Here is a 69,790-nt window from a genome sequence, read left to right as displayed (position 1 = left end):
TTTGCAAGGTTGGGGTGCTATTCTAAGGTTGAAGGAATAAATTCCTTGGGTCAACTCCTTTGTTTTTTCCTGTTATTTTGTAATTCTTGTGAATCAGACTTGGCCTCTCCTGCCCTGAGGGATTTTTTTTTTGACCAATCTTCTGTTTTCCCAGGCCAAATCCTTAGCTTCCAACCTGTCTTCCAACTTGTCTTCTGTTGGGAGAGTTCTGTCCTACAAACTGTTGGAATGACATTTTTTTTTAAGATTTAATTTATTCATATGGAACTGGGGTACAGGCCAGAGATGCGGAGGGTGAGAGGATTCACCAGAGACAGAGCAGGGAGCAGAACAGACAGATCTGCGATGTACACTGCTGAGGGGGGAAGCAGCGGTCAGGTCAGGAGAGGTCTGCCACACCATCTGGTCACCTCGGGGCAGGCGGGAATTGAACTCATGTGGAAGTGGCTTAAGCTTCTCAGTGCTGTGCTTTAACCCGCTGCGCCACAAGGGAGGGCCCTGGAATGACATTTTCATATTTCTGGGTAGTGTTTCTCTGAGCATGCTAATTGTACCTGTCTAGTGTTCCTTCCAATATTTTACTCTGAGAATCCTGAATTGTCTGTTTCCTTTTTTAGTACTTATGTTTTGAACTCTTGTACCTTTGAGAACTGAAATTGTGGAATTTGAAAGAACTTGGTTTTCCTTGTTGGACTTTGTTTGTGACTTGAACTTGTCTTTTGGTCTCTAAATCAGAAAAAATTCTTTGCTATTGGGTCTTATTTAATCGCAGAGGAGTCTTCATTGGCCCCTTGGGAGCGCTCGCCTCAATGTAGGAACAGGTACACTGGTACTTACACAGTCACAGCCTGGGTGGCGAAGGGGCTGCCTCTAGGACTGACCAGGGATGCCACTTTGCTTTTATTTTTCCTAAAAGATTTATGCATGCAAGAACTGGGGTATAAGCCAGAGGTGGGTGTGGGTGTGTGAGAGGATTCAGTAGAGACAGTGCGGAGCAGAACAGGCAGATAGACTGAAGCCCACTCAGACTGAAATCCACTGCTGGGGGAGCAGTGGGCGGGTCTGGAGAGGTCTGCTGTGCCATGTGGGTCAGCTCCCTGGCCTGGGATCTAACTCAGCCTTGCAGTAGCTACTGATAGCTTCATAGTGCTGAAACTTAACCCCTTGTGCCTTAAGGGAAGCCCACTTACTGTGTTGCTACTTGTCCCTACAGCTGCACCTTCTGCGCTTGGTTGGGCCAGTTCCTAAGCAGCAGGTGTTTGCAGCTGCATTTGCTTCCTCTTGCAAGTGGGCATGTATGGGTCACACAGCTGGGGCCAGAGCCCAGGCTTTACTGGACTCCAGCTGCAGGAGAAGGGGCGCTGCCACTGAACTTGGTGCTCCCCACTGGGAGCAGTGTGACTGGCCTAAAGCAGCAAAGGCAGGTTCATGAGGCTGCAGTGTTGGAACCAGAGGAAAGCGAGCACAGGAATCCTGCCTGTGAGGGAAGCAGTGAGGAATGGTGAGGACTGGAGGGTGAGCTAAACCGGACATCCGAGCAGGCAGCACTGTGGCAGGCTTTCTGACGCCTGGGTAATAGTGCAAGCTGGATGATGGCGTTTGGGGGATGAACAGATCTGTGTAGAGGAATGGGTGAAACCACCCGCTGGAACTTTGGGCAAGAAGGGGTGGGTGTGTCTGGAGTGTACCTGTATTCAAGGTGCATGGGGTGGACCAGCGTTTGTCAGCTGACCAGTGGGGAGGGGAGACTTAGCTCCCTAGCTTTCTCTACTCCCTCTGCTAACCACCTGGCAGCCCCATGAGGTTTTGCCTATCTATGGTGATCCTGAGCATGGTTTCTGGAATGGAGCAAGATTTAATCGCTAATAAGTGCATGTTTCTCCTTTCCCAGTGTCCTGGTCTCTCCTAGAATGTTACGTGTTGAACTGTAAGTGGAGTAAATGCTCAATCTGAAATGATTGTCACCATAACCTAAGGTCACACAAACTAGCAGGACGTGGACTTTAGATTGGAACCTTGTTAAATTTGTGACACCTTTGCCTCCACCTGGTAGAGCTGCCGAACGGACAGGATACGCAGGTGTGTTGCTGTGGGGTGCCTGCCTGTGCTGATGCTTTGACCTCCAAATCCTATCAGGTAATTATGGATAGCTTAAAAAAGTAGTTTTTAGGAGATAAGGACAGCTGAGAAAGCTAATTACTGTATGTAATTACCTTATCTGTATGTCTTCCTCTTGTGTGATTATATAACAAGCCTAGTTTTTTCTTTGTCCATTTTGAGGTATTGTTGGTATGACATTGTATTAGTTTAAGATGTACAACGTGATTTTTTTTTTTTTTTGGCAGAAAGAGGAACTGGAGTCTAGGCTAGAGGTTTGTGCGGGTGTGTGTGAAAGGACTCACCAGAGACAGTGGGAGGCTGAACAGGTGATTGGCTGAAATACACTGCTGAGGGTAGCAGCGGGCTAGACAGGAGCAGTCTGTGCCATGAGGGTCAACTCCCTGTCCAGGATCTTTAAGGAAGAAGATTGACCAACTCTTACAGTAAGGCTGGCATTGGCAGCCTCACCTTCGTGGGCATATGGGCACATATTAAAAAGCTGAGGGGATGGCAGGTGGTAAAAGGGACAAATGCCAAAAAGAAAATTGACAAAACATTCCACAAATAGAGGAACATCACAAAAGGTGTAGTATAGGGCATACTCAGAAATGTCTTTTTTTTTTAAAAGAAGATTTAATTATGCATATGGAACTGGGGTGCGGGCCTGAGGTGTAGGGGGTGAGAGGATTCACCAGAGACAGGGGAGCAGAACAGGCAGATGAGTGAAATACACTGCTGAGGGAGGAGGGAAGCAGCGGGCGGGTCAGGGGCGGTCTGCTGCACCATGTGGTCACCTCCCTGGCCTGGGATCTAACTGGAGCTTTATAGCTTTATAGTGCTGCGCTTGAACACATTGCGCCACCAGGGAGGGCTCTTTCCTTTAAGGAAAAACTGAGCTTCCCTACCTCACCCCCATACAAATAATCTTGTGAACCTCGTCAAACATTCATTTTCAAAGAAGGGCTGTTTCCTGGACAGCAGTGTTTTAAGTCCGCTTTCTAGTTGTAAGGGGAGCGTGGGCGCAGGGTAGGTGGCGCACCACAAACTACTTTCTGAGGAGACTTGATGCCCTTTTGAGAATAGTGCTGGAGGCACATGGCTTAACACCTGCCAAACGCCAGCAAACGTGATGCAGATTTGCGACTTTCTGGCTCCATCTATAGCCCCTCACTCTGCCTAGCGCCAGTCCCCAGTAGCACCCTCTGGTTTAGCTAGTTTACTATTGACGATCTTTTGTTTGCAGCTTTTGCCTAGGACTAAGGATAGCCTGATAACCTAGCACACGGTCTTGGTGAGAACTTTGGGCTGACTGCATTTCTAGCAATGAGTCCTGTGTGATAGGGCGGACACTGATTATTAGATCATAATACATATTGCCATCTTACAGGCTGAGTCAATGCCCTCTCACGAGTGATTAAACAGTGTAAGATTGAAGGTTTTGGCTGTGGTGAGGGTTCTGTTTACTGAGGGGACACAGACAGGCGGTGCTTTTTCCCCCCTTAGTCTTTGGGAGAGGGCAAAAGACTACATCTGGTCTTGCCAAGGGGCAAAAGGTGACACAGTGTGCACTTCAGGTTCCTCTGCTCACCCTGAGTGCCCGTTGTCTTCCACATCTGCACACCCTTCCAAGGGTTTCCCAAATGGGCTCTAGGGGGAGGGGTGCCTTATTTACATGGGGTAAATAGCTTGAACTTTGAACTCCAGTTCAGGTTGCCACAGCTTTAGGTCTGTCTCTGCTACTGTAGGGTTGCTCGCCAACCCGTGAGTCATCCAACAGGTAACAGGACACAATTTTATTAAAAACCACTGAAAAGCGCTTAATTTTGCTGTTATGCATCAATTGCTATGATAATGCAGCAAGGAATATCCTCATACAGCCAACTTTATCTACTTGTCCAATTTGACCTACTTGGATTTATAATATTTAAAAAAATTTTTTTATACAAGAACTGGGGTATAGGTCAAAGGTAAAAGTGGGTGAAAGGATTCACCAAAGTCAGTGGAAACAGAACAGGCAGACCCACCGACTCCACTCAGGAGAGGTCTGCTGTGCCAGGTGGGTCAGCTCCCTGGGCAGGGATCAAACTCGAGCTGCAGTGGCTCTGATAGCCTGGTAGTGCTGAGACATAACCCCTCGTGCCACCAGGGAGGCCCCCGGATTAATTCTTGTGATAACATGCCCAGTTTACAGCTTAGCTTTTAATTTTACCCAGGGCCATAGTGGTGCCTGTGCGCGTGACACGGCTGAACTATGCCTTCTGAGGCATTGGGGTGCAGGCAGAACCAGACAGGATGGCGAGGCAAGATGGCACATGGAAGCAAATCTATCTCCTCAGGGTTTATCATCTGTTTTGGGATTGTTGGTCCCCAGTAAATTAGACTGGGCCATTTAATTTCAAAGATGATAGTAACTGGAGTTGGAGAAAAACACTGAGGGCTTTTTCTTGTGAATCTGATCTTTTCTGGAATTTTGTGGAGATTCCTTACCAGGCAGAGTCACTCAGCTGGCCTTGCACTCTGCCACAAGCCTGGTGGGGCCTATCTCGGCCCTCCTTGCTTCTGTACTGACTCCCTGCTGCCGGGCACTACCTCACCTGGGTCAGGTGACCATCCAGGCTTTTAAAATATAGGTAAAAGGGTTGATTTTTTTCTAGTAGTACATCCAGAGCCATTTCTCTTCAGGGATTAAGTGCCAAATCTGGGGTTTAAATCCCAAGTCACAAAATTTTTAGATCTCCTATTCTTGTGCAATTAATGAAGATCTACATACTGGTGAAATACCAAGTTTTAAAAAAATTTATTTATGCATATAAGAAATGGGGTACAGGCCAGAGGTTGGGGGTTGAGGATTCCCCAGAGACAGTGGGGAGCAGAATAGGGGGACTGAAGTACACGGCTGAGGGGAGCAGCCTGCAAGGACTGGGCAGGAGCTGTCTGCCGGGCCACTTGGGCCAGCTCCCTGGCCAGGGATGGAACTGCTACAGTCTCCTAATACTGTGCGTTAACCCCTTGTGCCACTAGGGAGGCCTGAAATGTAAATACCAGTTTTTGAAACTGCACTAACATTGGTTTATAACAAATGTTCCAGTATCTGTATATACACTGCTCACTGGGCCTGACTTTACTCACTGTACTCACTGGGTCACAGAGATGTCCTTGGCTCTGTCTTCTGCATTAGACCTAAAGATTCCCAGTAGCATGTGAATCTGGGCGAGAGGTTCACTCATTCACTTCTTTCTGAACTTGAGTTTACTCATCTGTGAAATGTGGATCACTGCAGTAGCTTTTGTGTGTGTGAGGTACATAGTAATCGCTCCATCTCAGCTGCTTTGGAATCTTGTACAGTAGGAAGAACGAAGACAGCTTGGGGGTGGCTCAGGCATCTAGATTTGCCTCCCCCAGGCTGTGGGGAAGGAATTTTTTTAAATGGGGAGGTGGGAATAGCTTTCAGCCACTCCCTATTTTACTGCATCACCTCTAAGCCCTGGGCTTGTCTACAGGGATGCCAAAGTGCCCCCCATCTCTTCCCCCCCAGAGCCCACAACCTCCCTTGCTGCATTGTGAGTTTAATTAATGCAATTAACATTTACAAGGTCTGTGAAATGGTTCTGTGGCTGCTGCCAGCCCTGAGGAAACCAATGACCTCACTTCTCAGTTTTATTGTTGGATTAAGGAGGGGGCTGCCCTGTGCCTTTTCCCTGAGCCTCTTTGGGGGTGCACCACCCACCCTTATGCCACATTGCATCTGAGCACGTCTGACCTGCTTCGGCACAGACATGAGCGCCCTGCACTAATGAGGCTGGGCCTTGCAGGGACGCCCATCTGCCTGCCTGGCCGCCTCAGAATCACATGCTAGACCCAGCCTCTTTGAATGGTCACTGCCACCCCCTGTGAAGGGAAACCCTTAGCTGGAGAGCAAGCTCCTCAGTCTGAAAGCTCTGGTTGCCCCCCAGGAAGGATGATGCATGGTTCTAACCTTTATAATTCTCTGTCTTAAGCACAGCAGCTGCAGCACGTGCCCTGGCTGCCTGGGCTTGTGTGTTGGCACTGCCACGTTGTTGGGTGACTTAATTCATCAAGGCCTGTTGAGAGCAGGTTGATAACAGGACCTGCCTCGGGTTGGAGTGGGGGTTTGAGATGTTTGTGCTGTCTTGGGCTAACAGGAGCAACCTGGGGAGTCACCCAGTAGTTGCATGGCAAGGTACTGTTCCACAGCCATGACGCCAGCCATGCTGGAAAAGCCCCTTCCTTGCAAGGTGTGCTGACTCTTCAGGGAGGTAGCCCAACCATACGACCCTTCAGCACCGGCAGGATCACAGAAGGTCATGCAGTTGGCCTGTGTTGGGGGCCAAGCTTGAGTTACTGGAGGCCCAACAGATACGAGGTGTGGAGATTTCTATCAAATCAATCTATGGTGTTAATTTCTTCCTGTGAGCGAGACCATGTCATTGGTGTGTTTTGACTTCCCTGGCCTCGATTAAGACTCGATTAAGCACTTTAACAAGTCACATTAATCAAATACGACCTTGCTTAACCTATCTATGCTTCAGGTTAGCCCTCCTGTAAGGTATGAATAATGCTATGATCACATTTAAGGATTAGATGGGTTAATGCAGGTGAGTCACAGAAGAGTAGCTAGCATCCCATGTACGAGGATTTATGACGTATCTGTGGGGAGGGCCAGGTTCATATTTTTTGGCACAGAGAACCTATGAGGGAAGCCTCACTGGCTTGTGAACTGTGGCTTTGGAAGCCTGAGGAATAAGGAGACGTGCTAGGTAGGATCCTGCGGAGACCGAAAGCAGGTAGATGCCCAGAGGCTGGATTGGCTTGATGCGTGCAGTGTGTGTGCAAGGGGAAATGAACTGAGCTGGCGTCCTGAAACCATCAGAGTGAGTTCTGGAAGCCACTTGTGTTGTATCAGGAGGGCGGAAGGTCAGTCACTGTTGCTGACCTGGTGTGGTGAGAACTGCTGAGCAGTGTCTACAGGGTTACATACTGAATTGTTACTGGACAGAGGATTTGACCTTCCCAGCTCACCACAGGGCAGCCAGAGAGTCAGTGACACGTGGGACTGGTGGTTTCTGGCCCTGACGCTTCCTGCAAGGCTCTGCCTCGAGCCTGCTCCTTAGGGCTGAGAGCTGGCTGTGGGGAAGTGCCCTGCCCAGATGTCCAGTGAGGATGCTGGACAGGCTGGCACTGCGGAGGCCCCAGGGAGTTAATCATTGTCTCATTGTCAGTTCTGTGCTGCAGGCCCCACCCAGGGTTGTGTGGAGGGAAACTGGCCTGACATTCTGACCCAGTTAGAGGAAGCCCTGGCCCCTGGTAAAAGGGAAGTCATGGCCTCACTTTCAGCCTCTGACCTGTCACCTGCTTCTGGCAGACCAGTCTCTTCCTCCGCAGGGCTCTCCAGGGACCCTTCTGGTGCTTCCCTCCCTGAGCCAGGCTCCCAGGTTACTGAGTTCAGTAGTTTGGCCTGAGGTGACACACTGCAAATTATTACTCTGAACCACACTCCAGCAGTTTTCTTGGGATTCTGACCATTTGACCTCACAGGAACTGGCTGTGGGTCAGGTGGCCTGTTCTTCCAGGGCAGGACTGGTGTGTTTGTTAGGGGCTGGGTCAAGAACTCCTCCCTTTCCCCTCAGGCTGGTAAGATGCCCATGTCGTGTTCTGTGTCAGCTTATAGCCAGGACACTTGGGTTTGCTTATTAGTGCAACTGGCACTCCGATTCAGTGGTCTTATAGGACCATGCTTAAGATTCTGCATTTTTAACTAGCATTTGAGGTTTTCCATAGGTGATGGTCTAGGTGTCCACTGGGAACAGAGAGATTTTTCTAGATGTCCTGTGCCCTGAGGAGCAAACAGGTGCAGAGGGTGGAGCTGGGACCACAGATGTCAGGCAGCTTCCACGTGGGGGCGCTGCCAGTCACGCTGGCCTGAGCTCCACAGCGCCCTCTGCTGTGTGGCGCAGCGCTCACTGCCCCCAGCGCCCAGTAGCCCCTGTGGGGCTTCTAGAAGGAAGCCATCCACACCTCGTGAGGCCGGTGGACGGGACGCTGGGAAGATCTGTCAGCTTGGAAAGCTTTTCCTAAGCGGACTTTCAGGATAGGAAGGTAAGATACCAATTGCCTTTAGAACTCTTGGGAGAAGGGAGAATTACGGGATGGGACCTGGGGCCTTCCCCAAAACCTAGGCTCGATTTTTGCCAACTGAAGTGCAGCAAAAGGAAAACCGACTCCGCCTAGGACTCTGTCTTCCGCTGGAGTTTGTCGGCCCGGGCTGTTTAATATGATGTGCACTTGGGGTTTGACCTGGGGCTTCGGCACCTTGACCCCACCCTCTTAGAGACTAGGCTGGGACATGAGTCAGTGTTGCTTTCCTAAAAGGAAAATCACAGCCACGTTAAGAGGACTAAATGAGAGAAAGGTACAAAAGTAGCCAAGTGGCCAGGTCAAGGGTCACACATGAACCACTCAGCGGAGATGTGGCCTGCGCTGGTCCTGGCTGGTTGGCCTAGTGGGGGCGCAGACCCAGCAGGGGCAGCAGTGGGAGGCAACGGGTCAGAGCCGGACAAGAGGCTGGACAGTGCCCCTTGCTGTTCACTGCCCCACGCCTTGGCCCGAGCGCATCCATCCTTCTCTACTTGGGAACTTGGGACTTTGAGCCCCAGCTGGTGAGAGGAGGGGAGTGAGCGGCAGGCCAGCAGACCAATGGGCCCTGGAGGTTGGTGTAGGGCGGGGCTTGTGCTGCCATGGAGAGGAGAGAAGCTGTTCTGTGGGGGAGGAAGGGGCGGTAGGAAGAGGACCTGGAGATTGAGGGGAAGGGAGAGCAAACAAAGGGGTCAGGAGGGAAAATAATGCCCCGGCTTCCTGAAGCCCTGCAGAGTCTGGGCAGGGAGAGGGGCCGGGCTAGAGGGCACCAAGAGGGCCACAGGCGGCCTAGGCGGGCGGTCCTCCATGGCATTGTTTGAAGGGGCCGGCTAATTGCAGAAGCAGCCTGAGTCTTAGACCCTGGCCCAGCCCCCTCCTCCGTCCAGGGTGCTGGCAGCCTGAGCCTTCAGGCTGCCTGGCCACATGGAGCCAAGTCCTGAGCCTCCGAGTTTGGTGAGGGGGACAAGGGGCAGGCTATGGGGGTCGCCTGCGTGGGGTACTGCAGGAGTGTCACCCTGAGGATGTGGCATGGGGTTCCTCTCGCCTTGAACATAGAGCGCTGGATGGAGGTGTGCTGTCCACTCCTGTCCGCAGCCCCTGTTCCCCGCTCCCCTACTCATCCTGGCCCTCCCACAGGAAACAATGAAGGGAGACACCAGACAGCTCAATGGAGAGGACGACGCCAGCGGGAGGGAAGACTCCATCGTCACCAATGGGTCCTGCAGCGACCAGTCCTCCGACTCCAAGGACGCTCCCTCACCCCCCATCCTGGAGGCGATCAGCACCCCGGAGATCAGAGGTGTGGGGCTGTGGGAGGAGGGTGGGCAGTGCAGACCCTGTGCCCTCCCGGCAGAGCTCAGGCAGGCATCGGAGGGTCTGGCTCTGACAGCCCCTCTTCGGGGACAGGAAGAGGGTGCAGACAGCCAGGCCCATTCGTCTTGTGGGCGCAGCCGTGGCCTCCCCACTCTGCTCTCCCCTCTGCTTGGATTCTGGGGAGGTGGTTCCGCGCTGCCGACCCCCTGTGCATTTGTAGGCGCGATGAAGGGGTGTTCGCAGACTTCTCAGGATTCTGAAGGGGGCCCCCTCTGCTGAGCTGGGACTGACACCGCTTCCTGGCCTGGGCCCACCTGGAGCCCCCTTACAGACCACTCAGCTTCTCCCTCCGGAGGTTTTGTCCCCACCTGGTTCAGAAGCCCCTGTGTTGTCCAGGCGATTGTTGAGCAGTTTCCTGCACATAGTGCCACACACTAGCCCCGGTCTTTAAGCGGGAAAGTGTTTTCTGTCTTTTTTGGTCACCACAATAGCCACTCCCCACACGTGAGCCCCTGATGTGTCTAGACAGTGCAGACGCTACTGTTCCGAGAAGTGCAATCGGCTGCTGAGCTGGCAGCTGGCTCTGGCGTGTTGGCTGCCTGCTACGTGGGACTTGAGTGTCCTGGGGCCCGTTACATGCCCGGCCCTGAGCCTCGATGCTTTGTGAATGCCTGGGCGACTGCAGCACTGAGGGGCAGCGCGTAAATCCCCAGATGCCAGTGGGTTTGGGTGAAGCCAGCCCGTCCCCGTCGCGAGGGCGGAGGAGGCTGCTGCCCAGCCCGGAGCTGGCCCCAGCCCGGCTCGTTTTGCCCTCTGCAGGCCGAAGATCCAGTTCCAGGCTGTCCAAGAGAGAGGTGTCCAGCCTGCTCAGCTACACTCAGGTACTGGCTCCCTTCTGCCTTTTTCAGAGTTGAGGGGAATTTCCACTTTCATCAATGCTGAACCTGAGGCATACCGGACAGTACCTGTAAAGGGGACTTGCTGAGTGATGAGTCTGAATGCTGCCAGGCACACAGGCCTCAGCAGCCTCACGCATTCATACATGCCAAGGATTTTTTTGATGTCGTTAAAAAGTTACTTTAGTAATTATGAAGTTTTTTTTTTACTATATTCCCTGAGCCTAATTTGAAAGTTTTTTTAAAAAATAGTTTTATATATACAAGATGTGGGGTACAGGCCACAGATGCAGAGGATGAGAAGATTCACTAGAGACAGAGTGGGGAGCAGAACAGGCAGATTGCCTGAAATTCACTGCTGAGGGGAGGGGTACAAGACAGGAAAGGTCTGCTGCGCCATATGGGTCACCTCTCTGGCCAGCTGGGGATCCAAATTGTGCCACAGTGGCTGGCAGTAGTTTGATAATGCTGGGTCTTTAACCCCTACACCACCAGGGAGGCCCCTGTCATTACAGTTTTAAAGAGAAGGGAATGGACTCAGTCAAGGCCATGCCTAGCAAGTGCCAATCCAAGGCCTTCAGTGCCAGCAGGACCCCAGCTGCTGGGCAGTGGTTTGTGCAGCGAGGGGCCTGCAATCCGCGCCTAAGTGACTCAACCCTTGAAATTTCTGCCAGCTCACTGTGTCAGGAATTTCCCTCCTGAGACAGCTGTCCTGCCGTTTCTACCAGCCCCAAGCTGGGACCGCTGACCTGGTCTCCCTCTAGGTAGGCATTTGCTTTTCCTTGTATTTCTTGTTTCCAGTAACTTTCTCAGTCAGGTCTTGATTCCGTGACCCTGCGGCATGAGTGGCGTAGAGCCTTGCTGGAGCAAAACCAGGCAGTTGAAGTTATTTTTCCTTTGGACCAATACTGTGAATTTTTTCAGTACCACTCACTTCACCCTTCATTGGCTACATCTTCTAATGCTTCATTTATAAAGGATTTGACGGGGGATGGAGATGCAGATGAAGGTGAAGACGGAGATGGTTCAGATACGCCAGTGATGCCAAAACTTTTCCGTGAAACCAGGACTCGATCTGAAAGCCCAGCTGTAAGTTGCCCCAAACTCCTGCCCACAAACCTCACACTCACCCACATAGCAGCCTGTGTGAAAACAGGCCTTTTGTCTCTCTGGGGATGTGGACAAAATCTTTTGAAAGTGGAAAATGAGAGCAAGGATCAAAGATATCCTTGTGGGGGTTTTCTTGCTGATGAGTTCATTTTAAATGTTCTGGGAAACACTCTTGGGCCTACCCAGGGATGATGGTACAGGCGACGGCTCAGTGGCTTCTGATGTAGGGACGTCCTTCTGGGGTGACTCCCTCTTTGAGTTGAGGTCTGGGACTGGAAAGGCAGCCCCTGTGCATTCATTCCCAGTCCATCAGGGAGCAGCCTGGCCAGTACAGGTGCAGCTCAGGGTCACCTCTCTACCTGGTGTGTCTTCCCCCTGCACAGGTGGATGAAGATTCTGGTAACTTCTATCCTGGGTTAAATATGAGCTTTCATATGTAGTTTTGAACACAGGCCTGAAACACCCAAAAGTCATGCCATTTTTTATAAGATTTGTTATCTAGGCATGCAAGAACTAGGGTACAGGCCAAGGTTGCCAGGCTGAGGAGCAACCAGAGACAGAGTGGGGAGCAGAACAGGCAGATCCACTGAAATACACTGCTGAGGGGAGCAGTGGGCAGGTCAGGAGAGGTCTGCGGCGCCATGTGGGTCAGCTCCCTGGCTGCGGAGTACCACAGTGGCTGTGGAGAGCTTCGTATTGCTGTGAACTCCTTACACCACCAGGGAGGCCCAAGTTCGTGCCATTTTCAGGCAGATTCACTGAAATACACTGCTGAGGGGAGCAGTGGGCAGGTCAGGAGAGGTCTGCGGCGCCATGTGGGTCAGCTCCCTGGCTGCGGAGTACCACAGTGGCTGTGGAGAGCTTCGTATTGCTGTGAACTCCTTACACCACCAGGGAGGCCCAAGTTCGTGCCATTTTGAGAAAGAATGTTAGGAACGCCTCATTCAGTACTTCGTTCCAGAGAAACTCAATTGACCTAATAATACCTCTTTGGGGGATAAAAAGTTTGGTTTAGAGTCAGCTTGATTTCCCTTTCAACCCCATTTGTAGGTACCAGCTTCAGCTTCACTAGGCAGAGAGGGAGCGGACATGGATACAGCCTGCTTGCCTGGTAGACGGCCAGCCCTGTAGCCCTCCTCCCCAGCTCCAGAATCCCACTACCCGGGGGCTGGGGTGCGAGCTACTAGTACGAGCCTCACCCACGTGTGAGTGGCACCTGCAAGTGCCACCAAATGCCATCCTCTTGGCCCCCGCTGAGACCCCGTCACTGAAGACCCCACGCTGATCCTCTCTTGCTTCTAGGTCCGAACCCGAAACAGTGCCTCCAGCTGGGAGAGGCACAGGCCCTCCCCACGTTCCACCCGAGGCCGGCAGGGCCGCCATCACGTGGATGAGTCCCCAGCCCCCGTGGAGTTCTCGACTACCACCAGGGTTGGTTCCCGGCACAGACCCCCGCGCCTGCGTTCGGTGTGGGAAGGTCGGCCTCCCTCCGCCACCCAAAGTGGCCGTCTTATGTATAACCTGCTCCTTCCTTCACTCCGCCTGCTCAGGGCCTTGCCTGTCCTCTCCTGGGTGCTGGGTAAGCTTCTCTTCAGCCCGGCGCTTCTCTCCAGGCCCAATTGTGGGATGCAGGAAGTCCCCTTTGGATGGGGCGCTCATTCCCCTGGAAAGGAGCTCAGATCAAACTTGACATTCGGAGTTATGTTATCTCCATGGTGTCTACAGGCTGGAGGTGACCCTGGAGTCGTGGCCACCTTCCCCTCCTGTGCAAGGGTGGGCAGGACACAACAGCCCTGAAGTAAACCAGTGGGCCTCGCTGGTCTCGAACCCTCTCCACCTTGCTCTCCGTCGGTCCTTTGTCACTGACTGTTTCTTCCATCAGTTCCTTGTTCCTGGCAATCACTCTTGGTGTGGTTTCTGTCTTGCCTTAAGCCTTCGCTCTTTCTGCTCGGGAATCAGCTGAGGGTCACCAGTGGTTCTGGCCCCCGCCTGGTTGCATGGGTCCGAGCCCAGCTTGTGTCCTCTGTCCACAGTCCCTGCGGCGGCGGGCAGCGTCTTCAGCGAGCACACCGTGGCCGTCCCCCTCCAGCCCCTACCTCACCATTGATCTCACAGATGACGACGTGGTTCCTCAGAGCAGCAGCACCCCGTACACCCGTCTGGCCCAGGACAGCCAGCCGGAGACCCTGGAGTCCCCACAGGTGGACGTAGAGGGCAGAGATGCAGACAGCACCGAGTACCAGGTACCACTGGGGAGGGCAAGCCAGATGGACCCTGAGGCGCTGCGCAGTCTCTGCTGCACCTTGGTGGTGGTTTGTGACTTGTCACTGGAGATTTCCCAGTCTGCAGTGTGACCCTTCCTCCTTGACCCGTCTTTCCTCCCTGACAATCCTCAAGCACTGTGTTACCTGTTTACTGATTTTCTGAGTCTTCTTGCTTACACATACCTTGATGGATGCATACTTTGCTTGTATAAATCATCTGTGAGATGATCCTGTTCTATTTGACATGAATTACAGACAGCTTCTTCCTTCCCTATTATCTGATGTTTTGCTCCATCCTTATTTAGCCAAGGAGCTTCAGTTTCACGCACGTCTTGCTGTGTGTACTCGTGTATGTATGTCTAAAGCCTGGTTTCCAACATATTACATTAGCAGGTCACATGTTAGGGTGTGTGAAAGGTATGTGTAAATATATGTATGTGGGTATGTATATTTTTTAAGTTTATTTATGCTTTCAAGAGCTGAGCTATAATAGGCTAGAGATACAGGTGAGATTATCTCGAGACAGTAGGGAACAGAACAGGCAATCTATGGAAATACACTGGTGAGGGGTAACAGCGTTGAGACAGGAGTTCTGCTGTACCTGGCTGGCGGTGTAAGTCCTGCTGCATGACTGTCATACCTTCATAGGGATGAGACTTAACCCCTGTGCCACCAGGGTGCCCCTTAATCAGTTTTTGAGCCATGAGAAGTTAGAAATGATATTTCTGTTCACAAAGACCTCTGTCTGGTGTTGGTCCCTACAAAGCCTTGAACCCTGTCCTTAGAGGATCAGGGCTCTTTTCCTGCCAGGGTTCTGCCTCATTCCTTCCTGTGATTCTCTTCCAGGATGGGAAGGAGTTTGGAATAGGGGACCTCGTGTGGGGAAAGATCAAGGGCTTCTCCTGGTGGCCTGCCATGGTGGTTTCCTGGAAAGCCACCTCCAAGCGCCAGGCCATGTCGGGCATGCGGTGGGTCCAGTGGTTTGGTGACGGCAAGTTCTCAGAGGTGAGCTGATACAGGCTGCAAACCAGCAGTGCTCTGCTTTGCTTCCGTTCGTGAGCTTTTTTTCCACTCAAGATTTTATTTATTCATGCATGTGAGCTCTGGAGTATGGGCCAGAGGTGTGCGTTGGGAGGATACATCAGAGATAGACACTGGGAAGCAGAGTTGGGCAGATCTCCTGAAATACACTGCTGAGGGGAGCAGCAGGCAGGTCAGGAGAGGTCTGCTGTGCCTTGTGGGTCAGCTCCCCAGCCAAACCATTATACTGTTGCATAATGCTCAGATTTTAACTCCTGCTCCATCCAGGGAGGCCTGCAGTGGCTTTGAAGACAACAGCCTGGACAGCTTTTTCCAGATAAATAAGGGCATGTTTGAGATTGTTCAGAAGGAAAACAAACTCTGCCTGTGTTAAAGGCTTAGTCAGAAATGCGGGGTCTTGTTGGCCCAGAACAGTCTACTCTTCCAGGAGAAAGAGCTGGAAAGTCTTAGGCTGAGGCTCTTGTGTGTTATGATTTTATTTCTTTGTGTGTCCAGGGTGGATTCTGAGGAGTTAGACATGCCCTCAAAGGTGTCAGTGAAAACACCTGCTGCAGAGGGTCATTTTGTCCTCCTGAGCTTGGCAGTAAAGTATATCTTAGGCTGTTGGGTCCTGGTATCACCTGGCAAGTATTAAATAAAAGTTCTTTGCAGAGGTGGTGATTTCATTGCTTGTTGAAAATTGGTGTTGGCACTTTAAATTTTTGGTACTCCACTGGGTGAAAGCTGTGTCTTGTGCAAGGGGCTCTTCATTCTCATAGCCTGAAGGCATATTCTGAACTGCCCAAGGTTTGCCTCGTCCACTACACCCACAGTGCTCTGCCACAGTCTCAGAAATGATGGTCCTGCCCTAAGTAAATTTAGGGAGGATAGAAGCTGATCAAACTATTGTAGGACTTGACCTCAAGTTGAGTCTCTTCCCATGAATTGGGCTTCTGGCACATTTGCCACACATACACTGAGGTTCCCAAGGAAAACCACAGGACTCCAGCTTGTAGTACCATTAATTCTGCATGCTATAGCCCTACTTAGCCAGCAGGGGGAGCAGAAAGAAATCCTGAGATCACATTGCCCTGGAGCTACTAATTGTAGAGATGGGGCAAAGGCTTCAGGAAAATGAAAACAGGGTTGTTTGTAATTACATTGACCCAGTGAAACATAAATGTACTTTGTAAGACTGGGTCTGATGCTAATAAGGTGAAGGGTGGGCTGCACATGTAAGGGGTGGGTTACAAGATGTGACCTCTTCTTTCACCGGGCCAGTTGATAACATGAGACACAGGAACTGCACCTGCATTTCAGTGTCCCACAACATTGCACCCTGGCCTTTCCAATGGGTGTCACCTCAGCATCAGTTAGGCTTCCAGGTTCAACTTGGAGGTGCATGAGTGTGAGCACACATAGCAAAGAAGGAAGCAGACATCTCATGTCCAGTTCCATAAACACCCCTGGAGTTTCCTCTCTACCCAACGACAGCCCAGTTGGGTCCTTCATGGCCTTGGGGACAAGGAGCCAAAGATTTATAGAACTAAAAACTACTTAAGTCTGCAAAGTTCTGTTCTTTAAACATAATTACATTAGCTCAAGTAATGAAAGATTTAATACTCAAGTCTTTCAAAGACTGCTATTTGTCCATGAAGGAGGAACTTGTGCAAAATCACCAATTTTGGAGAATCTTCATGAATTTCAAGATAAAGCCATACCGGGGACTACCTGCTTTTTGCTTCTAGAATACAGATTAATGCAGGGTACATCTAACAGGTATTGCAAGGGCCACTTACTATGTTTCAGGGTCACTGGTGCTAGTTACAGTATACTTTCGTGTTTAGTATTATACAATTTGCTTTTTTCCCCTTTTGAATCTGAGAACTTGAACTGCAGGACCCTCAGACAGTCTGTAGCTGGATACTGACGATGACTTTGTCTTCTAGGTCTCTGCAGATAAGCTCATGGCCCTGGGACTGTTCAGCCAGCACTTTAACCTCGCCACCTTCAACAAGCTGGTCTCTTACAGAAAGGCCATGTATCACGCCCTGGAGGTAATGTAAAAGTGGGTGCAGGGGCCGGCCTGGAGGACAGTTACTGCGAGAACAGCCAGCTTCGGCCACCCGGTCGCCATGTGGCAAGCATGGCTGGGGAGGCTGACAGACTCCTTCCTTTGAGGAATGTGGTTCCAGGTCAATACTGGTCAGCCACTGAGGCCAGCTGCTTCTATTCTCCTTGGCAAGGGCCGTGGTAATCTGAGATACATTATGCTGTGTCCTATTGATGTAGGGACTTGACCAGTGGCTTTAGTCCAACATTTATAAGCCCTTGGCTTAATTAGACATGAATATCTTTTTGGATGCTTGTAATAACAGGATTTATTGCAGGATACCTCTCCATCTTAACTAGGCAAATGGATAAGCAATCTGGGGCATTTCTAAGAGGTGATCAAACGGCTGGCTGAAGCTTCTCTTATAAAAAAATGGCAGAACTAGTTCTGATATGCCCTTGGAGAGGAGCTGACCATTCACATTCCTTTCAGGGAAGAGGTCATGTCATGTTTGTTGATGCCTGCAAAGGCTCCCTCTCCTTCCATGGCCTCTTGCCTGTCTCCTGCATGGGCCTCCTTTCCTTGCACTCCAAGTCTAAGACAGCTGCCTCCTGTGAAAGTCCCAGTGTGAACAGGGAGTCTGCGCTCCAGCAGGGGGACCCCTGGGTACAGTCTGGTCAGCACCCAACCTTCCTACTGAGCAGACTTCATCTTATCTTGCAGAAAGCAAGGGTGCGGGCTGGCAAGCTGTTCCCCAGCAACCCGGGAGACTCCTTGGAAGATCAGCTGAAGCCCATGCTCGACTGGGCGCATGGGGGTTTCAAACCCACCGGGGTGGAGGGCCTCAAACCCAACAACAACCAAACAGGTGGGTGTGGGTCCCCGTGACAGCCACTGGCAGATGGAGGTGTACCCCCGGGAGACACAGCTGCTTCCCTGGGAGCCCCTTATTTCTTCCCAGCTTTCCAATGGTCAGTCAGACTGGGCACACCCTCTTACCTGGGGCTCCTCAGGGTTCCAGGAAGACAAACAGCCTGGCCTATATCCTGCGCATTTTCCTAGCAGTTTTTTTCTTTGAGGAAAAAAGTTCTTATTGAGAAAGTGGGCAGTAGTTTAAACTGCAAAGCCAAGCCACCCGGAAACCACCCTAATGTTCTAGCCGATACTATCATTCCTCCATTAAAAGACAGACCGATGGGCACATTGGCCCTCCTAACACCCCACATTTGTCTGACAATCCGTACATTTAACAGTGTTTTCTGTTTCATTTTGTTTTCCTCCCAAAAAAGTGAATAATAAGTCGAAGTTGCGCCGTGCAGGCAGTGGGAGCTTAGAACCCAGGAGACACGGTACCTCTCGCGATGCTCCTGCGGCCTCTGCACCTCCTTTCTGTTCCTTGGCATATCCTGGTGGCTGGGAAAATCCAACCTGTTCATGAACTCACCTACCCTGCACTCCCAACCCTCACGCGGCCTTCAGGCTGACCTGACTGGGTGCACTTCTGCTCTCGGGACACTGTTGGATTTCTGCTTTCCCCTCTTTTCTCAGTATCATCTCAGATTGGTTCACTGAAGGATGCTTGATTTCCTTTTTGATGACTGCATCGTTTTCTCTCCTAGGAGCAGTGTCAAATTGAACCGTGTCCCTTGTAGATGATGCTGAATCTTTGAATAAGCATACAGATGAAATTGATAGAAATAAGAAAAGATTCTTTCACATTTCTCTAATAACCAAATTAAAAATTTTCTAATAGCTACATTAAAGAGTAGAAGAATTCTATATTTAATTCAATCCAGTATTTCCAATTTGTTTGCATTTCCAGTCTCTGAGAAGTTGAGATTTTAGTTTCTTTTTCATATTTACACAATTTCGTCTATTTTACTCAACTTACAATAAACCTTGATCTGGTTGCTAAATTTCATGGGAAATAGTTGATCTAAATTATTGTGAGTATTTAGGTTGTTTCCCTGAGCTAATAAACATCAGCTGACAGCTTTAAAATTCACAGCAAAATACAATGGAAGACTCAGCCCATCCCAAAATGCACGTTTCAGGTTCCCTTGCGTGGTTCTCTCTGCACGGCCTGCCTGGCCAGCAGGATGTCAACCGTAGATTCAGCTTGTCTAGTGTTCTTGTACTGAGTTTAAGAAGTGGCTCTTCTGTATTTCAAAAGCCGTGTAAAACCCTGCATATCTGGGCAGAGGCGAGGGTCTAGTAGGCTGTGACCGTTGACAACACCGCACAGGGCCCATCCTGCCCAGTTGCAGCCGGGTACCTTCCTAGGGTCACTCTGTCTGCCAAGCCAGCTCCCGTCACTGCCACCTTCTTATATTGCGCAGAGAACAAGACACGAAGACGCACCACAGAAGACTCAGCCACCTCCGAGTACTGCCCCCCACCCAAGCGCCTCAAGACCAACTGTTATAACAATGGCAAGGACCGAGGAGAGGAAGACCAGAGTCGAGGTGATTGTGGGGACGGAGGGCACTGAGGACCCCTGGTCTGGGAGGTGCTGAGGGTATCCAGGGAAGGAAATAAGCTTGAACCTCAGCTCACAACTTCTTTTCTCAACAGAGCAAATGGCTTCAGATGTCACCAACAACAAGAGCAATCTGGAAGGTATAGACTCCTCTCTTGTCCTGGGTGGTGCTCAGACCTGCCTTGTCCAGCTTGGGCTGCCCTGCTGGGTTTAACCCCTTGCTCAGGTCAAGGTGTTAACCCCTTGCTTCATGTCAAGGTGTGGGCATTTATAAAGCAGCTACCTTTTATAGATGTTAACCCAATTTTGGCTGAGACTGCTTTTGACCCTAACCGAAGTGGACTGGATGTTGGTTAGAGTTATGTGAACCAGGACAGCTCAGCTGGGAAAAAACCCAAGCTGGGAAACTGTGACCAGAGGCACCCACCAGTCAGCCCCAGCATGAGCTGAGATGGCTTTGAGCTAGAAGGGAGACACACTTGGCATCACTTTCTCTTCAGTCCAGCCAGTCTGCTGCCTGAGAATCCCACTGGATTCAAACTCTCAGTTGCATTGAAAAGAATTTGGAATATGCCAGGAGGGAACTTTCTCTTCAACATTTTTTTAAAAAAAGATTTATTTATTTATTTATGCATATAGAACTAGGGTGCAGGCCAGAGGTACAGGGGTGGTGAGAGGATTCACCAGAGACACAGTGGAGCAGCATAGGCAGATGGACAAAAGTACACTGCTGAGGGGACTAAGGAGCAGCACAGGGGAGGTGTGCAGTGTAATGGGGGTCACCTCTGGGGTGGAGATCAAACTGACATTGAAGCAGCTGAGGCTAACTTACAATGCAGCACGTTAACCCTTTAGGCCTAGCTTTTCTTTTTAAAAGAATGATTTACTCAGTTATAGAAAAGCTGGGGTGAAGGCCCAGAGGGCCTAGGGATGAGAGTTCACCAGAGACAGAGCAGTGAACAGAAAAGGCACACTGACTGAAATACACCGCAGAGAGGGGCAGCAGGCAGTTCAGGAGAGGTCTGGTGCCATGTGGGTCAGCTCCCTGGGATGACAGTAGCTTGATGGAGCTGTGTCTTTAACCCCTGCACCACCAGGGAGGCCTTGCTTCAGTTCCAGTTACCTATTGAGTATGGCTCAGGGCTGGTAGGCAAACCACCCTGGGAAAGCTTGGGTTAGGAGCTGTGCCCGGTGACCCAGGCAGCTTTGCCACTCACTCTCCCACCCCTGCCTACCTGGCCATTGTTGACAGTGAGCCCTCACCTGATAGAGAGTAGAGGCAGGCTCTTGTCTAGCTATCATGGTTGTGGAGTTTGTCCTATGTCTTCTCAGAATGAATAAGAAATTTAGGGTCACCACAGAATTGCTGAGGACCCAGACTTACAAGAATTGCGAAGATTTTGAAGGAAGGGCTTGCAAGACCAGCCTCTGCTGGAGGAGGCTGTGTTCTTGGCTGTGCTCCACTTTTAATTGCTGACCATCCAGCGAGGGTATTGTTGAGCAGAAGAACACCAAGAGGGCTGCCTGGCACAGGGCTTGCATGGGACGCCAGTCAGGGCTCGAACTCTGGCTGCAGCTTCGGATGTGGGTCGGAGTTTCCACGGCAGTTCCCTGTCTGTCTTACAGATAGCTGCTTGTCCTGTGGTAGGAAACACCCCGTGTCCTTCCACCCTCTCTTTGAGGGTGGCCTCTGCCAGACTTGCCGGGTAAGTCCTCCCCTCTGCCACCCTGGAGTGAGCCCTGCCCCCGCCTTCTGTGTCACCCGCATCCTGTCACTGACCAGAGCACCTGCCTGTAGCCATTAAAGCGGCCTGCTGAGGCCTTCTGGGCGCGGCCTCCACCTCTCAGCAGAAGGGTGGGGAACAGGTGCTGCCTCTGAGGCCCTGCCCGTGGGCCCTGCACCGGGCACCAGGCCACTGTGACAGCGCCCGGGACCTTGTCTCAGCCAGCGGATGGGCGCGGCTTGAGGCGCTGGCTGACTCCAGGGTCTCTGCCGCAGGACCGCTTCCTGGAGCTGTTCTACATGTACGACGACGACGGCTACCAGTCCTACTGCACCGTGTGCTGTGAGGGCCGCGAGCTCCTGCTGTGCAGCAACACCAGCTGCTGCCGGTGAGGCCCGGACCGGCCCCACGGGGCAGCGGGGAGCCACGTCGGGCGGAGGTGCCAGGGCGGCCCCGCGTCTGGGCTCCGGTTGGGCCCGGCCGCGCATGGCAGCCCCTGGACAAAGGCCAGACAGGGTGGCTGAGAGGCTCCCCTGCAGGGCGAGTTGGTCCTGGGCATGCGCAGTGGGCAGGGCAGGTGGCTTCCCCAAATCACAGCTTGTTCCCCTGAGGGAGAGCAGTCGCCCACTGGAGTGTCCCGCGCGTCTCCCCCGGGAGCGGCGGTGAGCCCTCTGCTGTCCTGCAGGTGCTTCTGCGTGGAGTGCCTGGAGGTGCTGGTGGGCGCCGGCACGGCGGAGGGCGCGCGGCAGCAGGAGCCCTGGAGCTGCTACATGTGCCTGCCGCAGCGCTGTCACGGCGTGCTGCGGCGCCGCCGGGACTGGAGCGTGCGCCTGCAGTCCTTCTTCACCAGCGACACCGGGCTCGAATACGTAAGCCGGGGCGCGCCGCCTTTGGGCCTCGGGCTCCCCGAGAGAGAGGGACTAGCAGACTTAGCCCGGAGGCTCAGACTGGACCCCCTGCAGCTCGCTCCCTCTGCGGGTCCTCCCATCCCTTCCTCTTGGCCTCTCAAGGACACTCAAGGGCCCAGTGAGTGTTGTAGAATGAAGTCTTCTGAGCCAGGGACAGGAAGGAGGGGCTTGGGCACGCATGCTCAGCCCCTTTCCAGTTTCCCTGGGGGGAGCCCCGCCCTCCTGTGGCAGGAACGTGTCTCCGTGTGCGTGTACACATCTGTTTCAGTCTCACTGTGCTCCGTGTCAGAAAGGCCAGACTGCCCACTCTGCCAGGGCGCGGGTGCAGGCGAGGGCCCGAGATGGCCGAGTGCGGGCTGGGCTCCCTCGGAAGGTCAGCCCTCCCCTCCTGCAGAGGCGGTGTCTTCCTCCCCCTTCACTGACCTCCGTGACCTTCTCCAACATGGCAGGAAGCCCCCAAGTTATACCCCGCGATTCCTGCAGCCCGAAGGCGGCCCATTCGAGTCTTGTCCCTGTTTGATGGCATTGCGACAGGTGAGTCCGAAGTTCCCTTAGGATGCTCACCTGGTACGGGTGTTTGTCCGCAGTGACCAGAAATACTCCTGAGGTGATCTGTTTGTCACCTGTTCTCAAGAAACCTATGGCTCCTTGATTCTCAAAACTCCCATTTTACCTAGCTGACCCTCTGAATCCTTGAAAAGACAAGTATGTCTTAGCTGTTGTATTTGATTTTATTTGTGTAGGTATCTTGGAAAATTATTCATTCCTTGAGCATAGCATGTGAGATAGTGCAGGGTAGTTAAGCAACTCCGCCAGTGTCTCTAGTCTCTGTTCCCATTCGCTGAGGTCTTTCCATGGAGAGAATAAGCACACAAGACGTGCATATATGTCTGCCCTTGAGGCTTTGTCAGTTCAACTGGCTCAGTCCCAGGAGCTGAGTCCTAGTAGCTGTTTCTCCAGAGCAGGCAGAGTGAATGGGCTGCTTAAAAGCTTGTCATCATTTGTGTGTGTGGGTGTGTGTGTGTGTTCCAGTGTCCACCTACCTGAAAGATTCACCACTTTAATGATGGCTCAGGTTGTGGCCACTGATTATGCTCTCCGCTCTGGCTATTCTGTGTCATCACATAATCTATAGTAAAATGAGACCTCCACATGTCCCTCAGTCCTTAGGGTTCTTGCCTAAACAGGGATCTCTTAAAGATCCATGCCCATTGCCTGGACTCGCGTGCAGCTGGGTATTGGCTGTGCACCTTTCACTTTGAGTGGATTTCCCCAGTGGGTGCTGCCCAGTTGAATCATTTTCCTTTACAAAACCCTGCACTCTGGAGTTCTCAGTGTCTAGGAGAACAAGTTCTGTGCCCTCTGCTGGGTCTCACTTGATTCTCACTTGCCTCGCTGGGCCTGAGCTGAGTCCTCACTGTGGTTTAGGGCACTAGAGGGAGGGGCCTGTACAGAACAACTCTGGATTCATTTTCTGTCTCTCTAACTTCCCACAGGATACTTAGTCCTCAGAGAATTGGGCATTAAAGTGGAGAAATACATTGCCTCCGAAGTATGTGAAGAGTCCATTGCCGTGGGAACCGTCAAACACGAGGGCAACATCAAATATGTGAATGATGTCAGGAACATCACAAAGAAAAATGTGAGGGCAGCCTGTGTGCATCTGTGGCTCTGTGGCACCCTGCCCGCCTCTGCCTCTTGAGCCCCTCCCCTCGTGCCCTTCCTTGTGTCTGGCATCTGGGAGGGACAGCCGTGGTCACATCAAGCTCTTGTGCCAAGATCCACAACTTGTACACGTCACCCAGCTTGACTACATCCTAGGATTCCCGAGCATGGTGTTGTCTTGCGTCGGTTCAGAAATAGGGACCTTAGTCACCAAGCTGGACTCTAGCTGTGATAAACTTAGCATCCCCCCCCCCCCGCGCCGACGGCGTCCTGGCGTCCTGGCTGGGCTTCGCGCGAAAAGGCTGCGGGAGCGCAAGGTCACCTGGCCCCCCCCCGCGCCGCCCCGGCCCCCTGCCCTCTCTGAAATACGACTGCTCTTCTCCAGATTGAAGAATGGGGCCCCTTCGACTTGGTGATTGGTGGGAGCCCATGCAATGATCTCTCAAATGTGAATCCTGCCAGGAAGGGCCTGTATGGTGAGCATCCCTTCCTTTTGATCATCCCAAGAGATTCTGAGTCAAGTGACATTTCCAGGGGAGCAGCCTGAGAAAGTGCTGCTTGCCCTCTGGCCGTTCATAACCTGTCAGCACTGTCCATGTCCCACTGTGACTCCTGTCCCAGAGACCCTGGTGAATGTCACATCGCTGATGTTCTTGTCTTGGAGTCATCCCAACATAAACCAGAACATCAGTCTTAGGTTGTCCTCAGAAACCCATTGGTTTCAGTATGATGGAGGGTGGGGTGACAATTTTGAACATGTTCTGTGGTCTTGTTTTTGTTACCTCAGAGGGCACTGGCCGGCTCTTCTTTGAATTTTACCACCTGCTGAATTACACACGCCCTAAGGAGGGTGATGACCGGCCCTTCTTCTGGATGTTTGAGAATGTCGTAGCCATGAAGGTCGGCGATAAGAGGGACATCTCCCGATTCCTGGAGGTAAGGAGACCTGAGGGTGCTGCTTGTCAGGACATCCTGGGTGGGGAAAGGCCCGCTGGCTGGAGGGTGGTGTTGCCAATGTTGGGGTTTCCCAGTTCTTGATGAGACATGACAATCAAGGGAGTGGAAGCAGAGGAGAGGTGTGCTGTGGGTCAGCTCCCTGACTGGGGATTGAACCCAAGCTACAGCCGCTGGCAATAGCTTAGCAACAATGAGACTGTAAACCCAGTGCCACTGGGAAGGCCACGCCCTGGCTCTTGCCAGTTTTTCCCCTCATTTTTGTTCTGAGAGCTGCAGACGTAACAGTCACCGACACTGCTTAATTACACCTTGAGCAGTCATAAATGCTTTTAATGCACTTACCTCACTTAATTTCCCCCTAAATTTTATAGTCCGTGCTCTAACAGATTATAGATCTCAGTTACTTCTTGCCACCAAATGGGTGGCACAAGCCACATTCTGCCAACACTGCATTTCCATAAGCAGTCTTTCCAGATTGAAAGAGGAGATTTTTTACCACTTTCTCGCTGCACATTCTGCTGTCCCGGGGATACCCTCTCTCAGCTGCATGTCTGATCTGGTCTTGCCCCCTATGAATGTGGGCGTGCTCTGGCTTCATCCTCAGCTAGATCCTTGATGGGGCTGATACCCTTCTGTCAATAGCCAGGTCACCTCCGCAGCCAGTGGCAGCCCTGTGCCACCCAGGTGAAGTCCCATTCTGTCTACTGCTCTGAATTCTGAGTGGGTTTTTTTTTCTCTCGCCAGTGCAATCCAGTCATGATCGACGCCATCAAAGTTTCTGCTGCTCACAGGGCCCGATACTTCTGGGGCAACCTGCCTGGGATGAACAGGTAACTTGGGCTCAGAGTGGACAGGTAATAGGCAAGTTAAGCACAGCCAGTGTTGACCTTACCGTGGATTCATAGGACATTCTCTCAGCTTCCAGAAGGAGCTGGCTGTGCTGAGTAACAGCCTCCTGGGCTTTAGCCCTGCCCTTGGTGATGTGGGCTGATGCCTTTCAGGATGTGCTGGGACCGCATGGACCTTCAGGCCAGGACGCCTAGAGGACTCATGAGTCTCTACTAGCTTCTGCCTGTTTCTTATAGAGCCAAGTGCTGGAGCAGATCATCTTTCCAAAGCAGGGTGCTCTTGCTCCCACAGCCCCCCCCCCCCGTCTGTTGTTCTGTGTGGGGATTGACTGAGCTGTCTTTGTTCCATGCCCCGGTGCTGCATGTCTGTGGTAACCAACACATGGCAGAGCTGAGGAGACGATGAGTCACCCACAAGCTCGCTCTCCCTCGTGTTAATCAAGCGCTTCCCCATATTCCCGTCAGTCCTTTCATGGTGAACACCACAAAGTAGCTTTGCTGAGAATTCTCTCCTATGTGTGGTTTTGGGGGAGATACAAAATGTGAGGTTGCGTTGATACCCCAGACTTGTAAATGAGTCAAGCATAGAAAAATTAGCCTATAGTAGGAAGTGTTGGAAGCATAAGAATTCTGGCATTTAGGAACTGAGGACAGAGGTGAGAACATACTAGAGTATACTGGAGGGTATCTTGGGGAAGCTGGCAGTTAGACTTATTTCTTCAGCCAGTTGGCTGGTGTTTGTCATGCCTGGGTGAGACGGGCTCACAGAGCGCTCTGGCCCTTGCTATGCAGGCGCTGTTGTGACAGTTGCCATCTCAGTGTGAGCTCGTCAGAGACTGGTCCTACCTGGGGCGTTGACGAGTTCAGAAGACAGTGAATGATCTCTGGGTCATGTCTTGGTTCAGACTGTGTCCGAGCAGGGCTCGCCTTCTTTGGGAGAGCATTCCAGGTAGAAGAGAGAGTAAGATGCGACAGTGACAGAACAGTGTTGGGGTTAAGACAGAACCCTGAAAGACAGGGCTGGCGAGGGGGCCAGTCAGTGGCTGGGAACCTCACAGGAGGTTTAGGCAGATGAATTGTCTTAGGTTCATGATACTTTCTGGTAAAAGGGAAAAGGAATGGGGAGACCAGTGAGGCACTGAGGAAGGAGGCTGGCTGCACAGGTCAGTGGGCCTCTCCCTGGGGCGTGGGGACTTCTGTGCACTTAGCAAAGAAGGAATTTGATTCTAGGACTCAAGCATTTGTTGATGTCCTGGATGTGGTCAGTGTGAGATGAAAAGGGTCAGGGAAGACAGACAAGATTTGCAGCCTGGTTTGTTTTAAGATTTGATTTCTACTGCTCTTCTGTTGGCTCCGACAGGAGGGTGGTCAAACACCCACCAGGCTGTAGACCCTCAGAGCCTTCAGTGCAAGCTTGTGTGTTTCAAGGGCTAATCTAGAGTCAACACGCATGAGGCCTGTCCTGTGCCCCCGGGTCTCTTAGCTCCCTGGGGCATGTAAGGAGATGCTAATGGTCCCTGGTGAACATTTGAATCCTGAAGGGATCTAAGGGAACATTTCATGGGGATTTCCAGTCCCCCCTTGGGCAGGGTTTCATCTCATTTGTTTTTGGCCTTGAAGTTTCTTACTGTCAGGGATGGCTGTAATTCATCCACTCTGATTCAGACCTCTTGCGGCTTTTCTGCTCTGGTACTGCTTAGCACTTGAGTCTCTAAATGTTCTGTTCCTCCCCCCTTTGCAGGCATCTCTTTGCTTCTTTGCATGTGCAGATTTCAATGGTGTATGTTGCAGGACAGCTAGTCCTGGTGAACTGCCTCCTGTCCTACCTACATGTTGACTCACTTGGTCCTTAAAACCTGAGGCTATCCCCTCAGAAGTCAGCCACCAAGTGATGAGTTGGATATGCAAATTGGGTCAGGTAGGGAGACACATAGGATGTAATAAAAGTTGAGGCAGGAGACCCACACTTTGTTGGAAGTCATCGCATGCCAGTGCCTTGAGGCTGGACTCAGGCTTGACCTGGCTCCTTTCTGTGTGCACACCTCCCACTCCTCCCCCTAGGTCTCACGCGCTCCTCAGCGGTAGCGCTAAAGTAATAATGACATTTGGGGTAGGTGAGCTTTTGCTTCTTCTGGACATCGAGCTTGTCCACCTCAAGGGGCCCGTTCAGTCTCCGGCCACCACACACAGGCTTACGCAGTGCCATTCTCATCATGTATTTGTAACAAGTTCACTGCCAGAGCACATTTTGCAGCTTAAGGTCCTTACTCCCACTTTGCAAGGCGCCCAGCTGAGGCCCCTTTGCAGATGGTAGAAAGTAATGGGTTTTGGCTGTTCCCAGGCCCGTGATAGCATCAAAGAATGATAAACTCGAGCTGCAGGACTGCTTGGAGTTCAATAGGACAGCAAAGGTAAGAGGTGCTCACCACCGTCTGTACTGGTACCTTCTGGGACATGCACTTGGTGACTTCCAAGCTGGGACTCGACCTTGGTCCCACTTGATCTTGCCCCTCTCCCCACATAACTCCTGGGTGCTGGGTCTCTTTCACTATGTGAACACTCTGTCCCCTCTTTAAATGCATAGAGGAGGAGAGGTTCTCAAGGAGCAAGTAATCCCTAAGGAAGGCAACCGAACTCTCTAGTTGTAAAAGCACATTCCAGAGTCACACATCTGTCAGCTGGGCCTCTCAGTAAGACATGAGTAATTAATGAGGAGTTAATACTTATGCCCCCCATAATAATAATGACGTCCATAGAATTCTCAGTGCTCACACCAGAGAAGCCCCATTCATTCATCCTCTAGAATATGAACAGATGTTTACTTGCTTTTTTGCTCCATCTTGTTTGGTCAGTAACTGTTGCCTTGGCCCTTCACGGTCCCTGGATCTCTGGCTCGCGCTGAGGCTTGACCCTTCCTGTCCTTTAACTTCATGGCTTTTGCGGGAAGCACAGAATGTTCTTGTCCCCGTCCTTCTCATTCCCTCTGCCAGCCCAGCCTGGACCCTTTCTCCCCCACGCCCTGCCTGCCTCCAATCCACAGCGCTCCTGAGTCCCGCCACCAGCCCTTCATTCTGTGCTCACTCCATGATGTCGTTTTGTTCTCCAGTTAAAGAAAGTACAGACAATAACCACCAAGTCGAACTCGATCAAACAGGGGAAAAACCAACTTTTCCCTGTTGTCATGAATGGCAAAGAAGATGTTTTGTGGTGCACTGAGCTAGAAAGGTGAGCAAGGCTGCCCATGGAGAGGGAATCATGCAGATAGAGAAGAGGGGAAGCCGCCCGACTGGCTGTGTCTTTCCTGCCTCCTCCCTGCCTGTTTGCAGGCTGGGAGTTCTGCCCTCTGAGTCGGTCTTACTTCCTGCTAGAAGCAGCAGAAGGGTGGTGGTGGTAGGAATCTGGAACACGATGGCATCAGCCAGCACCGTCTCGGCTATGCTCTCCCAGTTCTTGCCTGCCCCGACGTGCTGGGGACACTGGGATGCAGCTCAAGAAAGCCCCATGACATGCCATTGCGCTTGCTCAGAAGATCCCTTTCGCCGAGGTGCTGGTGCTGTTGGCGCTGCTGCTTAGCTGCAGTCTGTCTGTCCTTCCCCACCTCGGCTAAGGTGGTTGTAGATATCCGATTCAACAACCAGCTTGTAGATCTCAGTTCTCCTATTATGGTTTATACTTTTTTCTTACTTTTTGTTTTTCTTATTTTGTTCTTATTTTCTTGCCAGAAATGTAGTCAAGGGCTATGAATATTCTTCACATTCTTGGGTATGTCTCAAAGGATTTGCTGGCGTATATGCATTCTAGATGTTTCAGTCCTATAACCAATTTTACTTCTTAGCCTTTAACAGCTTTTGGTATCAAAAACAGTTCCGATTAGTAGAGAGAAGCCGGCGTGTGACCTTGCCTCTCCGTTCATGCTGCTGTGGCTCATGCTGCACTTTAGTCCTGGGTTGACTTGGGATTTGAGGCTTGGCTGTTGGCTGTCATGGAGACCAGGCAGGACACAGCCCCCCCAGGGTTTGCATCTGTGGCTGCTGCTTAACACCCACACAGCTGTCCACCCACTGGTGTGAGTTTTAATATTAATTGTGAACCTGGGGAAGCAGCAGCCCCAGTATATCTGGAGCCTCTTCACCAAGCCTGGGGGAAACTCCCGAGCAGGCCCTTGGCATATTAGCTGCCATCTGCCACTAAGGCCAGTGTGGCTTCTGCCAAGTGTGTTGGAAACTGAAAGAAAATGCAGGCTGCTTCAGTGTACTCCCAGTAAATTACATGAGCATCTGATGATTAAAAAGGTCTCTTTCTGCAAGAGTCCTTGTTTCTTATGAAGAAAATTGTCTAACTTCACCATCGTGCATTTGGAACAAGATACGTGTCTGTCTTGGCTGTCTGTCTTAGCAATCTCTTTCTCACCGGAGAGATACCCACTGAACACCAGCTCTGTGCCAGGGTGTGTGGTGCTAGTGCCTGGGGAATGCCCGGAGCAGGTGCCCTCAGGATAGTCACCTGTGTTCTGAAGAACCGGAGGACTTAGCCTGGCGGGGCTTGCAGAGAGGGCTCACGTGGAGGCCTGGGGAGACAGGACGCAGCGTAGAGAGCAGCACTGTGCTGACTGGTGAACCTCTCCCAGAAGTTCCTGGCTGCTGGAGGGGGCACTTCTGACCTCCTGTCTTTTTACTCTGGTGCCCCTCCCCCCAGGATCTTCGGCTTTCCCGTACACTACACAGATGTGTCCAACATGGGGCGCGGTGCCCGCCAGAAGCTGCTCGGGAGGTCCTGGAGTGTGCCAGTCATCCGACACCTCTTCGCCCCCCTGAAGGACTACTTTGCCTGTGAATAGTTGCCCAGGCAGGCGGGGCGCCTGGGGCCCTGGGTGTGCCAGGGCAAGCCAGCACCCAGGAGCTGCTCCCGGGCCCCGCCTTCGTCTGCCCAGCTGTGTGGTGCCGGCCAGAGCAAGTGCCCTGGGCTGACCTGGCGGGGGCAGCCGACGGGCCACCTCCCTCTGCACAGTTCAGACCTGGCTGCTCAAGGCAGCCAGACACGGTGCTCATTTTGTTTTCTAAAACTTTGAAACTTGAAGTAGTTAGAAGATGGCTTTTTCCCCCTCCCGGGTTTTACTGCTCAGTCACAGTGGCTAAGACACCACAACCACAGTGCCGAAGGCTCGCCAGCACTCAGGCTCATGTTGGAAAGTCAGCCCAGACAGGTATGGCAAGACTAAGTTTTTTAGAAGGCCTGTGGTTTTTAAATGTCTGCTGCCCCTTGTTTCCTGGAGCAGGGAGGAGTAAGCCAGTAGCTAAGGAACAACTTCAGACCCAGGGTGCTTTTTGCCTGGGGTAGCAGAAGAGGAAATGACAACTATGTCTGTGTTGAAGTTCCCTCACGGAGTTCCCCTTGCCTCAGACAGGGCTGGGTGCAACGTGGAGGCCCACTGAGGCGTTTCCACAGCGATGATGATTTCAGCAGGGATGACATCATCATCACATTCAGGGCTATTTCTTACCCCAGACAGGTCAGGGCTACTCTCAGCTGAAACCCTCCCAGTGACTGCAATGGACCCCTCAGGGAGCTCAGGAAGGGGTGGGGCAGTCAGGAGATGCCCAGGGTTGGCTTCTCTCTGTCCTTCCCCAAGTGACTGGAGTGAAGGAGGCTTAGGTGAAGGCCCCCCCCCAACCTACCCCCACAAGGCACCCTCCAGACCTCCAGGCACAAGTCCCCAAATGATGACATCCTAAGTCCTCAGCCTTTTTGTAAACTGAGAAGCAGTGACCGCCAGGGCCGGAAACACCCCGCCAGGGCCGGAAACACCCCTCGCACTCCCCCTCATCTAAGATGGAAGGGTGAAACTGCAATATGAGTGCGGCCACCCCTCCAGAGGTTTTTAAAGTCCTTTTTTATTCCATAAGTCGTTTTTAAGGGGTGGGGAGGTCAGAGAAGCTGCATTTCAGAAATGCTGCTGTAATGGTTTTAACACCTTTTACTCTTCTTACTGGTGCTATTTTGTAGACTAAGGAACAAAGTCAAGTTTCGTGGGAGTTTTTTTTACATTTTTTTTTAAAACTCAGACTTCTATTTTTATGTTTAAACATTTTCATAAAAAGTTTTTGTAACTGGAGCACGTAACAAGTGGGGAAAATTGTGCCTTGTCTCAACAGTTTTGCTAGGCTGAGAGATGACGGATGCCTAAAGTTTACCTTATGTTGAATTAAAACCAGTATTTCTCTTAACAGCCTGGTGTCCCTTTTGTTCTTCTGCAGGTCAGAGGGGTGGTGTGGGGCCGGACCTGGCTAAGGTGGGGAAGGTGGGTGATGGCAATAGACTGTTAATGGCCACAGAGTGGGCATTGCGTGGTGGTCTCCAGCAATGCTGTCCATCCCCCGGCCACCCAAGCTGCAGATCAGCTTCCCCTGCGAGGCTTTTGTTAAGAGATTTGTTTTTCTTTATGCAAGCAAGAACTGGGGTGTAGGCTAGAGGTGGGGGGGGTGAGAGGAGTTACCAGAGACAGTGGGAGAACAGGTGGATCTACTGAAATACACTGAGGGCAGCGGTGGCTGAGACAGGAGAAGTCTGCTGTGCCATGTGGGTCAGCTTCTTGGCAAGGAAGCATGGGGATTGAGCTCAGACTTGATAGTACTGAGGCTTGAACCCCTGCTTCTCCAGGGAGGCCCCAACCCTGGGATGCTTTTGCAAGGAGTCTGCTGGGGCCTGCCTCCAGAATTTGCATCTGACCACCCTTGGCTAGTGAATGCCTTCCCAAACCCCGAGTGTTTGTGTTCATTAAAGGCTGATGTCTGGGACAGTCATGTTCAGACTGTTTCTTAAAGCTCTTGGGTAGCTGATTAAGATAATTAACCACTCAAGAATCCCAGGGCTAATCCTCGGAGTTCCTGTGCCTCTGGGATTCACACGCACCTGGTTTTATTAGGGCTCCTATGTCCTATTTATCAAAGGGCACTTAGCCCATTGAGGGGTCTGGGAGTGCTTTCAGGATTCTAACGGAGCTGCCTAAGGTCTTCACTCTTTGGGGGCTTGTGCCTTTTGTTAATCTAAACCTACACTGCTACTGACTCCAATATTTGCCGTTTTTAGTTTACCAGGCCATTTGGCTGGAGTTCAGAGCTCACACACATATGATCCTTATTATTTCACTACTTTTCCAATCTTTGGTCAGGAAAAAGGAGCCAAGGACCCTCTCTGACTCACGGGTTTAAAACTTCAGTGTATGCAGAGAAAGATGTACAGTTTCTTCTGTGGTAACCTCCGTGACTAGTTGTGTGCCTTGAGATCAACTTACTAAATTGGCTGTCCTAGACTTCGAGTGAAGGATGAGAAACAGTTTAGATGCATTGGGCTAGAACATACAGGTCACCATGGTGAGACACTTGGCAATTAGCTAGCTGGGTTGGTGCTGTGCTGACGTGTTGAGACGCCAGGGGACTGCTCTATTAAGCCATCTTGTATACAGTGTTAGACCAAATGCCAGGGCAGCATGAAGCAAAACAAACAGTCCCGACCTCCAAACCCCAAGAGAGGAGATGGACTAGTCTTCAAGGTGAGTGGCCCTTGGGTACCTGGCCAGTTTTAGTGCAGGCTGGGGTGGGGTGTTGGAGTTCTGAATGTTCCCAGACTCAAAGGCAAAAAGGGATGAACATTCTGATCTGGGCCAGCCGTTGGGGTTTGCATGTAGGTCTTGCAGGTTCCTGGGCGGCATCTGGGTCATGGTGCATTGGCAGTTTTAAAAAAGCACAAGATCTTATTTTCCCAAGTGTGCACAGCAGATAGTGACTGGTGCTGCCTTAAAGTGTGTCCTCACACTCAACCATATCACCTTGGTCCTTAGGGGTGGGGGTGGATTTGGCATCTGGCACTGGCCTCTGGCTGATTCACAGCTATTTCATGGTGGTGGAATGGGGGGGGGTGTAGGGGTCAGCACGGGAAAGGGTCTTTGACCCTCTGTTCCTTTGGTTTTCCAACCACTGCTTCCAGAGTGCGCCCCCCCCCCCCAGGTCCAGAGCTCAGTGCCGGGTCCCTGCTTTTTCTCTCTATCCAGTCTGGGTACCCATTCAGGTTCCGTCTTCTCCAAACTTGTGATCCTGGGTTACTTCATAGCCACTCTGTGCCTTAGTTTACCCAACTGTAAATCGGGTTGCTAATAACCAACCTCATAAGACCGATGCCTGACACAAGTGTGTGTGAAGTGCATGGAACAGTGCTTGCTGCTAGTGCGGGCCCAGGAGAGGTCAGCTGCTGTTACTGACCCTGGGGGAGGCCCTTGCTACCTGATTATAGGCAAAAGTTATATAACACCCAAAGCTACACAAGGAGCTGTGGGTTGGGTCGGAATCTCTTCTGTAAGAGAAATCTGTCATTCCTCTTTGATTTCATTTGCATCGTTTTTAGTTTGTATAGCTACATGGTGCCCTTTCACACTTGGCCTACCTTCTCGAATTTCCCCTACTTTCTACTCCCTCCTTTCTGCCTTTCTTTGTGTTTTTTCAAGTTTTTTGAATTGTAAAAAAATTTCAAGCGTACAGAAAAGTTGCAAGAACAGTACGAAATATTCAGCCAAATTCTCCAAACATTGCTGTTTTGCCACATTTGTTTTGTCATCTCTCTTATTTTGGGGGGGCACTGTTTGAAAGTGAGCTACCGCCATTGTACGTCTTTATCCTTAACTCTGTCAGGGTGTGTTTCCTAAAAATCAGTAACTCTTACATAATTATTGTACTCTTTTACATAGCAATCCCTTTGATAATGAGGTTACTTACTTCCATTGTTAAAACAGTTGTTTAAAGAGAGTTTAAAATCTACAAAATCATTTCTCTTGGGTGGAAATTCTTTTTTCTTACCCTCTGATCTTCTGACCCAGATAACCTTAGCTAGTTTCTCCCCACAGAGACTAGGCCCTGAGCTAACTACTTGACCCTCTCATCTCCTTGGGAGTGGTCTCTTGGGAGGATGGGTGAACTTTAGTTAGGATTTTCTTGGACATAAAACTTCCTTGTGTTTGTCATTTTCCTCTAGTTTGTCACTTGAGACTCTCGACCTGTCTTTCTCCACTGATTTTATCCTCTACACTAATATTCTCCCGTCAATCACAATGGCCTATTTTAAAAAAAGATTTAATTATGCATACAAGTACTGGAGTACAGACCAGAAGTGTGGGGAGGTGGGAAGATTCACTAGAGACAGAGTGGGGAGCAGAACAGGCAGATTGATTGAAATACTGCTGAGGGGAGCAGAGGGGAGGCAGGAGAGGTCTGCCGCACCATGTGGGTCAGGGAGTGGAGCTTATGCCTTAGTAGCTGCTGATAGTCTGATACTGCTGACCTAACCCCTGTGCTACCAGGGAGCCCTAAGAGAATTTTAAGAGTCCAGAGGTTTGGTTTGTGTTTTTGGATCCCATCAAATTTCTAGGGCTTGATTGATGAAGACTATTTGTTTAATACACAAATATATAATATGTGGGTATAGGAACTGAGAGGGGAAAAGGATGGACTCTTGCAAGGAGGTGGGGGCAGAAGGAACTAACATGACCATTAACCCAGCCATAGAGACTCCTAAATCAGACTGCTGTGGGGAATATCATGGTAAAGATACAGAGATTGGGCCCATTGTGATATCTCCAGTCCCTTCAGGATTCCACATAGTTATCCAAAATCAGCAGCAAACAGGGCACTCCACAAAGAAGTGCACCCCTCCCCAAGAGAAAAGGACTATCAGGGCAGTCTCAGCACTGGCGGGGTGCAGCAGTCCTGCCCACCTGTGACTATGCAGGTGCTTATTTCTACCCCTCTCCCTCAGCAGGGCAGCAGCCTACCCATGATCTGTGCCATGCCAGGCCTTCTCTGTACTGACCTCCCTCAGCGGAGGCCACTCTACTTAGGTCACCTGCCTGCAACCATGCAGGCCTCTCTCTGCCTCCTGGGGCAGCTCTTCCTGCCCACTTGTGCCCATGCAAATGTCCTTTACTCCTCTGTCCTTTTCCTTAATAAACCTGCTCTTTAAATATAACCGAGTCTCTGTCTCATGGAGAAACTTGCCAGGGGAACTCGCCACACGCTGCTGAAAGGGGAGCTCTGGGGGAACCTTTCCCAGAGTGAACCCAAAGACCCCAAGCTCCAAAAACGACATCAGGAACCAACTAGAAAACTGTCTCTACCTCCGATGCGAGATAATTCAATTTGACCTCTGAACTTTAGTTTCCTCTTCTCTAAAATGGTGTCATTAATTGTTCCTGCAAGTCTTATTGGAAGCCTGTATGAGGCCAAGAATAGCAATGGGGGTCTTTGCTTGCCTTAAGAGGCAGAGGATGTAAACAAAATGACTGCAGGTACTAAGAAGAAAATAAGCTGGATGGCCGTACAGGCCCATCGCAGGGCGGCAGAGATGTCTCTGAGGCGACTTTTTAATATTTTTTTCAAAGCGTTATCACCTATATCACCGATAACTCTTTGCTTGTAGGAATTCATTGTAACACCAATTTTTGTTTTGACTGTTGGGGCAGAGAAATTTGCAACTGGGTCCCGCCTTCTAGGGGGCGGCACAACTACCCGAAGGGGGATTTCATTGGCTGCGGCAACCACGTGGCCTCAAGTCGACTCGCATCCCTTGGGCCCCACAGCCGTCCATCAAGGACCAGGCTCCGCCTGGGTGCGCCGCCGAGTCCGTCTATAAAAGGAGCCGGCGGGTGATGACGATCGTTACGTCGGCGCGTAACGGGGTGCGTGTGAGGTCATCGCGCGGCCGGGCGGGCGGGGTCTGGAGGTTTGAACGAGACGAAGACGGAACCGGAGCCGGGCACGGGCAGTGGACGCGGGCCCGCCGAGAGCCGGTGAGCCCGCTAGCGGCTACCGGGCGGCGGCGGAGGGGTCGGCCGGGTGCATCTCGGTCCCAGCCATGCTCCTGTGGACTCTGCGGGCGGTGCCTGGGCTGCTCCCCACGGCCGTGCGGTCCGGGCCGGGTGGGGGAAGGGCGGGGCCATGACCCAGCGCGCGCGGGCTGGGACGGGGGGCGCGCGCTCGCTTTGCGGGCGAGGGCGGGACCCCGGGCCGGAAGCGGGGGCTGCGCCTCGGCGGTGTGGGGGTTTCTGGACCGAGGCCCGGTGTGGGCCCCCGACCGCGCTTGTGGAAGGTTCGGGGGTGGCTGGGCTCGGGGTGTATGGTTGAAATGGGCCCTCCTGGGAGGTCCGCTGGCCGCTAGGTTTGGAGGCCGAGCCCTCTGAGGCCAAGATTTTAGATTTTTGGAGTCCGACCTGGTCTGGCTCCCTGCTGCGTGACCTTGGACAGGTGCTTTAATCTCTTGGGGTTTAAGTTTCCTCATCTCTCAAACGGAAGCATTAATTCTATCTCATGTCTTAAGCGCTGTGCGTGGCAAAAAAGTAAGTCAGCTCAATGGATTCCTCTTCAACAGGTCTTTGTTGAGCGCCTGCGAGGTGATAGGCACCGTGCTTAAGTGCTGACTGTACAGCTGGGAGTAGGAGGGAAAGGCCTGCTCTCCAGGAGTTTACATTGTGGTGGGGAGACAGATACGGAATGAGAACATGAGTGCATGGTGGAGATAATTCACGTAATTATGGGGAAGACTGTAACAGGTGATACGGAGAAGGGCTTTCCAGCCCTTGAGTTACAGCTTGTCCCGTGGTTGGCCTCTGCCCCATTCTAGGGGATGAGGATGTTGAGGCTGATACAGAATATAGGATGTAGAAGGAAGAGACACCAAGCGGAACGTCTTTCTGATAGGGTGCCTCTAAGGGTAGTAACAATAACAGCAACTATTTGCTAATTGTGTCCTGGCATTGTCACATCATATCATAGCACGAAGAGATGCTATTTTCGTGTTATGAATTAGGAGATGGAGTCGCTAGAGGTGAAATTATTTGCTTTATGCTTCCCAGCAGTGGCTGAACCCACATCTGTGATTCTTGTGTTAGCTGTCTCCCTGAGGTCCAGTGCTTGAGAGCACGTTTTACACAAATGTAGTCTTTGTCATATTGTGTTGGTGTGCTCAGTAAGTTGTTTGGTGCATAGGGAAACTGGACATCATGTGCTTGTCATGAAGTTTTTGTGTTTTTTTGCCTAGATCCTCACCACTGCCTTGTGCAGAAGATAAAATGTGAACCATTTACAAGTGAACCATTTGTGATTCAGAAATGAGAGCTGTTTATCCAGGATCATAACTCTTTTCTGGTGGTCCCTTTCCCCTCCCTTTCCTGGGGCTCAACATGGTGCCTTGATAGTAAAGAGTGCCAGCTTTAAATCAGAAGAGGTTTGGGAGCCTGTTAGGAAAGTGCTAAAGGAAGAAAGATACCTCAGTAGGTAAGAGGACCTTTTTCAAAGTAATCAAAACCTGGATCAAGTTGCCCTGGAATGATGAGGTCTACATGGTGGTCATGGGGTCTTCCATTGAAAACAAGCAGTGGAATTCTTGAGGAAAAGTAAGCTGTAGCTGGATGTTGCTGTAGGTCTGAGAACTAGGCTCTGTTTTGATTGCTTGGAAGAGCCAATTAATTGGTTGAGTCAGTGCATGTTTATTGCACATCCACAGGGTGCCTAACCCCATGCATTTAGAGACTGCAGAGTTTGCAGAGCATATGGGACCAGGTTTCATGTACTGCTAATGAAAGAGTTTTAAATTATATGATGATGAAAGCCCATTAACGTTTTCTGAGCTGGGGTGTGGTCAGGAGACACACGTGGCTTACCAGCTGCTTTCATTTTATGGTAGCATGACACACACAATACCCGATGTATGTGTGAGTGTTGCCAAAATAGATTACAAGTGCTCAGCCTTGGATCAAGTTTGTCTGGATGTGGCTCTCCTTGGTACTTGATAATAGCATTTTATACACAGTAAGCATTTCATTTATTTGTTTATTCAGAGATTTTAAACAGGAGTCACTTGATCTGATTTGTGATTCAGAAAATTCTTCCCCGGTTCAATGTAATAACAGAATTGAGACAGGGAGACTAATTTCAGACTGTTGGCAGTGGATCTGCATGAGAGATGGTGGTGCCCTTCTCGGGTGCTGCTTTGCCTGCAGAGATGGGAGGATGAGTGAGACAAAGCCCTTGCTTTCCCCTGGATCTCGTTTGATACCTCTTATGTGTTAGGTACTGTGCTAAGTATTTTGTGTACCTTATTTAATTTAAACCTCACCTTGTTCCTTTTCAAAGAGGTGGTATTCACTCAGTAAGATAACTGAGGTGTATTGAAGTTAACTAACTTGCCCAAGGTCATATAACTAATGATTGACAGCCTTCAATTTCTGGTTCCTTTGCTTTGAAATCTTCAGCTCTTTGCATAGAACAAATTGCTTCCTAGTCCAAGTCAGGAATTGGAATGATTCAGAAACAGAGATAGAGAATCCAGCATGAAACTGCCTATGGAGAGGTTTGAATGAAAAATTATGGAAGTAGGGATTAATTTTTCAGTGGTGTCAGGAAGTAAATTGTGTTGGTTTCTTATCATCTGAGTTTAGGAAGAATGTTGGTTTTGGGGGAAAAGTTTACATAGATACATTTTTCTCTTTGACCTGTCCTGCCAACTGGAAAATGAGTAACATTTACTTAGCACTCACTGTGCTGAAAGCCTCTGCCAAGTGCTGTGGGGGCTGGGGAATGAGACCTGATACATTCCCCTCTCTGAACCTCAGTCATCTCTGCTCATGAGGCTTGCAGCAGCCTGGTGTGGGAGACAGGTGTGGAAGTGGGAAGACCACCGTGGGCACCAGTCACTAGAAGGAAGGCATGGAGTACATAAGAGAGCATGGGATCCTGTGGTGGCCCCAAAGGTGCTCTGGGTCTCAAAAACCCCTCCTTCCCCCATTGCTGATATTGATGCTGCATGGAATGAGGAATATTGTATTATTTTATAGTGGTGTGTCCCCTTGGTGACTGCCCAGGGGTATCAGTTAGACGAAGTCTGCATTTGCCTGCCCTAATTTTGTATTGCTTGAGTCTTCCCTTCTCACTCTCTGTTCTTTACTAGCAGTAATGGAGATCTTTTTCAAATTTAAATGAGGGTGTGATTCTGCCCCCCTGAAAATCCCACCTTGGGAGTCCTTTTTTTTAAAGATTTATTTTTATTTACTTATGCACGTAAGACAGGTTTAGGCTAGAGGTGCAGGGGCTGAGTGACAGAACCCCGCCTGTCCCCTGGTGGAACTAGTAGCAAGCATCCTTCACAGTAAGATGATTCTCCACTACCTCTGTGGTATTTAGGTTATCAAACAGTTTAGCTTTCCAACTATAAGAGTAACTATAGTCTTTAAAGGAAATTTGGAAAACAGTGAAAACTATAGAGGAATTAATAAAAAGATCTTCATCTGAAGACAACTACTATAAGTATTTTGATTTTTTTAAAGATTTATTTATTTGTGCATATAGAACTGGGGTGCAGGCCAGAGGCTCAGGGGCGGTGAGAGGCTTCACCAGAGACAGAGTTGGGAACAGAACAGGCAGATCGACGACGAAGTACACTGCTGAGGGGAGCAGCGGGCGGGTCAGGAGAGGTCTGCCACGCCATGTGGTCACCTCTGGGGCTGTTGGGAATCGAACTCATGCTGAAGCGGCTTTAGATTCTCAGTGCTGTGCTTTAACCCGCTGCACCACCAGGGAGGGCCTATTTTGATTTTTTTTTAAGGGAGATTTATTTATTTATGCATTCAAGAACTGGGATACAGGCCAGAGGTGTGGGTGTGGGTGGGGGGGGGTAATAAGATTCACCAGAGACAGAGTGGGGAACAGAACAGGCAGATCCACTGAAGCCATGGCTGAGGGGAGCAGTGGGTGAGACAGCAGAGGTCTGTGCCATGTGGGTCAGCTCCCTGGCTGGGGATCGTACTCATGCTGCAGTGGCTAAAAATAGCTTCATAGTGCTGTGCTTTAACCTGTTGTGCCACAACGAGGGCCCAATATCTTTTTTTTTTTTTAAAGATTTTATTTATGCATACAAGAACTGGGATATAGGCCAGAGGTTTGGGGATGTGGGAGGATTTACCAGAGACAGAGTGGGGAGCAGAACAGGCAGATGTATTGAAACACATTGTTGAGGGGAGTAGTAGGTGAACTGAACTCAGGCTGTCATGGTGAGCCTTTGTGGTGGTAGCATTGAGACCTAACCCCTAGGCCACTAGGGATGGCCCACATTTGATATCATTTTTTTTTTTTTAAGATTTATTTTACAGACCGGAGATGTGGGGAGTGAGAGATTTCACCAGAGACCAAGTGGGGAGCAGATCTACTGAACTACACTGCTGAGGGGAGCCACAGGCAAGACAGACGAGGTCTGCCACGCCATGTGGGTCACCTCCCTCCCTGGCTGGGGATGGAACTCATGCTGCAGTGGCTGTGATAGATTCATAGTACTTCGCTTTAACCACTTGCGCCACCAGGGAGGGCTCACATTTTGATATTTTAATGAATAAGCTTGGACTCTTCTTGTCTCAACAGGGAATGTTCTTATTTGTATATCAAATTCTAAAGCATTTAGTTATCTCTTATTTGTCTTTTGCAGCTTCAACTTTTATACCCATCACATTAAGCTGGAGCCTACATTTTAGGCTGATTGGTGTTCAGTTGTCTTCAGGCCATGATTATACTTGGAAATCCGGGTTTATGACTGGTGTCTCTACTTTGGTTTCTTGGGTCACAAAAACAAAGCTTAAAAATTGAGTGTTACACACAACACATTTGCTCTCAGTGTCTTCCAAGAAAACTTTGTCCTCCCTGACATGCCTAATATAATGTGCGCCCCTTTCTTTCCTTCACATACTGTAGAAGATGGCAGTGAATGTGTACTCAACGTCAGTCACCAGCGATAACCTAAGTCGACATGACATGCTGGCCTGGATCAATGAGTCTCTTCAGTTGAATCTGACAAAGATCGAACAGTTGTGCTCAGGTAAGAGAAATCCATTAGCCTGCCTTTTTAGGAAAGCCCTCAGGCCCTTCATGAATGTGCAGGCCCTTATATGACTGCAACGCCATAAAGTTCATGTTTTGTGTCACCTGCTCCAATTCTTTCTCAGCCCTGTTTTTATTTATTTATTTTTTAAGATTTATTTATTTATGCATACAGAACTGGGGTACAGAGGTGCAGGGATGGCTAGAGGATTCATCAGAGACAGAGTGGGGAGCAGAACAGGGAGATCAACAAAGTGCACTGCTGAGGGGAGACAGGTGAGGCCTACTGCGCCATGTGTGTCACCTCCGGGGCTGGGGATTGAACTCTCACTGAAGTGGCTGCTGTCAGCTTGCAGTGCTGCGCCTTAACCCACTGTGCCACCAGGGAGGGCCTACCCTGCTTCTGTTTCTAAAAGATGTGCTCAGAGACCATGCTTTTGGCCAGTGTGTTCCTCATATCCTAGGGAGACTGCATTCTGCGGCTTGGCTCTAACTTTTCTGTCCTTTTATATATCCAGAAGTACTCAATTAGGTAATTGTTCTGGTTCTATATTAATTTATCAGTTTCATTTATTTTTTATTTAATTAGTAATTTATTTTAATTGTGATAACTTTAGCTTACAACAGTGAGCCTCAGGTGTACAGTTTGTCAGTGTGGCAGCTGTATGTGTCACACCACACCCACCACCACTGCCTTGTCACCATCCCCCACCATCCCTCGTCCACTCTGATTATCTCCAGTCTGTTTTTTTTTTTCTTTATAATTCTACAGGTGAGTGAAAGCATGTATTTGTGTCTCCTTACTTATTTCACTTAGCAAGAATCCCCTCAAATTGCAAATGGTAAGACTTTATCTTTTGCAGTCACCCAGGTGTGAGGCACTTGGGTTGTTTCCATATCTTGGCTGTCATATGGCCAAGTGAGTAATGTTGCATTGAATATGTATCTTGTTGAATTAGTGTTTTCATATTCTTTGGATAAACACCTACCAGTGGGATTACTGGATTTTATGGTTGTTCTAGTTTTAATTTTTTGAGACTCCACCATGCTGTTTTCCATAGTGGTCATAGCAATTTGCATTCCCATTAGTTATACTGTGGGTTCTTCATTTCTCCACATCTTGGTTGAATTTTCTTATTTTTTTTTTTTAAAGATTTATTTATTTGTTCATATAGAACTGAGGCTCAGGGGTACAGGCCAGAGGCTCAGGGGCGGCGAGAGGCTTCACCAGAGACAGAGTGGGGAGCAGAACAGGCAGATCAACTGAAGTACACTGCTGTGGGGAGCAGCGGGCGGGTCAGGAGAGGTCTGCCACGCCATGTGGTCACCTCCGGGGCAGGTGGGAATCGAATTCATGAGGAAGTGGCTTTAGATTCTCAGTGCAGTGCTTTAATCCACTGCGCCACCAGGGAGGGCCGAATTTTCTTATTCTTAAGTAGCTCAAGGTCAAAGTCAGGCAAATGCCATTTCAGCCACAATTTTGTTGAAGTACTGCTTTTTTTTTTTTCCTTCAAAGATTTACTTTATTTATGCACTTAAGAACTGGAGTACGGGCCAGAAGTACAGGGGGTGGTGGAGGAAGGTAGGTAGGACATTGATGGGGGGGGTTTGATAAGTGGAACATATGCTCATATTGAGAAATAAAAATATAACCTCCAAATTATAAAAATATTCTTGTTCATAGTGTAAAGTGTCTGAATCCTTTCCCTTTCCTTCTAGTAAAAATTGTAGTCATGTAATTGGACACTTGTGCCAGGATCATGTAACCGCTTATCAAATACCTCTTCAGTTCATTTTCAGCATACTTCATGAGATGGGGACATTTAAAATGGTACCCCATTTTTCACATGAGCAAATGGACTTAAAGCAATTGAGTAAGAAATCCAGGATGTATATACAACCAGAAACAAAGCAAGACCCCATGCTCTTTAACTCATACCCTTCTTGCTCTTCAGACTTTGTCCTATACCAGCTGGATTGTTTAAAATTACTGCTTGTTTAAAGGTTTAAAGGTTTGTTTAAAGCTTCTGTGGTTCCTTATTTTGTGGCTGGTTTCTAGACTTGTCTTAGTTTTATTTATACTCATTTTTTTTTATTAAGATTTTTATTTATGCATACAGAACTAGGGTACAGGCCACAGGCGCAGGTGTGGTGAGAGGATTCACCAGAGACAGTGTGGAACAGAACAGGCAGATGAACGGAGTACACTGCTGAGGGGAGCAGCGGGCGGGTCAGGAGAGGTCTGGATCCTCCAGGGCAGAGGTCGAACCCATGTGAAGTGGCTTTAGCTTCTTAGTGCTGTGCTTTAACATGCTGCGCCACCAGGGAGGGCCTGTTTATTCTCATTAAAATTAAAAAAAATTTTTTTTTCTTTAAAGATTTATTTATTTATGCATGCAAGAACCATGGTACAGGCTAGAGGTGTGGCGCATGAGAAGAGTCACTCATCTGTGGGGAGCAGATCAGGCAGATCTGCTGAAAACACTGCTGAGGGTTGCTGCGGGGGAGACAGGAGAGGTCTGCTGTGCCATGTGGGTCAGCTCCCTGGCCGGGGATTGAACTCTCTGCTGCAGTGGCTGTGGATTGCTTCATAGTGCTGCGCTTTAACCCCTTGCGCCACCTGCGAGGGTCCTGTTTGGGGCTTTTCAAGCATTTATTTGCCCTGTGATTTATGACTAATAGAGGAAAAAGTCATCTTGTTTTCTTGAGCTAGCTTTTTACCAGTTAATTTCTTCCTAAAATTTACCTCCTCCTGTAAATGCACTCCAAGGTATATTTTACATAGTTCATTGGAAAATGAAATCTCTTTTCGTGTGTAGATAGGTGTTATATATACCGATCTGGCTTCAGATTGATCTTCAAAGAGGGAACTGTCGTGGCGAGTCGGGACTGGGCATGAAGGGACTTCAGCCTGCTCTGAGACATGTGACTTTGGATGTTCTGGTTCCTTATCTGTAAACTGGGGAGTGAACCTGACTCATCTGTTGGACTGTAGTGAGGATCACTTGTAAAAAGAGCTCTCATGAGTTCTGTGCCGACACCAAAGGTGAGTCTGGACCTTATGAGAGGGCACATCCTTGACTTACAGATGAGAGATTGCCCATGGGACACAGCTTGTACATTATAGTGTCTACTTTAGAACCCAGGTTTTTCTGACCATATAGCCCATGCATGGTCTTTCTGCTTTATACATGTTATATACTTTTTTTGTTTTGGTGCAGAGAACTGGGGTGTAGGCCACAGGTGCAGGTGGTGAGAGGATTCACCAGAGACAGAATGGGGAGCAGCACAGGAGGATTGACTGAAATACACTGCTGAGGGGAGCAGCGGGTGAGACAGGAAAGGTCTGCTGAGCCATGTGGGTCAGCTCCCTGGCCAGGGATAAGACTCAGGCGAAAGAGGTAATATCACTGAGACTTGCTCTCTAGGCCACCAGGAAGTCCCTGTGTTATATCTTTTTTAAAGAAGTATTTGGAAGAGCAATAAGCGTTAGAGCGATAAGTGTTAAGTTACAAATAATTAATTACACTGACATTATGGTTTAGGAATTTCAGCTATGCTCACTGCTACTTTCCTTAATTTAGATAAATGCTTTCCCCTGTAAAAAGTGAACATTTAACTGATTTGTAGATAAACTTTTATTGATTCATAACTAATTTTCCCAGTAAGCACGATGTGGGACTGCTCTCAGAGTATGTAGATGGTTGCATTGAACTCTGCGTGATGTTTAGAGAACCTTGTCTCAGCTTCCTGCAAAGACCTAACAGGATGAGCCTCAGACACTGTCTGTGAAGAAGCCCTGCTGTGGGGGTTTGGAGAGATAAAGTGAGGCTCCTCCAGAGACTTTGTTCACAGAGGCTCAAGAATAACCCTTGACCACTAGCGCCCTGTCCCTTCTGAGCTACAAAGGATCAAGCACAGAAAAGTCTCTACCAAACACCAGCTTTAACAGATCAGAATGGGTATTGCACTTGAGATGGCGAAGCTGAGTTTCCACGCTGTTGGTGTACTTGTTCCTGCAAAATACAAGTTTTGTCAGCTTTGTGAGTTCCCTATCCCCCACCTCTGAAAGGAACCTTTAGAGTGAGGTAATGTGAAGATAACCTGTAGTGACAACTGACAGCTTGTTTCAAGATTCTTTACTTTCTGTAGTTTCCCTGTTTTGGAGAGCTTGTCATCAAATATTTTGAAAGGAGAGTTTTCAAGAAGATAAAGCTTGATCACAGAGTGGTTTTGATGAGGGATTGCTTGTGGCAAAAAGGGGATGCCAGCTGCCTTTTGTTCATCTCACATTCCAGCCTCCTGCATGTTTCTGAGGGCTTTGAATATGAGTGTCCCTCATCTCTCCTTCTCCCCCTCCCTCCTAGTCTTTATGCTGTACAGAGTGAGAGAGGTATTCAGATGCACCCAATCAAATGCTAGACTAGGTGTGATTTTTTTCCTCAGCGCATTGTAAGGCCCTGCCAGCTCTGAAGTTTATATAAAATAGCTTGTCAATCTTGTTTGTGCTGCTCTGAGATTGTGAGCTACCAGGCCTCCCTCACTTGGTTTTCTCAAGCTGCCTCCCTTTTGCAAACACTTCATTTTGGACCAAGGTTCTACCATTCTTTCATCTCTTGAGGCTAATTCACAGAGCTTCAGTATGTCTTGTGAGGTGCTTGCATATCTAACTCCTTAGTTTGCTCAGCACATCCACTGTGACCTCATAACTGGGTGCTAAGCTCCCTTGAGGCTCCCTTGTCCCCATTGCTTACAGCAAGTGAGTCTACAGCCTTTCTGAGACCATTTTTATTGTCACTGTTCGCTTTAGAAAGTATCTCTTCAACTTTGTTGTCTAAGTTTTCAAGCTCCTTTATTTTTTTTTGTTTTAATTAAAGCAAAAACAATTTTTTTTTTTAAAGATTTATTTATTTGTTCATACAGAACTGGGGTACAGGCCAGAGTCTCAGGGGCGGTAAGAGGCTTCACCAGAGACAGTGGGGAGCAGAATAGGCAGATTGACGAAGTACACTGCTGAGGGGAGCAGCGGGTCAGGAGAGGTCTGCCATGCCATGTGGAGCTCCTCTGGGGCAGGCGGGAATCGAACTCATGCGGAAGTGGCTTTAGCTTCTCAGTGCTGTGCTTTAACCTGTTGCACCATCAGGGAGGGCCATGAAACATCATCTTATTGTAACAGTTTTTGTTTTGGAACCTTGTTAATTGATGCCTGGTGGAGAAAATCCTGATGTTACCTTAATTTAAAAAACTTAAAAAAAGTGAAAGTAAATGATTAAAAAAAATTATAATCCTTTGTGATGTCACAGTCATGTCTGTAATTTTTAAACAATGGAAATACTGTATGTATAGTTTTTTAAGTAACTCAAGTTTTCAAAGTGGTTTAAAATTGAAAAGAAACAGAACAACAATGTTCTGTCTCCCTTCCACCCTCTGCACTAGCCACCCAGGTCCATTCCTCAGAAGTGACTGCTGTCAGCTGGGTAACCTTCAGAGAGACTTGACAGTAGCTACTATCAAGAATGTCGGCATTCTGTGTGTGTGTGTGTTCTCTCCTTTTCCCCACATATGTAGCACATTCCAGTGCACTGTGCTCTGCAGAGTGCCATAACCATGCACTGGCTGGCACTTTATTTTCTTTCGAGTCTGTGCAGTGTCATCTCTTTGGCTCAGTCCTCCAATAATGGACATTTAGTTTATTTCCAGTCCATTGCTGTTGCAGACAATTGCAGTGAATTGGGTTCTTTCTCCCACGTTAACAAACGGTGAGACTAATTTTTAGTCCACATTAATGGCACTTCCACTTCTTTGTCTTAAGATGACTGAAGTCTGATCCCTAAAGTCTGGACACATCTTATAGTCAGAATATGTTTGCTGTGTTTGTGTTAAAGCGTTAGGAGTTCTTAAGCCGCTGGTCTATGGTTGGCGAACATCTGATCTGTGTAGAGTGGCTGCAGCTTTCTTACTCTTTCTTACTTCTGAGGGACCTCTGGCCTGGTGAGGTTGGGAGTGCACACACACTTGACATGCTGCTAGTTTTTGGAGCATCTTCTGGACTCTCTGCTACCAGCACAGATCCTGGGCTGTGTAAGTCAGTGGAGACTGACCTGCTCCAGCCCTAACTCAGTCTGCATCACCAAACCACAGATTATGCAGCCCTGTTCTGCTTGTGGAGGCCAGTGACCAGCTGAGAAGGTGCTCTCTTCTGTTAGTGCTCATGTTGCCAGCCTTTGTTATAAGGCAAACGCAGGAAGGGAGGTCCTTTTAACATGTCCTGAGACATTTATAGGCAGGAGTTTTCAGTCCTTTTTTGTAAAAAGCTGCTGATGGGCTTATTTCTTTTTTTTTTTAGATTTCTTTATTTATGCATACAGAACCAGGATACAGGCCAGAGGTATAGGAACAGTAAGAGGATTCACAAGAGACAGAGTGGGAAGCAGAACAGGCAGATTGATGAAGTACACTGCTGAGGGGAGCAGCGGGTGAGACAGGAGAGGTCTGCTGTGCCATGTGGGTCACTTCAGCGGCTGGGGATTGAACTCATTCTGAGGCAGCTGTGGCTGGCTTCACAGTGCTGTGCTTTAACCTGTTGTGCCACCAGAAAGGGCCCTGGGCTTATTTCTTTGGAACGTTTTTTATGTGTGCTAGTTATGAAAGCAGTACTCTAATACAGAGTAAACATTTTAAAAATTAGCATTCATTTAGTACCACCTTCCAGAGATGACCAGTATTTAGTCATTTTGATTTATAAAAGTTTCACATGGCTTAACCTAATACTTTGTGTTTTCTTCCAGTCATTTTTCAATGCATATATATTAAGGTGGATATCTTTATCTATATGAAGACTTCTACATCTTACAGATACATTTTGATGTGTGCTAAATTTTATGTATGTGGATGCCTATTGTTAGACATGTAAATTGCTTCCCCCCCACTTTTCCTTTTTATTTCTTTAATTTTATTTATGCATATATAAAAACTGAGGTGTAGGCCAGAAGTGGGAGTGAGAGGATTCATTAGAGACAGAGTGGGGAATAGAACAGACAGATACACTGCTGAGAGGAGCAGCAGGCAGGACAGGAGAGGTCTGCTGCCCCATGTGGGTCAGCTCCCTGGGTGGGATCTAGCTTCATAGTGTTGTGCTTCAGCCCGTTTTGCCTTAGTCATTTACATTTATTTTGTGAGTTGTCTATGTCTAATTGCTTTGTTCATCTTTAGGTGTCTTACCCCCCCCTTTTTTTTTTTTAAAGAACTCTTCAGTGACATGGTATTTCCCTTGAGTCTGGAAATGCTTTGTTACTGAGCTGCAGGGTGTTACAGGAGGGTCTATAATTATGTGGAAAAGTGCTGTGGACAGGGGTCAGGATACCTGCAGTCTGGTTCTCAGCTTGATCTTTGGCCTCTTGGTCTTGGGCTACAATTTTTGGTTCTTAGGTTCTTAGTTTTTCAATTTATAATGACTCAAGGATACTTCTAGTTTTATACTTAAAATCTGAAAGTGCATGACTGCTGTTTTTAAGTAGTTTTGATTGACTTGACCTAGAAGTACTCTGGATGGCTTGAAAATGTATTTCCAGGAAAAATATCTTCATGGAAGGCAGTGCTATAGGTATAAATGCTTAATAATTACCATATTTGTGTGTGTGTGAACCCCGGTGTGGGTGTGTGTTTTAAAGTAGATTTGTATGTATTAGGGCCAAACAAGACCTATATAAGCAATTTTAAATCTGTTTTGAAATATAGTTAACCTGTCTGTTTTCATGCTGTTATTTGTTACAGAAACTGGGTCTGTTCTCTAGCACTTAGGAAGCTATTATGTCTCTTTTTTTAAAACACTGCTAAATCATAGCCTGGTGCATAGAATTCCCTAAAGTCTAATTTTGTTGGATGAGCAAATTAACCAGCTGTTTCAAAAATCAGACTTCGACTTTGTGTTGCTTCCTTCTAAGTGTTCCTGTTCACTCTGCAATTCTCCAAAACAGTGGTGGTGATGCTCTGCATGCCAGCGTTGGCAGGGGCTGCTTTGGCCTGATTTAAAATAAGTTGATTCAATGAAATAAGTCAGAAAGTGAAAGGTATCAAGTGGTTTCATTCATCTGTGAAATATAAATACACAGGCGAATAAGTCTTGAACGCAGTGAAAGAATTTAGTATTTAACAGAAAGAACAGAGGGAGGCGGAGGGAGAAAGAAGGGGTGAAGGAAAGTGGCCGAGGTGGTATTGCCATGGGTGGCTTGGTGGAGGGTGAGTGGAACGTGTACATTATGGAAGAGCAAAAAATGTAGCCTTCAATACAATGTTTAAAAAATAAAACAAGTTGAATGTTGATATTATGGTAATCTCATAAAATACTTATTGCTTAGTCACCGTATTCTTGCCTCCCTCCCTACGGTCTTGTTCCTGTGGTGAGGTAGCCCTAGCACTGGGGAGATAGGGGTGCACGGTGACAGCTGCTCGGTGGTGGGAGAGGACAGTTTGGTAGCTTGAGGAAATACCGTTCCTCACTATTATATTATTAAAAAAATACTTTGCTTCTTTAATATTTACTTATGCTACTTTAATATTTACTTAAAGTTGAATGTAAAGTAATGATATCATACATACTGTATACATATATGCTCATATCACTCCCCTCTATGATCAGTTCTACTGCTTTGTAGGAGAGAACTTTTTAATATAAACCATAATATATGGAATCACTCTTTGGAAATCAACATTGAAAATACTCAGGAGTGAGCAAAAGCGAGCCCATGTGAATAAGGGGAATTTTCAAACTTGAAAAATGAAAAGCATTTAATAACCTAGTGTGTGTTTCTTTTTTATTCTGTTGTTCATTCAGGGGCTGCTTATTGTCAGTTTATGGACATGCTGTTCCCTGGCTCCATTGCTTTGAAGAAAGTGAAATTCCAAGCGAAACTAGAACATGAATATATCCAGAACTTTAAAATACTGCAAGCAGGTTTTAAGAGGATGGGTGTTGACAAAGTAAGTTTTAGTCTTTAGGTTGTTTCCTAACCAGTGATTGTTACTAAGGATATAGGTGCTGGCGCATGGCTGGACATTTTCTCCTTTATTTTTCTAGTTTGTATAGTTATCTTTTCTCCTGTTAACAGAGACTTTACTGGGAGCAGGTTTTTCCTCTACCCTATCCTATCCCAGTTACCCTGCTTTCTTCTTCATCATGAGGTTGGTAACTAGAAATTAACCTGTAAATCTATACCCTTGATTAAAATTAACTCTTTTAATCTCTGGATTTATTTTTTTAAGTATCTCACATGGTGGAATAAATAATTCAAATGGAGAAAATACTAGAAATACCTGCGTTTTATAGCAGAGTGTAAGGAAGATTCTTGGCGGGTGCTGGGAGGGTCCTTGTTCCCAAGGTTATCTGAAGGTATTAGAAACAAGGTCACTAGGCGGTCATTAGGGTAAATGTCTCTGATTTAGTAGATGATAGATTGCTGTATTAAAAAAATTAAGTAGCTTTCCCTCCTATTGAAAGAGTTTTATTCTTTCATGCCATTTGGGGGGGATACTTTTTTTTTTTTAAAGATTTATTTATTTATTCATACAGAACTGGGGTATGATGCGGAGGGTGAGAGGATTCACCAGAGACAGAGTGGGGAGCAGAAAAGGCAGATCGACGAAGTACACTGCTGAGGGGAGCAGCGGGCGGGTCAGGAGAGGTCTGCCACACCATGTGGTCACCTCCGGGGCAGGCGGGAATCGAACTCAGCGGAAGTGGCCTTAGCTTCTCAGTGCAGTGCTTTAACCCGCTGCGACACCAGGAAGGGCCGGGATACTTTTTTTAGTAAAGCTTATAATTACTACCTAATTACCTTGCTTGGTGTTTCTGACTTTTATTTATTTCAGATAAGTCTTTTTATTATAGCTTTGTGTTTGTACGCTATACAAATTAATGCATTTGTAAGGTTATATTTAGTCACCAGACATAGTTTAAACTAGATGATGCTTAGAGGCAGTAACTTCTGTTTTTCTTTTTATTTACCTTTTTTGAGTAAGGAAAACTAAAGTATACAAAAGCGAACCAGTGCAGTGATTCCCCATGTACCTCAACTATAAACCCATGGATAATTTTGTTTTTGCAGATAATCTCCCCAGCTCTTTACTCTAGATTATTTTGAAGTGAGTTCCAGGCATAATATTTTACTTGTAAATGTTTCAGTATTATACTCCGTCATTTAAAAAAATTGAACTTTGCTCAGAGGGTGGATGTATTCAGAATTTTACACACATTAATTTTTGTAGAAATATTGTAGTTGGAATCCTTGATGAGTTAAAAAACAATTAAACTCTGGTCAGCAGTCCTGACGAGTTAAAAAACAGTTAATCTCTGGTCAGCAGTCCAGTGATTTTTGTGCCAAAACGACAACTTAATATGGTTCTTAAAATATGTGTTAATAAGATCAGAATTACTTGAGAAATATGCCATCTTGTAGAAAGGTATCCTGGAATTGATTCTGCAGCTTGACCAGTTGTTTTTTTTAAAAAGATTTATTTATTTAAGCATACAAGAAGTGGGAGGTACAGGCAAGAGATGTGGGGGCTGATTGGATTCACCAGAGATAGAGTAGGGAACAGAAAAGGCAATTGACTGAAATACACTGCTGAGGGGAGCAGCAGGTGTGACAGAAGTCTGCTGCACCATATGGGATCGAACTCGTGTTTCAGTGGCTGCTGATGGCTTCATTAGTATTGTGCTTTAACCCGTTTCACCACCAGGGAGGGCCCAGCTTAACCTATTTTTTTAAGATTTTTAAGCTTACACATTAGATTTGTACACATTTGATTTCTTTCAGATGCCTAAGATAGGCAATTATATGGCTGTGAAAGAGAATTTTCTTTTAACAAAGTCCTGTCGATGTGGTAATTTGTGCTCTAGATTTCATGCTTTGTGACAGGCATTGTCACCATGCAAGTTGTATGGAGATTTACTATTTACTTCGGCACCTCTGTTGTACCTGAGGATGTGCTTGGATGTGTCTGTGACTTGTTCCTTTTGTGTTTCTGATACCTTTTTTTTTAAAAAAGGTGATGGGTATGGAGGGGTGTTGGAGGTGTAAACTGGATGAAATTTGCTCTGTAAGCTTCCAGGGGCTGAGCATTAAGTTATTGCTTCTAATTTTTACCCCCCTTTAGGCCAAGCTTGCTTTCTTTTTTGCTTTTTTTTTTTGGCTGAACTTTATACTGACTTGGTGCAGAGACAAGTGTGATGCTTGCCAAAAGCCTGTTGCTAAGGCCTAAACAGTCTTGGTGTTTCTCTGCAGATAATTCCTGTGGACAAATTAGTGAAAGGAAAGTTTCAGGACAATTTTGAATTTGTTCAGTGGTTCAAGAAGTTTTTTGATGCAAACTATGATGGAAAAGACTATGATCCTGTAGCCGCCAGACAAGGTCAAGAAACTGCAGCGGCCCCCTCCCTTGTTGCTCCAGCTCTGAACAAACCGAAGAAAACTCTCAGCTCTAGCAGTGCAGGTAAAAACCAAAAGTGCCGTTTCCAAATACTAGCGTTCCAGGTGTCCATGCATTCAGCATTCAGTCAGATATTTTTGAGTAGCCGTCGGCTCAAGGAGTGAGTTTGAGGAGCGTTAGCCCAGTCCTGTGGCGGAGCGTAGCCCATGATGTGCTTGTTCCTAGGCTCCTGTAGCCCGAGTTCGCTGCTTCAACTTTGGCCCAGTTTCTTTTAAGGGAGAATTTTAGTCTTGCACCAGAAGGTGGTTTCTAAAGACTGAATGAGTTAATTGCCATTTTCCCAGGTCTCTCTAGATGTATGGAATAGAAATTCTTCAGGCTAGTTCATTTAAAAGAAAGCTTTAGTGTGAACACAAGGACATTTCACAGAAGCTTATGATAGAAAGTTACAACCAGACCTGAACTCCAGGAGTTAAGGAGCTTTCTAGATCTCTTAGGGACTACTGTTGGCTTTCTACACTGTCATTTGTCTGTAGACAGCTTCCCTGGTCTTCCTTGAACTTCAGCTAAGTGACTTTGACTTGCCATGATGCCAGCAGTGTTTTTTAAGAGATCTTGCTATATAAGGCCTGACTCACTGGGCTTCACAAAACGTGTTTGTAGCACTGTTTAGGAAATAACGTAAATTTTGGGACCAAGCGAATGAATGTTTTACAGATGCTAACTCCTCCTTTACAATGAAGGTGGCAAGAACATTAGCTAAGGTCCCATAAGTGCTGCGAGAGAGATTAGTCCATCTGGAAGCAGAACATTGAATACTTACACAATTTTATAGCTTTATTGAGACAAATGACCCACTTACCCAGTTCATCCTTTTAATGTTTACAGTTGATTGGCTTGTAGGTGTGGTCAGCTGTCAGCATCATGGTTAGTTTAGCATATTTTCATTACCCCCAAATGCAACCTTGGGTGCCCAGTAGCATTCACTCCTCACCTCTCCACTTCTCTTTCCTAGCCCCGCGCTTACATAACCTCTAACCTGTTTGTGTCTGTCTACTCTGAGGTTGCAAATAAACAGGATTGTAGGATACATAGTCCGTTGTGTTGGCTTTCACTTAGCAGGGCGCTCTCAATGCATATCCATGGATAGTAGTATGCGTCAGTGTAGTCAGGCATCACGTAATGACGGACTACATTCTGGGCCCCGTGTCATTAAGTGGCTTCACTGTCGTGTGGACATCATGGAGTGGAATAACGCAAACCTAGATGGCCTATCCCCAGCTGAACATACGCACGTATATGTATCTAAGAACCGTCATGGTATATGCAGTCCCTTATTGATTGAAATGTTTATGGCACATGACTAAACTTCATTCCCTTTATGGCTAAATAATACTGCATCTTGCGAATCTACATTTATTCATCAATAATAGTCATTGGTTGTTGGCCACTTCTTGACCACCGTAAATAATACTGCTCTGAACATTGGGCTCTTACTGTTGAATGAAGTTTGTCAATCCTAGGAAGTGTGCTGCTTTTCACTTCTAGTCCTTCTAAATGCCTTCTAGAAGCTGAACAGCGATCAGGGCTTGAAGTAACTGGTGGTCCAGAGCAGCCCCTGTTGCCATCTCTCTTCCCCGTCCAAGGAGCCTTGGAAGTTTTGAGTTAGGCAGCACCTTACTTTCCAGATGAGGGACCAGGCTGGGACTGTGAGCTTACTCTAGTGTGAAGTTTGCCTTTGCCCCATCAGGCTGCCCTGTTTGTAGATTTGGTTGGAGCTGTGTTAAGGTAGGTCACTGTATGTAACAGAATTATCTACGCCTCTTCCAGATGATAGTCCTATTCACCTCAGCAGAAAAAAGACCTCACAAGAAAGACTTACTCCCAGCATGGCTCAGACTGGTACTTAACTTTGTTGCCAGGATAAAAAAATCACTTTGGGCTGAGATGTTGGTGTTGTCTTGCATGCTAGGTACTCTGGCACTGGGTCCCTTTCCTGCATAGCTGTGGTGGGCAGTTGGTCATAGCTGCTGCTTGTTGAAAGTTTCACTTGTTTTGAAATTCTCCTCTTATAAAAACCTCTGCTCCCCTGTCAGCTCCACAGAGGCCCATTGCAACACACAGAACTACTGCAACGCCTAAGGCTGGCCCAGGTGTGGTGCGAAAGAATCCTGGCATGGGCAACGGGGATGATGAAGCAGCTGAATTGATGCAGCAGGTAGGCACCCCGTGTCTAAGTGGGAGTGACTTCTCGGGGGAAGGACACTTCCTGCACTGACCAGGGAAGGCTTAATCTGCTTGCTGAAGCAGTCCTTGTGACATGCAGGTACTTGGGGTGCTGTATGGGAAGCAAGAGTGTAGAGATGGCAGAGTCAGGCATTTCTGAATATCAGTGTGATAGAAGCTGAGGTCTGGGAGCCCCATCTATGTGAAAGAACCCTGTTGACTCTCTCTGGAACCCCATGAGGGCTCTGAGGTGTTTACAGCGTGTCTCCTGAACTTTGACTATGACAAAAGATAAAGGAGAATTCCTTTCTGAATAATTTTGTAAAAAGAATCCCAGTCTCGAAAACTTTTTCTCACACAAAAGTAGCGATAAAGGACTGATCACAAAAATATACGGAGAACTGATGAAACTCAACAAAAATGAAGTAAACAACCCCATCAAAAAATGGGCAGTAGAGCTAAAAAGACACTTCTCCAAAGAGGAAATGCAGATGGCCAACAGGCATATGAAAAAATGTTCAACATCACTCGTAATAAGGGAGATGCAAATTAAAACCACAATGAGATACCACCTCACCCCAGTGAGAGTGGCACATCTTCAGACAACTAGCAACAACAAATGTTGGCGAGGATGTGGAGAAAAAGGAACTCTCCTGCATTGCTGGTGGGAATGCAAACTAGTACAACCACTATGGAAAACTGTTTGGAGGTTCCTCAAACTGCTAAACATGGAGCTTCCCTATGACCCAGCAATCCCACTCCTAGGTATCTACCCAAAAGACACAAAAACACTGATTGAAAAAGATACCTGTACCCCCATGTTTATTGCTGCTTTATTTACAATTGGAAAAACATGGAAGCAGCCCAAATGCCCAAAAGTAGATGACTGGATTAGAAAGATGTGGTACATATATACAATGGAATATTACTCAGCAACCAAAAAAGAGAAACACATGTCTTTTGCAGCAACTTGGATGGAGCTGGAAAAGATCATGCTTAGTGAGATAAGCCAGAAAGAGAAAGAAAAATACCGGATGGTTTCACTCATAGCAGGAGTATAATGGACCAGGCGAGAAAATAACAAAAATAATGAACAACCATAGACCAGAGACATTCTGTGGGGGTGGAGTGGGGAATGGGATCAAAAACGGGGGGATGGGAGGGATGGAAATGCACGGGACTATGGTGGTGGCACAGGGGTGATTTGGTGATGGGAAACCCGTGGGGATTACAATGGAGATGAAAAAAAAATGGGGGAAATGATTTAAAAATTAACTTTAAAAAATAAAATAAAATTAAAAAAAAAAAAAAAAGAATCCCAGTCTCATTGCTGGGCCATTAGGGATTTGAGAGCAGAACTAGTACATAAAACCTATTGCTCTTTTATTTTTGTTTTAAACGATTCTTTTTTATTTATTTATGCATGCAAGAACGGGGGTGTAGGCCAGAGGAGCAGGGGGTGAGAGGATTCAGCAGAGACAGAGTGGGGAGCAGAACAGGCAAGCCTACTGAAATACTCTGCTGCAGGGAGCAGCAGGAGAGACAGGAGACATCGTGCCATGTGGGCCAGCTCCTGACTGGGGAGCCAAACTCAGGCTGCACTGATGAGATTTTAACCCCTACACCACCAGGGAGGCCTCCTACCCCTCTTTTGTTCTTAATAGGTCAGTGATTTGAAATGTCTTCTTCAGAATTAGTAAAATAGTCTGAAGGTACTAGTCAGAGGTCTCTGGATGGAAGCTAATTTAAGGCTTTTAAACATTTTCTCAATAATCTTCCCCATTGTTGAGTTTGTTTTTGTATGATTCTGTTGATTAGTTCCAGTTTTAAATCAGGATGCTCTATGATTCGAGTGGATTCAGGTTGAATTCTACTTTCCTACAAGCCACATCTTAAAGCCTCAGGGAAATGGCCTCACCATTTAGAGAAACTCTTGTGCCCCATCCTCAATACTCAGGTGCCCTGGGAGACAGGAGATGAGAGGAGCAGCGGGCTGGTCAGGAGAGGTCTGCCACGCCATGTGGGTCACCTCCAGGGCGGGAAATCAAACTCGCACTGAAGCAGCTGCGCTAGCTTGCAGTGCTGCGTCCTAACCTGTTGCGCCACCAGGGAAGGCCCGGAGACAGGATATGAGAACGTGCCCACAGGTCCCATTTGTTTGTTTCTGTTCATTGACTTGTGTGTGTTTTAGGTCACTGCTCCCGTCACAGCTTCGAGCACTCTGTGAAATGCAGAAGTCCTGGCGAGTAAGGAGACTTCTGTAACTCCTGGTCCCCGGGTGTGGACGTACACAGGCAGCAGTCTCAGGCAGACAGTGGAAAGGGCTGTTAATGCCAAGACTAGGTGTCTGCAAGGACTGGCTTTGTGCCCTCTAGGAGAAGATGCATCAGGCACTAGAACTGCTGCTCTCGGCAGAACTTGCGCTCCCTGTGATGGACCACAGGCTTTGGGGTGCATGATGAGGGGCTTGTCCTGGCCCTGCCATTTTTTTCTAGCTGGGGCGAGTCAGTTAACCTCTCTGAATTTAGTGCCTTGCGTGTGAAGTGGAGCTAATGTTTGCTCAGGGTAGATGAGCAGATGACAGCTGGTGTTCTGTCAAATGCCTAGAATGGTCTTCGGGTAAAGGCTCAGATGGCAGCGGATGAAGGGCCATTACAATTATGGTTCTTTTCTATGGTCTTAAGAGTGAAGTACGTTCTGAAGTGCTTTCTGAAAGTTCACAAGTTCAAAAAGAGCCAACAGTTTCAGAGTGTTGAGGCCATTCCTCTAATAAGCACTTCCCTTTTGCCACAGCCCTGTGAAGTTTTACAAATAATGACAGTATGGCTGGACAGGTAGAATCACCTGAGCTGGGATTTGAAGCCAGGTATCTGTGACTCCAGAACCTAGGGCCTCAGTGTCCCAGGCACCGCTGAATGGCATTGAATGGAGGAGGTTGTGTGACTCAGCTGAGGTACACGGAGGCTCTTTTCCTTGCACTGGCCATTGAAGTTGTAATTTTTCACCGTAAAATTACTCTGAGCAAATTGGGAGACTTTCTTCATGTCATGGAAGAGCTGACTTAGGGATTGTTGATAAGAGTTGAAGAAGACTGATTTGGTGCCACCTGTAACCAAGCCCCAGAGTGCAGAGAATGAGGGGGCTCAGCTTTCAGGGGCATGTGTTTGGAGTGTGGAGAGGTTTCCTTCTTTGAGGGTGTGACTGGAATCAGCTGGGTTGCATGGTTTACTTTACAAAAATAAAGAGAGGGCCTCCCTGGTGGTTAGAGGTTAAAGTCTCAGTGCTCTTACCACAGTGACCTGAGTTCAATCCCTGGCCAGGGAGCTGACCCACATGGTGTAGCAGACCTCTCCTGTCTTCCTGCTGTTCCGGACCTCTCCTGTCTTCCTGCTGTTCCGTAGATCGCCTGTTCTGCTCCCCACTCCCTGGTGAATCCTCTTGCCCCCTCATCTCTGGCCTACACCCCAGTTCTCTTACACAAAAATAAATAAATAAATGAAAAAAATAAATACATGAAAAAAATCTTGAAAAAAAAAAGTAAAAAGATAACAGGTAAAATTAATTTTAATAACATTACCCAAGATACTATTCTAACATGTAATTCATACATGATTTTTTGAGTGTCTTACATTTAAAAACTCTATTGACTAATTGAAACCCTGAGTGTTTTAATTATTTCCACACCATCTGAATTGCACTAGTCAGGCGCTCAGGTACTGCATGTGGCTCAGTGGTGCCATGTTGACGAGTACAGACCTAAACCAGGCTCCTTGGTCATGGTTGCTTGGCTGTAAGGCAAGATTCTGGTGGGAACAATGCTTACTATCTATGGTTTGTAATAACCTTATGAGGAAACACTTAGAGGAGGTCCAGGTGATAGCCAGTGATTTATTTTTTTTATTTAAGCACACAAGAGCTGGGGTGCAGGCCAGATGCAGGGTGGTGAGAGGATTCACCAGAGACATAGTAGGGAGCAGAACAGGCAGATGGACTGAAATATACTGCTGAGGGCAGCGGCAGGTGAGACAGGAGAGGTCTGCTGCCCCGTGTGGGTCACCTTCCTGGCCCTATCGAATTGGTGCTGCATTGGCTGCAGAGAGCGTCATAGTGCTGTGCTTTAACCCCTTGTGCCACCAGGGAGGCCCCGAATGCCAGTGACTTAGTGTACTCTTACTGTGGTCTTTGCCATGGCTACAGTCTTTGGGTGGTAGGAGGAGGAAAGCTGCTTGAGCTTTGGTTTTAACAGGTAGGGCCCAGAATGTGGCCCTGCTGCCCCCGTAGGCCAGAGGTCTTGGTGGGTGAGAGGGTTGTTAGTGAAACCTGGCTGTGCAGGTGGACTGCAGACTAGCATACCTTTGTCAGCTGCTTTGTTTCCCTTTCCTTCTTGGTGGCTAAATGTCACCAGGCATGCAGTTAGAAAGCTTCTCTCCAGGCTCTTGGGTTGTGGAGCAGAAGAGCTGAGGCAGTTTACTACTTCTGCGATTGGTCAACTCCGTCCTTCTGTCCCCTTCTCTCACTCTACTTTGGGGCTGATGGTTTAAGGAACAGCAGCAAGGACCAGTAAAAGGAGTTGGGGCTGGGGTGGTAGGGTGGTTGATTTAGTTTCGTTTTCAGTGACTATACCTTTGATTTCCCAACTTGGCTTTATCTGTAACCCTTAGCCTGTAAGTCTTGGGAAGATGTAATGCTGCCTGGCATGCCATGTTGTCTGCATTCAGTGAGAATTAAGTTGAATTTGCATGTCATAGAATACACTGGAATGAAGCTGCACTGTGCTTAAAATACACCAAGCCCTGTGAGAGGAGCTGTGACTTATTACTCTTGGCTCCAGTCCTGGCCTAAGCCCTGACTTTTTTCTTTCTTCATTGCCTCTTTGTGGGCATTACTGGGGTCCCTGGAGAATCCTGCAGCATGTGCACTGAGCTGATGTGGTGGTACCCAGTGGAGTTAGTAGTGGAACGTGTGGGGTTTGCTCCCTGCCTCTACTTCACTTTTGAGCCACTCTTGGGAGATAGGCGGGTGCCAGGACCCTCTTCTTGAAGGATGCTTTTGGGGATTGGAGGATTGCCCCCTGCCCTCAGCATAATGGGGATGGGGTGAAGGAGAATGGATCATTTTGACCCCCGTGCCAGGCAGCTGTCCTTGACTCTGTCAGTGACCTTTAGCTAGTCTTCCTTCCTGCCTTGCCTCTCTGCCTTGTTCCCCTCAACTGGAGCCCAACTTTCTGTCGCCCTTCACATGCAGAAAGACCTGAACTCAGTTGACAGTGCCCTGGTAAGCACTCAATTTTTGATTGTCAGCCAATTTGCTGGCTTCTGTATTGGTCTCGGGCTCCCAGAGTCAGTCTCAGTTCCTGCATGTTGGAGTGTAGTGTACCCTTTCCTGGGAGTTCTTAGCGTCAAGGGGGCGCATGTGACTATGTGGAGCTGAAGAAAATTGCCATTAAAGTGAAGTGAGTTTGTCTGTGTTAGAAAGCTTGATGAAAGACTCTTTGGGGTTAGAAATTAATAAGCTACTAGTTTAACATGAATGCCAGTGGTCTTACCTTTTTATTGTGTGTGCAGGTCAATGTATTGAAACTTACTGTCGAAGATTTGGAGAAAGAGAGAGATTTCTACTTTGGGAAGCTAAGGAACATTGAATTGATTTGTCAAGAAAACGAGGGGGAAAACAACCCTGTATTGCAGAGGATCGTGGACATTCTCTATGCCACAGATGTACGTGTCAACCTGAGCGTATTTTCTTGCCCTTTTGCCACCTACAAGAAAAAAACACATTTTGTTTGATCGGTTTTAGCAAACTCAGTGCTGATGTTTATCATATCCCAGTGTACTGTTTATCAAAAGACCTCATATTTGACCCCTCAAAAATCAGGCCAGATGGTACTCTCTCCCGCTTCAGCTTCTGCCCTGACGTCCGTGAGCCTTCAGCAAGGAGTGGGCAAGGAAGTGACTGGTTTGCCCTCTTCCTTTGGTGCTCTTACCTGCAACTTGAACTCCTGAGTCTGGGGTGCTGTCTCCATTTTATTGGGGCCCCAGGAAAACCAGTACATGGGCCCTTTTTAGAAGTCTGCTGCCCACAGCTGTCAGAGTTTGTCTTTGTTCCCCCAGGATTTGCGTCCTCAAGTTTGTCTGGAATCCACTTGTTACACAGCTGTCTCTGCTGTGATAAGTAATCGTGACATATTAAGCCATCAGGACAGACTGATTCTCCCTAGATTCAGGATTTGGTGTCTTGGCTGGGTCCATGGTATAATGCATAATTTAATGTCTGTAGGCTAACAAGGACAGGATGATAAAACTACAGTATATATCGTAAGTTTTCTTTAGTATTGCAGCACTAATGTGTATGTAGCACAGAGACAAAACTATAGTAATGCTGTTATTGTTACTGTCTCTAAGTATTATTTTAATGAAGTTGTAGCTCAGGTAAATTCAACTGTAGAGATTTAGTTTAAAAAGATTGTGGTTGAAAGGGCAATCCTAATTTTTGTTAGTGAAGTCTTTCTCTGCAGTAAGTACACTTTGAATGCCCTGGAGCCAGTAGCCACGAGTCTGTTTTTCCAGGGCATTCATTTTAAGTCAGTCTTGCTGCTATGGAGGGGAGTTTTTTTAAGTTTTCTTTTTAAATGACTTTATTGTGATAATGAGTGGTCGCCTTTAAAGTCTCCTGTTGAATGGCATGTAAAATTATCATCCTAATCAAGGTGTTGTATAACTCCCTAACCTCCCAAAGTTTAGGGGGTGACTAAATGTTGTCTTTGTATTTAGTAAGATGTGATTCCACTGCCTAAGTAACAAAACAGTGCTCACATGACTTTGTGCTAGTAAATGCCGAGTGTGTGGTAGAAAGAGGAAGAACTGTCAATGCACAGAGGCTTCAAGTATGGTGAAGTGAGCCCACGATAGAAACTCGTCCTTCATTCACTATTGTAATAGCATTTCTCTCTCATTTTTGCATTTTAGGAAGGCTTTGTGATACCAGATGAAGGGGGTCCACAGGAGGAACAAGAAGAGTATTAACAACCTGGATCAGCAGAGCAGCATCGGAATTCTTCACTCCAAATCATGTGCTTAACTGTAAAATACTCCCTTTTATTATCCTTAGAGGACTCACTGGTTTCTTTTCATAAGCAAAAAGTACCTCTTCTTAAAGTGCACTTTGCAGAAGTTTCACTCCTTTTCCAAGTTAGGAGCTTTTACCTTGTAGCAGAGCAGTATTAACATCTAGTTGGTTCATTTAGGGGACAAAGAGGCTGACTGGGGGCTCGCCGAGTGGCTGCTGGTAACACTGATTGCTGGAGAAAGTGTTTCTGTGTAATATGCTGAGGTGAAGACCTTAGTAGAGAAATGTAAAGACTGAATCGAATTTTAAACTAATGTGAAATCTTGGCAGAGAACATTGTGATAAATAAATGCCTTAAGAGTATTTAAAATATGCTTCCATATTTCAAAATATAAATGTGACAGGAGACTTCATGCGTTTGACCTTGCGTCTGAGGAACACAGGACCTTGGGACCTGCTGTTCACAGGCCTTACGGGGCTGATTGAGCCTCATTGGCCTAGACATTGGCCCAGCGGGAAAGTTATTAAAAAGTTGCTCTGTAAAGCCATTTGGTGTCTTTTGACCAATTGCATCTCTGCTAAGAAGCAAGAGGTATTGTTGCCTGGATGAATGAGGATGTGGTTCAGCCCTGAGACATTTTGAGTTGAAAAGCTTGATTTTCACTGAGCATTTTTTGGATGATTTTTCCAATTATCCCTGAAATTCTATGTATCATGTTTCTTTGAGAAATGAGGTGTAACCAGTTTTTAAAACTAACAAATTACTTTTGGGAACTTGCCCACATCTCTGGGATTTGAATGGGGGTTGCGTCCCATTTTACTGTCTTTTAAGTTTACATTTAACATGTTTTTCTCCTTTGCTCCCTGTGCCCACTGGGGACTCCTCTTTGGCTCCTTAAAGTTTGCTGCTTAGAGAGGCTGTTCAGCAGGCAGGCGATGATGCTGCAAGTTCTTTCTGGACCTCTGGCAAAGGGAGTGATCAGTGAAGGCCATCGCCACCTTGGACTCTGCAAGGCTGGGTGTTTTGGTACCTGCTGGCCACAGCCCTCCACTGTTACCGGAATACTTTGCCAGTGCACTAATCTCTGTGGAGATAAAATTTATTAGCGTGTTACTAAACGTTAATTTTCTTTTTCAGAAAATACAGTACCATGTCCGAATTAATTATTAATATTTAAAATATTTCATTCCTTAACTCTCCCTCACTTGCTTTGCCCACAGCCTCTTCAGTCTCTGTTGGCAGAATTCTGCAAAATGTGTGTCACCCACTACTGAGATTGTTCAGACCCTGATGTGTTTGTATTGATTTGTTTCTGGTGGTAGCTTGTCCTAAAATGTGTGTAGAAAGCAGATATTTTATGATAAAATTGTTGTGTAGTGCATGCTTTGTGTGGAATTCAGAGGAAAACCCAGATTCAGTGATTAACAATGCCAAAAAAAATGCAAGTACTAGCCATTGTTCAAACGACAGTGGTGCTATTTCTCTTTTGTGGCCTTTTAGACTTTTGTTGCCCTAAAATTCCATTTTATTGGGAACCCATTTTCCACCTGGTCTTTCGTGACAGGGTTTTTTTCTACTTTGAACAGTTTCTAAATAAAATTCTGTATTTCAAGAGTGTCATGTCTTCTGGAATTTGTCTTGCCCTGGGTATATGCCTTAGATTCAAGTGATAAAGTCCCAATGCTTCCTTCTTAAATTAGAACTGATCTTTTTAAGTCTCTTACTGTTTCCCTTTATGTACTTGTTTCTCAGCCTACCTCCCTTTTTCTCAGTTCTTCACATTACATCCCGCTTTCTGCAGTTTTGCATTCTCGTATTCCTGAGAGGGGTCCTCTTAGCAACCCCAGCCTTGGCCTAACTGCCCTGAAATCTCACGCTATCTTGGCCTGAGAAATACAAAGGAGGAGGATTTGGTGGACACCATGGGGGATGCTTTTCTATTTCCTGAAATGAACTTCAAAGGCAGTGATGAACACATTCTTCATCTATAAAACAACCTGCACTTGTCACCACTTTTCCTACATTTTAAGATTCTATGCCCTAAGAATTGAGTTCTAAGGAGACTTGTTGCCTTTTTCAGTATGAAGTTTAAACAGGCAGAAGTAGTCTTCTGCATGATTTTGACCACCAAAACAGCCTGGATGTTCTGTAAACCCAACTTAATTGTGGTTTTGACTCGGCTTACAGCCACATTGCTTCCTGTAGAAGTGAAATACCTTTCTCACACTACTGTTCGCCACCAGAAGCAGTGTGACACTGTGTGCGGTCATCTCTAAGAAGATAACTGGAGAAGTGTGTGGAGCTTGTGAAGGTGCTTTGGGTGAATTACGGTGGGGCGAGCAAAGCCACTGCTGATTGTGCTTGGCCTGAGTGCGTTGACCTAGTCCTTGGCTGAGGGGCAAAGAATCTTTTGATGTGACTAATTCAGGGTAGGTCATTGTTGCTGTAAACTTGAACAAGCTGCTTGGTTTGGGTGGCACGTTCTGTTGCATGGAGGATAAGTGAGCAGATGGGTTTTCTGACTGAATTTGGATTTAGATTCACTCGTTGAGCAAATCATCCTCAAACCTCAGAATCATCTTGAATGCTTGGGTGACAAAGCAGTTGTGAAGTGTCTGAGATTCAGAGGGGACTGAAGATCGTGCTTTAGCATGTCCCTCAGGTGTCCTGGGTTTGGTGGCGTCCTTAGACCTGTGCTTTGGCCTTGCAGATGTGCCTGTTTCCTTGGCCCTCAGTTCTGTAGGGGGGACATCAGATTGGCAACACTTGCAGGTCCCTCTACCTGTGACATGAGCTCAATGAACTCTTGTTTCTTTTCCAGCTAGACAGGATTGATGTGTCCTGCTCCTTTGTTTTCAGGAAAGGTGATTTCTATCCAGGTTTTCCCCAAGTTAAATTGAGGTCATAAACATAGACATTCTTTTTTTTTTTTTTAAAGATGTATTTATTGATGCATACAAGAACCGGGAATACAGGCCAGAGGTGCAGTGGGTGAGAGGTTTCACCAGAGACAGAGCGGGAAGCAGAACAGACAGATCTACTGAGATACACTGCTGAGGGAGCAGCAGGCAGGTCAGGAGAGGTCTGCCGCGCCATGTGGAACACCTCCTTGGCTGGGGATCGAACTTGTGCTACAGTGGCTGTGGAGAGCCTCACAGTGGTGTTATACTTTACCCATTGTGCCACCAGGGAGGGTCCTAAACACACAAATTAGACTACTTTCTGTTAAATGAGAATTCATGATGTACTAATCACATCCACTGATTTAAAAAATTGCATATTTTGAGGATTTACTCTAGAACACAACATGGTATTGGAGAGGCAGCAGTTTCGCTAGAGATGTTTTTCTTTAAGGGTCTTTTCTAAGCTTTGGCCTGAGGTGTTCCTTTGGTGATATTTACCATAGTTCCCCATAGTCTGCAAATGGAACCCTGACTTTAAGCCTCATCAGCCTAGCCACATTAGCTCACTAGCACGCGGGTGCCCCATATCTGAGAGCTGGGAGTAATTGCTCTGAGCCTGTGGCCAGCTCTCATGAATGGCCAGGCATTTCCTGGTCTGGCACTATCGCTGTTGGTGTAAAATTGGGAGTGTGTCCTAAAATGAATTTACACATTTTACTCAAAGTTGAAAAACCAGATGAGATCATAGTTATTTCTGACATTTGCTGCTTTTACTTAGAGTTTTATTTCACGTGTCCACCTGGAGGGCCCTGGACTGAACGAATGCCCACGGAGGAGTTCTGTGCTCTGAACCTGAAATGGACTGTAATTAAAAGCAGGTTGCTACTTGGGGAATCTGAAGGGTTGGGTTTTCCCTTTGGTTTAATCTAAATTGGAAACTAATGTTACCCCAGTCCTTGGAGCACAGGAGCTTCCTGTCCGAGGTAGTCGGGTATCTTCAGTAATTTGGTTTTCTGGGTAATAGATCCAGCCTCTGAATTACATTTGTAGGTCCCTCCATCCAGGGCCTTAGGTTTTGTTTTCTTAAAGATTTGTTTTTATTTATGCATAACAACAGGGGTATAGGCCAGAGGTGCGGGGGGGTGAGGGGTGTTGAGAGGATTCATCAGAGACAGAGCGTGGAGCAGAGCAGGCAGATAGAAATACACTGCTGAGGGGAGCAGCAGGGGAGACAGGAGAGGTCTGCTGCACCCTGTGGGTCACCTCCCTGGCTGGGAATTGAACTCACACTGCAGTGGCTGGTGACAGCTTGACAGTGCTGAGACTTAACCCCTTGCTCCATTAGGGAGGCCCAGGACTTTACATTTTACATTTCCAGACATGCGCATATACATACTTAACTTGATATGTCAATAACTATTTCACTTGTATTTGAGGCTCTGAAGTTCTGAAATGTAAAAGGAAAATAGCCTGCACAGGTTTCTGCTTGTGGGGAGAGGCAAATTAGCCCCGTGACTAAAAAGCAAGCCAGGTTAGCCACTGAAGCCTAGAGCTTTGTAGAGGGTGTCAAGATACAGGTCTCGAATTGCAGAACGATCTGGCAGCAGTTTGGGATTGTCAGATACCTTAAATATCTCTTTGAGCTTGGTTTGGTTTGAGTGTTTTGTACAGTCTGTAGGAATCACTGGGATAGTGTGGGTGCAGGTTAAAGGAGGCATCATGGAATGGTTGTGGATTACTTGAGTTTTGGTGGGGAATGAATTTGTGGATGTTGGACGTTGCATCCAACACTTTATGGTTCTTACTAGTCCCCAAAGGGGTCAGAGAGCAGTTTCTAAGATTCAGCCTTGATGGCAGTGGAAGGTGTTCAAGTGAAGTTTGAGATGAAGCACAGAAGTGGGCAGATTGCATATATAATGGGAGGGGGAATTGCTGTTGCCTTCTGACCTGGATCAGGATGCACATGATGGTGTTGTGGTCAGTGAGAGGTCAAGGGCCGGAGTTGTGAGCAGGCCCTGCACCCTCAGTCTGCAGAGCAGGACATTTCTTAGGACCAGAACTGAGTGAGGATGGTTTCCCCAAGATCCTTCCTGGGCTAGAAAAAGTTACATAGGTCTGTGCAAGCAGTCCAGGCAGGTGTTGCCTCTGGAGGCCATTTTCAATCAGTGGGGGACAGTCAGCTCCACCGCACGTGTGACTTTTTGAAGCAACGTTCACTGGCAGAGGACGTAAAATGTGCAGCGATTGTGTCTTACTGCAGGTTTGGTGCTAAAAGAAGTTTTGACAGGAGAAGGAACTGGTTCAGTGTGTGTTTGAGCCTCCTCCCCGCCCATACACAGGCTGCCAGCAGCAGGGGCACTTGCTGACACGCCACCCCTGTGGCACCTCACCCTTCGCTGCAGGGGTCTGTCAGTTGTCCTTGCCTGAGAGTGAGGGGCCCCCAGATGCCTTTCCTCTCCTGCTTGCTCCTCACAGTCTCATCGTGTTCTCGCGCTTGTCACACTGTTGATGTTTTATAGAGTGGCTTTGTGATTTTTTTTTTTTTTAAGAATTAGCATACCTCATCATCTGGATTTTAGAATTCTGAAGGTTTCTAACCTGAAACCACCGTTTTTGGATATTTTTCTACAAAATACTGTGAGAGTTGAACATGTATAACTATGTGATTGCTGTTTTTACTCTGAAACTTTTAAACTCCGCTTGGGAGAATGGCAGAAGCTATTCGTGTTTTTGACAGGGTTTCTAGACTTAACCCTAGTTTGCCCATGTGCTTGCCTCCTTCCTGTTAATTTTTAAGGCAGAGAAGAAATAGTGGTTGGATGTTAAATGGAATAAAAATTTAAAGACATTGCCTAAGAAGTTTTAGCTCTTTTGATTTACTCCCCCTCTGGTTTTAATCTTGGAGATACACTTCTCTCCTCTTAGGTTGGGGTTTGGTGGGTGGGGAAGAGCATAGGCAAGAAGCTATGGAACTAAATTGAAAACCCGCCTTTTCCTCGAATCATAGTTGGTTAGATCCTTGGCATTCGAGCCTGGAGTTCTTGGCATGGTGTGGTCAGAAGAGCATTGTTTTAAATGTCACATGGATAAAATTGCTGTCCTCACCTAAAGGTGCGACCTCAGTCCTCATCTTCAGTGTCCCCTCCCGTTGCCATACAGTGTGTTGAAAAAGGAAAACCCTTTTCTTCTTGCCTATTAAATTGCATCTTAAAAGTCCGACAAGTCATAGGAGGACAGGCGTTTTGGCGTTTTCCAGCCCAGAGCAGTCAAGCTGGAGAGGGACAGTACTGGCCTTGTCGCCCAGCTCCTGGGGGGACTTGGTGTGTCTGTAGCCCTGGTTCCCAGTCGCCCCCTCCTCCCGGCACCCCATGCCCTCTCCAGGTGCACAGTCTCCGCAGGACTGGTGATGGTGCCCAAACTAGTTCAAAACAGGACTTCTGACTTTTCTAGAATTATTTTTGCACAGAGAAAAGTTTATATAGATTTTTCTTTTAACTGCCCTTTCCCTAACTTCTGGGTTTTTTTTTTTTTAAAGATTTATTTATTCATACAGAACTGGGGTACAGGCCAGAGTTGCAGGGGCAGTAAGAGTTTTCACCAGAGACAGAGCAGGGAGCAGGACAGGCAGATCAACGAAGTACACTGCTGAGGGGAGCAGCGGGTGGGTAAGGAGAGGTCTGCCGCACCATGTGGATCTCCTCCGGGACAGGCGGGGATCGAACTCATGCGGAAGTGGCTTTCGATTCTTAGTGCTGCGCTTCAACTCACTGCGCCACCAGGGAGGGCCACTTCTGGGTTTTTTAATTGGGTCTGTTTATGTTTTTATTTGAAATATCGATGACTGTATTTTCACTCACTTCTGTTGGGAGGTTTCTGAACTTTCCCTTACTTAAAAAGTGGATTGCCTCTTAGGATTCTTTCCTCGTATTCTTCCCAGGGATGGAAATATGTATTTATTGTGACAGAAATTAGTGTATTTTAAGCCCTTGTAAATGATGGGTAATGCAAGAATTGTAATTAGAAATGATAACATTGGGTCGAAAAGTGAAAAACATTCACCAAAAAGAAACCCAAAATGACCACAGTGGGGAAGTTAAATGTTGAGCCTTTAAAAAAGAAAGAGAAAGAAACCCTTCTAGTTTATAAATTCCCAGTTTAACAAAACTGCCTGCACCTTTGATGCCTTCACCCACTAGTTTCACTAATGTTCTGCAGCCTCAGATCCTGACGGCGGGGGCAGACTGTCTTCCGCATGGTGTGTCTGCTGTGCGGTGCAGTTCTGGGGAGAATGTCTTGCTGGGTGTCACTTTGCTTTTTGGTAATGTCTAGGTCATCACGAAATATGACTGAGCTGAGTATTTTGAAATCTGGAATCCGTCTCTCAGGAGATTTACCTTTGACCAGCTCATCCTGGCTGCATTGTTTCTTGGACCAAGGTCGAGCAGTTCCCATCCAGCCCAGCCTGCTCAAGTCTGGGCGTGTGAGACCCCCGCGTCACACGGCCCCACACAGTGCTCTGGTGGCTTCCTCTTTGCCAAGAAATGATGCTCACACAGGGGCACGCTGGAGAGCGGCTGTGCCTGCCATTACCCCAACCTGGAGCCAGAGGCCTTCAGGCTTTGCTGACCTGGCTTTTTATTATGAGGCTCCCTGGCATTTTCCAGTTTCCACGAGTGATGGGCACTCTCTGCCATACTTCTCCTGTGTGTGGGGGGGGTTCTGTGTCATTTTTGTCCTGGCTGCATGTGCTGTAGCTCCTGTCACTGCTGTAAGTT

General features: G+C 47.9%; 2 protein-coding genes across 6 annotated transcripts; both read left to right on the top strand.

The window, feature by feature from the left end:
- Positions 1-9,177: 9,177 nt before the first annotated feature.
- On the top strand, positions 9,178-31,175 carry DNMT3B (DNA (cytosine-5-)-methyltransferase 3 beta). 5 transcript variants are annotated; one of them, XM_004687287.2, is made up of 22 exons: positions 9,178-9,207; positions 9,391-9,553; positions 10,387-10,448; positions 11,442-11,552; positions 12,876-13,004; positions 13,607-13,816; positions 14,684-14,842; positions 16,807-16,914; positions 17,634-17,778; positions 19,250-19,375; positions 19,485-19,529; positions 21,016-21,095; positions 21,389-21,501; positions 21,799-21,982; positions 22,471-22,555; positions 23,518-23,663; positions 24,072-24,162; positions 24,474-24,622; positions 25,388-25,473; positions 27,833-27,902; positions 28,598-28,716; positions 30,187-31,175. In XM_004687287.2, exons 1-22 carry the CDS (start codon positions 9,178-9,180, stop codon positions 30,326-30,328), a joined length of 2,553 nt encoding a protein of 850 aa, XP_004687344.1. In that variant the 3' UTR covers positions 30,329-31,175. The 5 variants fall into 5 exon arrangements, with proteins under 5 accessions (XP_004687344.1, XP_004687343.1, XP_004687345.1 ...); XM_004687286.2 differs by lacking the exon at positions 9,178-9,207 and adding an exon at positions 18,200-18,259 and having other exon boundaries at positions 9,397-9,553; XM_004687288.2 differs by lacking the exons at positions 9,178-9,207; positions 27,833-27,902; positions 28,598-28,716 and having other exon boundaries at positions 9,397-9,553.
- A 5,022-nt stretch (positions 31,176-36,197) lies between these two features.
- On the top strand, positions 36,198-63,728 carry MAPRE1 (microtubule-associated protein, RP/EB family, member 1). The gene is made up of 7 exons (XM_004687284.1): positions 36,198-36,322; positions 41,268-41,391; positions 50,227-50,372; positions 52,676-52,883; positions 54,917-55,038; positions 60,611-60,763; positions 62,012-63,728. Exons 2-7 carry the CDS (start codon positions 41,271-41,273, stop codon positions 62,066-62,068), a joined length of 807 nt encoding a protein of 268 aa, XP_004687341.1. The 5' UTR covers positions 36,198-36,322; positions 41,268-41,270; the 3' UTR covers positions 62,069-63,728.
- The last annotated feature ends 6,062 nt before the right edge of the window (positions 63,729-69,790 follow it).

This window comes from Condylura cristata, unplaced genomic scaffold (assembly GCF_000260355.1).
Source record: "Condylura cristata isolate star-nosed mole 26May11 unplaced genomic scaffold, ConCri1.0 scaffold00022, whole genome shotgun sequence".
NCBI classification, from domain to species: Eukaryota; Metazoa; Chordata; class Mammalia; order Eulipotyphla; family Talpidae; genus Condylura; species Condylura cristata.
This window is presented reverse-complemented; position numbering and strand designations above follow the sequence as displayed.

Excerpts from the sequence above, each read along its gene's own strand:
- DNMT3B (XM_004687286.2), top strand. The coding sequence starts at position 9,397 with ATGAAGGGAGACACCAGACAGCTCAATGGAGAGGACGACGCCAGCGGG. Across the intron at positions 21,096-21,388 it reads GCCTCTGCCAGACTTGCCGG|GACCGCTTCCTGGAGCTGTT; the intron begins GTAAGTCCTCCC and ends TCTCTGCCGCAG. Across the intron at positions 24,163-24,473 it reads TGCCAGGAAGGGCCTGTATG|AGGGCACTGGCCGGCTCTTC; the intron begins GTGAGCATCCCT and ends TTGTTACCTCAG.
- MAPRE1 (XM_004687284.1), top strand. The coding sequence starts at position 41,271 with ATGGCAGTGAATGTGTACTCAACGTCAGTCACCAGCGATAACCTAAGT. Across the intron at positions 41,392-50,226 it reads GATCGAACAGTTGTGCTCAG|GGGCTGCTTATTGTCAGTTT; the intron begins GTAAGAGAAATC and ends TTGTTCATTCAG. Across the intron at positions 55,039-60,610 it reads CAGCTGAATTGATGCAGCAG|GTCAATGTATTGAAACTTAC; the intron begins GTAGGCACCCCG and ends TTGTGTGTGCAG.